The 60,948-nt window shown below is 41.3% G+C and overlaps 1 protein-coding gene across 1 annotated transcript; it reads right to left on the bottom strand.

Annotated features, from left to right (window-relative positions):
* Positions 1 to 1,068: 1,068 nt before the first annotated feature.
* Positions 1,069 to 57,327, bottom strand: pkd1b (polycystic kidney disease 1b). The gene is given in 43 exon segments (XM_055150488.1): positions 1,069 to 1,857; positions 3,033 to 3,144; positions 7,307 to 7,509; positions 8,878 to 9,012; positions 9,547 to 9,651; positions 10,438 to 10,509; positions 10,911 to 10,952; positions 10,955 to 11,081; positions 14,702 to 14,902; positions 15,532 to 15,686; positions 16,092 to 16,289; positions 16,688 to 16,890; positions 17,137 to 17,339; positions 18,523 to 18,685; positions 19,661 to 19,958; positions 20,525 to 20,668; positions 20,846 to 20,969; positions 23,934 to 24,144; positions 24,426 to 24,566; positions 25,721 to 25,888; positions 26,951 to 27,146; positions 28,576 to 28,741; positions 29,072 to 29,225; positions 30,206 to 30,811; positions 32,673 to 32,814; positions 35,546 to 35,680; positions 36,207 to 36,351; positions 36,545 to 36,673; positions 36,815 to 36,911; positions 37,202 to 37,478; positions 37,749 to 37,883; positions 38,345 to 38,494; positions 38,831 to 42,465; positions 42,641 to 42,780; positions 42,860 to 43,035; positions 45,524 to 45,655; positions 47,201 to 47,944; positions 49,030 to 49,301; positions 51,168 to 51,315; positions 51,836 to 51,954; positions 52,090 to 52,265; positions 55,013 to 55,190; positions 57,252 to 57,327. Coding segments are annotated over 43 exon segments (11,922 nt in total).
* Positions 57,328 to 60,948: the final 3,621 nt, after the last annotated feature.

Genomic DNA, 60,948 nt, shown 5'->3' with positions numbered 1-60,948 from the left:
TATGGCTGTAATAAAAGAGCTATAGGATCAGAAATTCAAAAAAAAGGCAAAATACAATTCACACTCTTTCATACAAAACACACAGCAAACATGTATAAACAACTTTTCTGACATAAAACATGTTTAAATTAGGACCTTGGCTACAAAAGTGCAAAATATCAAGTTTGTAAGTGAACTCAAAATATCCTTATTGCCTCAAAACAAACAAAACAAAACAAACAAAACAAAAAAAATCATTGTGTGTCCTTAGGCAAGACACTTCACCCACATTGCCTAGTATGAAAGTGGTGTGTGCGTGAGTGATGGTGGTGGTCGGAGGGACCGATGGCGCCGAGTGGCATGGCAGCCGCGCTTCTGTCAGTGTGCCCCAGGGCAGCTGTGGCTACAACAGTAGCTTACCATCACCAGGGTATAGAGTGAATGAATAATGCGGAATAATGCTCTGTAAAGCGTCTTTGGGGACAGAAAATGTCTGTGAAAAGAGCTATATAAATAAAGACTTACTTACTAAAAAAAGTGCAATGACTTTCCTGGTGTCAGTTATGGAAACATCACGTCCTGCATTTCCATGAGGTTTATTACATTTGGATTTGTACATTTGGACTGAAATAACACTTTCAAATAAAAATAGCAAGGGATGCACAATTACACAGACCAAGATGCGTAATTTTGCATTTATTTGAGAAATAACTGCACTTAAAGTGGCTTTTTCAATTGTTACAAACACAGACGCTCAGAGCATCGACCATTTTGACTCACTACACTCTTTGACAAAGTTTGGGGAAATCAAAAATGAAAAGTTTCTATTTTTAATGGTATGATGTGGTAAATTATGTGTCATTCTATAAAACATATTCCCAGGTACCGTCGGTCTGGAAGGGTTAAGTACAGAACTGTTGCTTTTGTACTTTGTTACCTTCCACCACTGCCTACAAATGTCCAAGTATGACCATTTTGGCAGTTCTAGCTTTCTTTTATTTTTATTATTTCATTATTATTATTTAAATATATATGTTTTTTTTTTTGTTTTTTTTGTATCATCCATAAGAGCAGTGTCATGTTTCTTCATCAACCCTGCTCACCTTCTCCTCCCTCCAAAATCCACGCCTTCCTCTTCATCGGAATCCCATCTAGAACCCCTCTCCTTGCTCCGTCTTCGCTCCTCGGCCTCTCCACGCCCCAGATGTCTCTCTCATTCCACTGCAGTATCCTCTGAGCCGCGTCGGCCGAATGCGAGCTCCCAGAATGCCACGCTCTTCTTCGGGGAATCGGTGGAACGAATCCTGCGGCTGGGGACATGCAACGGCTACTGCTAACGGACGAAGGTTTGGTCGCTCCGAAGGTATTCCTGCGTAAATGCGGTTTAGGAGGAAAGGATTCAGATTCAGAGAAAGAATTCCGAGTTCTTGGAGGTACACTAGTTGAATTTCTCGTAGACGTCGGTTGAGAATTTGGGTAGAGAAAGCCAGATCTCCTTTGACGAACTACATCTGATGTTTCTGGTTTAGCATCGCTCAGTTTCTCCACGCGTTTTTGAATCTGAGCAGCTTGCCGTTTTATTTGTGCATCTTCAAGTCTCATTTCCAGCTGGTAAACTTCTTCCGTTATTTGGTTTACGCGGTCAAATTGTGCCAGCATGGCGGTGACGCTAGGCAGTAGGCGGTCGAGAGAGGGCGCTGTGTCCGATTTGCTTGCTGACAAAGTTGAATCTTCAGACTTAACGGAGAGAGAAGAAGACAACGGGCGAGGAGATGGAGATCGGAATGATGGGACGGAGGAGATGGTAGATGGACGGGAATTCTGTGATGAACGTGAAGGAGGAACGTTCATGCCTTCGAATTTGACCCTGTGTCGGAACTGGAAAAGTAAATTAAATGAAATATTATTGAATTAAACTAAACACTAAATCCACTTTTTTCACTACCAAACTGTGTACCATATTTTTCGGACTATAACTTGCACTTTTTTCATGGTTTGGGTGGTCCTGCTACTTATATATTCAAATTTTGCTTACAAGCTGCAAGTAGTGAAATCTGCAGTCGAAAATGGTAATCGAGCAGCAGAAAGAAAGTTTGGAGTGAGAGAGAAGAAAGCGAGAGACACCAGGAGGGTGCACCATGCAACTTTCCTGAAGTCACTGGATGGATGGGCAAAGCCTGGACTTCAGTGACACTGAAACCATCCTGGCGGGATTCAGAAACGCTGGAATAATTCTAACTGGAACTGATGCTGAGTCTGACGACAGCGACACAGAAGAGGAAGCGTCACTCCATTTACCTTCGGAGGTCAAAGCCGAGTTGTTCAGAAGTGACACCGTGGATGAAGAATTGAATGGATTTAGTGATTTGGAGTGAGATGGAGAGTTTGGTAAACTTGTTCTGTTGTTTATGTTATAGTTTATCTGAAGAACTGTTCATATGTGACGTTAACAGTCTGTTGTTCTCTATTCTGTTGTTATTGCTAGAACTTGACTTTCAAGATGAAATGCCAGTTCCTGGTCTCTGATTTTATAAAATAAATTTACCCCAAAAAGTGCCACTTAATAGTCCGGTGCAACTTTTTTTCTTCTTCATTATGCATTTTTTGGCTGGTGCTTATACTCCGGAGCAACTTATAGTCCGAAAAATACAATGCATTTGCAGCTTTCTGGTCAAAACCCCTAAATCTAAGTTTATACTGCCTTCAGTGGCCTCTGCAATTGTCAGTACTATGTGACATCACACAGGACTGTAATGATCACAGATATGTGTTTCTGATACAGACAACTTGCTGCAGGGGCAGAGTTTGAAGAGTGGATACGTGTTCGACCAATCACACTGTTCTTTATACCTGCAGACCCCGCCCCCTCCTCGCCCCTCACTTCTCCCCTTTAGTCCTCCAGACCCCGCCTCTCTTCCCCCCTCACTCTCCCGTTTAGTCCCGTTTAGCAGCTCTATGTGCAGTGTGGTTGTGGGCGGGATTTAGGTGTTTAGTCCCACTTTAATGTCTGTGGAACCTTTGTAATGATATGGAGGTGGCTGGCGGGTACATGCCTCCTTGGTCTTCGTCAGCCCCATCCACAGTTTGAGTCTCTTGATGAAGAACTCCACCATCTCGTAATCTTGGGGTTCAATGGTTGGACGGAACATCTCAACCTTCTCTGACCTGAAGACAAAATGTTATTCTATCAGTGTATAATGTCAAGTCAGATATGTTCTATACCCTGAATATGGACATAAGAATGTGCTAAGTAATGCCAACAATAAGTATTTTAGTTCAGACTTATTTTAAAGACAGATATTTTACATGTATGGGGTATTAACTGCTAACACATAATACTTTTAGAGCACCATGTTACCTTTTATTATTTTTGCTATATTCGCAGAAAACAACATATTAATATTAGGAATGTAACTATAACAGAAATATTATGATATCATATTGTTAAGAGTCTCAAAATAACATTGTGGACCATCACAATATATCAAATTACAAGTCTCTTAAGTTATAATGCCAGCTCCTCCGGGGGGGACCCCGAGGCGTTCCCAGGCCAGCCGAGAGACATAGTCCCTCCAGCGTGTCCTGGGTCTTCCCCGGGGCCTCCTCCTGGTGGGACATGCCCAGAACACCTCCCGAAGGAGGCGCCCAGGAGGCATCCGAAACAGATGCCCGAGCCACCTCAACTGGCTCCTCTCGACGTGGAGGAGCAGCGGCTCTACTCCGAGCTCCTCCCGTGTGACTGAGCTCCTCACCCTATCTCTAAGGGAGCGCCCAGCCACCCTGCGGAGGAAACCCATTTCAAGCGCTTGTATCCGCGATCTCGTCCTTTCGGTCACTACCCAGAGCTCATGACCATAGGTGAGAGTAGGGACGAAGACTGACCGGTAAATCGAGAGCTTCGCCTTTTGGCTCAGCTCCCTCTTCACCACAACGGTCCGATACAGCGACCGCATCACTGCCAAAGCTGCACCGATCCGCCTGTCAATCTCACGTTCCGTCCTTCCCTCACTTGTGAACAAGACCCCGAGATACTTGAACTCCTCCACTTGAGGCAAAGACTCCCCACCCACCTGGAGAGGGCAAGCCACCTTTTTCCGGTCGAGAACCATGGCCTCGGACTTGGAAGAGCTGATCTTCATCCCAGCCGCTTCACATTCCAGTGCACATTGCAGGTCCTGGTTCGATGAAGCCAACAAGACAACATCATCCGCAAACAGCAGAGATGAGATCCTGTGGTCCCCAAACCGGACCCCCTCCAGCCCCTGACTGCGCCTAGAAATTCTGTCCATAAATACAATGAACAGAACCGGTGACAACGGGCAGCCCTGGCGGAGTCCAACATGCACCAGGAACAGGTCTGACTTACTGCCGGCAATGCAAACACAGCTCCTGCTCCGGTCATACAGGGACCGGACAGCCCTTAGCAAAGGGCCCCGGACCCCATACTCCCAGAGCGCCCCCCACAGGACACCACGAGGGACACGGTCGAATGCCTTCTCCAAGTCCACAAAGCACATGTGGACTGGTTGGGCAAACTCCCATGAACCCTCGAGCACCCGATGGAGAGTGTAGAGCTGGTCCAGTGTTCCACGGTCAGGACGAAAACCACACTGCTCCTTCTGGATCCGAGGTTCGACTATTGGCCGGATTCTCCTCTCCAGTACCCTGGCATAGACCTTACCGGGAAGGCTGAGGAGTGTGATCCCCCTATAGTTGGAACACACCCTCCGGTCCCCCTTCTTATACAGAGGGACCACCACCCCGGTTTGCCAGTCCAGAGGTACTGTTCCCGACCGCCACGCGATGTTGAAGAGGCGTGTCAGCCAAGACAGCCCCACAACATCCAGAGACTTAAGGTACTCAGGATGGATCTCATCCAACCCCGGAGCCTTGCCACCAAGGAGCTTTCCAACCACCTCAGTGACTTCAGCCAGGGTGATGGATGAGTCCGCCTCTGAGTCCCCAGCCTCGGCCTCCTCCTCGGAAGACGTGACGGTGGGATTGAGGAGATCCTCAAAGTATTCCTTCCACCGCCGAACAACGTCCCCAATCGAGGTCAGCAGCTCTCCCACCGCACTGTAAACAGTGTTGGCGAAGAACTGCTTCCCCCTCCTGAGGCGGCGGACGGTTTGCCAGAATCTCTTTGAGGCCGTCCGATAGTCCTCCTCCATGGCCTCCCCGAACTCCTCCCAGCTCCGAGTTTTTGCCTCCGCGACCACATGGGCTGCAGCACGCTTGGCCCGCCGGTACCCGTCAGCTGCTTCAGGAGTCCCCCGAGCCAGCAAGGCCCGATAGGACTCCTTCTTCAGCTTGACGGCATCCCTTACTTCCGGTGTCCACCACCGGGTTCGGGGATTGCTGCCGCGACAGGCACCACAGACCTTACGCCCACAGCTCCGAGCAGCCGCATTGACAATAGAGGCCGAGAATGAAGCCCACTCGGACTCCATATCTCCAGCCTCCCCCGGAATCCGGGAGAAGTCCTCCCGGAGGTGCGAGTTGAAAGTCCCTCTGACAGAGGGCTCCACCAGACGTTCCCAACAGACCCTCACTACACGCTTGGGCCTGCCAGGTCTTTCCGGCTTCCTCCTCCGCCAGCGAACCCAACTCACAACCAGGTGGTGATCAGTTGACAGCTCAGCCCCTCTCTTCACCCGAGTGTCCAAGACACGCGGCCGGAGATCAGATGACACGACTACAAAGTCGATCATCGACCTCCGGCCTAGGGTGTCCTGGTGCCACGTGCACTTATGGACACCCTTCTGCTCGAACATGGTGTTCATTATGGACAAACCGTGACTAGCACAGAAGTCCAATAACAAAACACCGCTCGGGTTCAGATCGGGGAGGCCGTTCCTCCCAATCACCCCTCTCCAAGTGTCACTGTCGTTGCCCACGTGGGCGTTGAAGTCCCCCAGGAGAACAACGGAGTCCCCGGTCGGTGCACTGTCTAGTACCCCTCCCAAGGACTCCAAGAAGGCCGGTTACTCAGCACTGCTGTTCGGCCCGTAGGCCGACACCACAGTGAGAGACCTGTCCCCGACCCGAAGGCGCAGGGACGCGACCCTCTCGTTCACCGGGGTGAACTCCAACACACAGCGGCTGAGCTGTGGGGCAATGAGCAGGCCCACACCAGCCCGCCGCCGCTCCCCGCGGCCAACGCCAGAGAAATGGAGAGTCCAGCCCCTCTCAAGGAGTTGGGTTCCAGAGCCCAAACTGTGCGTGGAGGTGAGGCCGACTATATCTAGTCGGTAACGCTCAACCTCCCGCACAAGCTCAGGCTCCTTTCCCCCCAGCGAGGTGACATTCCATGTCCCCAGAGCTAGTCTCCATGTCCGGAGATCCGGTCGCCGAGGCCCCCGCCGTCGACTGCCGCCCAGATCTCTCTGCACCGGCCCCATATGGCTCCTCCCGCGGGTGGTGGGCCCACGTGAGGACGGCCCCACGTCGCTCCTTCGGGCTAAGCCCGGCCGGGCCCCGTGGGGGAAGGCCCGGCCACCAGGCGCTCGCTGACGAGCACCCACCCCAGGCCTGGCTCCAGGGTGAGGCCCCGGTGACGCCAATCCGGGAGACGTAACTGGCCTCTGTGTGTTGCTCATCATGTGGGGCTTCTGAACCGTTCTTCGTCTGACCCGTCCCCCCGGACCTGTTTGCCTTGGGTGACCCTACCAGGGGCACGAAGCCCCCGACAACATAGCTCCTGGGATCATTCGGGCACTCAGACCCCTCCACCACGATAAGGTGACGGTTCCCTAATTAATATGTTTAATAAGTTTCAGCTTCATTTTTGACATTATGAGTCTCCTCTCAGTTTGTTCTCCATGCTAAGTCATTCCCCCTTCAGAGCTCCATTACATTTGAGATGCTATAGGCTTTTTACACCATATGTATCAGCAAATGTGGCAGAGTCTTCCAGAGGAAATATTTTGTGGGAATGGACCATTTTGTCACCAACCGAAACACCAGAGCACGGTAAGAATGAGGGTTTTCCTGTTGTGTTCACCTGGTGCCCTGTGGAGGTTGCTGTGATGCAGCAGGACACAGCTCTTTCTCTCCTCAAACTGCCCTGACACAGGATCTGCTGACCCTCCCTGACCAGTCCTCCTGTGAAACTGCACTGAGACATTTGACTGAGACACAAATGCCACTGAAAAGCGCAGTGTAAATGTTGCTGCAGCCAAACTTGAATTTCCCTCAGGATCAATAAATATTCTTTCTCTTATAATTTGCATTCTTACTCTTGCTTGCACTGTTTGGCCGTATTACCATAAAATGACATTCAATCAAAGTACCACCAGATTAGTATTCTCAGATAGCTAGCATTTACCTGTACGCCCGAATGAGAACCGCTCCACATATCCGAGCGAGCAGCCAGAGCGTCCCCCCGGTGAGCAGCAGACAGTAGAGAGAGCCCAGGTGTGGGTGGAGCCTGCACAGACTGTGGACAGCCCTGTGTCCCCTCAGGAGGGACAGCACAGATACAGACGTCTGCTGCAGGGACACGAAGCCTTCCACTGTATCAGCAAACACCTACAACACAGAACACATTAGGAGGGGACAAAATAACAAAAAATAGTATGGCTGTTTTCTCAAATTCTAACTATTCTACCATGATTAATGAATAGGAGTTCCATATGTGTTGCCTTTAAGCTAACTGCCTCTTTTGAGAGATCACACATTCATGTCACTGCTTAAATATCCATGCACTGTATTAAAAAGTTGTTAAAATCATAAATTTTTGCAATTCCAGCATAGTGTTGTCATGGTACTAAAATTTCAATCTCAATTTTGACACTAGAGAATAGACTCGGTACTCAATACTGATTCTGATATCACCATGATAATGAAAAACACTAATTCTTTAGACAGTAGAATGTGGTTTTCAACATTAAATAATAGTACTTTCTTTTCTATTCCCATGTGTTCTTATAGGCGTGTAATCCCTCATTGGTCCAGGTAGGTTCCATAGTGGGTAATGGGCGTACAGTATTTGATGACCAGTTGTTAAGAGGGAGCTTCTTGTCCCTTCTTAACAACTGGCAACAACATGATATAGAGACATGATATATTGAGAGAGTAATTAACAAGAAGTAAGTTTTTATTTGATTTATTTATACAGTGCTTCTCAGAGACATATGTCAGAAAGACGCTTTTACAGATCATGATTCATCCACACTCAGTGGTGTGGAGTGCTACTACTACTATTACTACTAGCCCCAGCTATCCTGGTGCAGACTGACAGAAGTGAGGCTGCCAATCTGCACAATCGATCACTGAGACCACCACCATCACTCACGCACGCACACACCACTTTCATACTAGGTAATGCCTTGCCTAAGGACACAACAACCCCTTGTCACCCGATTTTCCCAGTGGTCTCCATCCAAGTCCTGAAGCAGCCCAGCCCTGCTGAGCTTCTGAGATCTGACAGAATTTTTAAATTTTGCTCTTATACTTGTTCTGATACAGCTCAAGATCATTCTAAAGCTGACTTTTTCACTACTGACAATACTGAGACTGAGTATCTAGTTTTGATACTAGTTCTAGTATCAATTAGCATGTGATTTTTGATACTTTTGACAACCCTATTCCAGCACTAAAAATTCTAATCACTACTGTTGCTACGGCTGGAAATTTTCCACACCTTTATCTTACCTAAATTCATGGAGACAAGCTGGGAGCAAGCCTGTAATATTACAGTGTGGCTTTAATTTCCATTTTGAGTGATCATTTTGGTTTCGATATACATTTTATACACACTTAAAATTAATTAATCTGAACATCCCAAAATAAATAACTATAAAGTTCTGTTTTTACTTTCGGTTTATATTTGAAATTAAAGTTAGCCCTAAATGCCACATGGGACAGCCCACCCTCAGAGTGTTTAGTGATACTCACAGTGTTAGCAATGTGGCCGCAGAGCAGTAGCATTAGAATTAGCAGCAGCACAATGGCCATGAGCTCTTTCCAGGCCCTGTGTAGCACCCTGCCCATCACCACCCACCTCCGCACGAAGCGCAGGGTCCCCAGAAGCTGAAGGTCAAGATACATTTTACAGTCTGTTAGAATGAACCTTTAGGACACTTAAGCTTGTCTCTTGTGTTTTACAGCATTAAAATGGATGGAAAAACAGAACCACAGGACCACACAGAACCACATCAAAATTGGAAGTAAACTTGTAACCGGAGGTGGATTTTCAATTACATTTACTTTTGCTTTAATAAAAGTGTGTTTCTCATAGTGTGGATTTTAGACAGCCTAGTTCTAGCAACACTTGCATAACAGTGTAACAGTACTTGAGTAAAAGTTTTGGTTACTCTTCCAGTTTTGAGTATGTGCATCTTGTGCATTACTTAAAGAGCCTATAACAGGTTGAACTACACATTTGCCTAAAACACAGTTAAATCTTAAATCTTTAAACATGATGTTACCACACATTAGCTACAATTAACTTATTATTTAATATAAAAAGTACTTTTTTTTTTTTTACTTTGCACTGTTATTTTCTAGAGCTGAAAATGTGGGATGGTGTGAAAGAAAGTGAAAGGAAAAAATAATGGTCTTTACCCTGAGAACGAGCAGAGTGAGCAGAACAGCAGCACATTGTGAAGCCCTCTGAGAGAGAAGCGCCGCGCGGTGGAACCTAATGAAGCTGTTTGGCTGCTGCTGAAGCTAAAGGACAGATACAATTAGGATGATATTAGAACATTTACCACCAGATATTTAGATTATAGTGAAAGCTCCTCTTTGAGGCTGCAAGTAGCACTTACAACTTAGCATTAAACAGACCATTCAAGTCTTTGAAAAACTAAACAGCTGCCCTGTAAGGGCGACTACTGGATGTGAGACAAAACCTAATGCATTTGAAATGCAGGAAATAGGCACCAAACAATGCAAGACTATTCACTGTAAAGTGAGAACCATTTTGGTAAATGACCGCACCCTCACCATCATTCCTTTGGCTTTTCCCACATCCAACAAATGTGGTCACTTTAGAGAGAAAAATAGATTGTCTGTTCATATAATACAACCAAAACACTTGAAGAGAGTGGAATATGGGCCTATACAACTGCCAGCTTAGTCATCTTTAGCCTTGTGCTGGTTGCTACTGTGTGCAATTTGATATAATTTGTGGCATTATTTTGGGGAGAATGCAGTAAGTTGAGTGACGCTGCCCATTACTTTCCATTGAAGGTTCTCCTTCAAACAAGTTACCTGACCAAAAATATCATGCCAACCATGAGAATAACATGCAAATTATTGAATTCATAACCATATCCAAAATGTTTGTGACCTCAAAACAATAATGACTTTTGAATATTGCTTCATTCTAATCTGGGTTTATACCTCAGATAAATATTTGCGAGCGACAGAAAGAAAGTGGAGCTGCAGGACACCTGTTGCCATGGACAACGAGACCAAGAGGAAGTGGAACAAACAACTCCACCCACACACAACCCGCATATGCTCAGTCCGGACTGAGTACAGCTCCGCCCCCAGCATGAGCAGCCCGCACATCACCAGCAATACCTGAGGAATCAAAACAAAAAAGAGTTTGGTAACATGCTATTTCATAGTTCACTTCCCTCCAGTACAACTTAACACCATCTATATCAACTTGCAGCAATGTTTATCCTCTCTGAGGCATAATGTAATGTAATGTAATGTAATGTAATGTAGATCAATAGAATTAAGGGTGGTTGGTGCATACAAAAAAAATGCATGCAATTTATTAAATAAGTAAAGCACTTGTAATTGTAGTTTTAAATAACCAAAACATTTAGTTTCTAGACAGTGAATGTAAAATATTACCAACCAGCTAAATGGCTCTTTACTTTTTGCCACAAACATTTAGAATCTAACCCTTGTATTACAACATAAAGTTCTGTAGTAGGTGAGTATGTATGTGTCCCATATGCCATTTGGGTTACCGAGAGCGCCATCTGGAGGTCCGGTGGTGAGGAGGAGGAGGGGGCAGGAGTAGAGGAAGGATGGACAGGGCCCGGGTCACTCTTTGGAGCTGGGTCAAATGCAGGCGCACACGCACACACAGCCACAAGCCTGACTCTGTGTGGTAGTGTGTCCATCGCACTGACAAAGAGCTGAGCAAAACAGAACAATAAAGATTTTAAAGATTTGTTTTCTAGTAAGGGATTTATTCATCTTGGATTTAGGCCCAGTTAGACGGTTGGTCTGATCAACATTTTAGATCAGAGTGTTAGAAAAAAAAAAAATTAATAATAATAATATTATTTATTATATACATATATATATATATACACATACATAGATATACATATACATATATATATATATACATATATATATACATATATATATATATATATATATATATATATATATATATATATATATATATATATATATATATATATATATATATATATATATATATATATATATATATATATATATATATATATATATATGTCTCAGACAGTGGGGTCCAGAGGAAGAGGTGCTGGAGGGACCATCATGGCAGGACAAACCCTACATGGGGCGTACCACCGGAACATAACTGAAGTGGCTGATATCAAGAAATCCTACCAATGGCTTGAGAGGGCTGGTCTGAAGGACAGCACAGAGGCACTGATCCTGGCTGCTCAGGAGCAGGCCCTGGGCACTCGAGCAATAGAGGCCCAGATCTACCACACCAGACAAGACCCACGGTGTAGACTGTGCAAAGAGGCTCCTGAGACAGTCCAGCACATAACTGCGGGGTGTAAGATGCTGGCAGGGAAAGCATACATGGAGCGACATAACCAAGTGGCGGGCATAGTGTACAGAAACATCTGTGCAGAGTACGGGCTGGAAACCCCAGGATCAAGGTGGGAAACACCTCCAAGGGTTGTGGAGAATGACCGAGCCAAGATCCTGTGGGACTTCCAGATACAGACTGACAGAATGGTGATGGCGAACCAACCAGACATAGTGGTGGTGGATAAGAAACAGAGCAGAGCCGTGGTGGTTGACATCGCAATACCAAGCGATGGTAATATCAGGAAAAAAGGAACACGAGAAGCTAGAGAAATACCAGGGGCTCAAGGAAGAGCTGGAGAGAGCCTGGAAAGTAAAGGCATCAGTGGTGCCTGTGGTGATCGGAGCACTCGGGGCTGTAACCCCAAACTGGAAGAGTGGCTACAACAGATACCGGGAAAAACAACGGACATCTCAGTCCAGAAAAGTGCAGTACTGGGAACAGCAAAGATACTGCGCAGAACTCTCAAGCTCCCAGGCCTCTGGTAGAGGACCCGAGCTCAATGAGGGTGAGAGAGACCTACCACCGTGGAAGGTGAGAAACACATTTTTTTTTTATATATATATATATAGTAGTGGATAGTGGCTACATCTTAACAATAACTGAAGTGAGGCAGCCTAGACGTGATGATCATTAACAACTGCCTGTAAAATATTTGTAATCCAAAACAATAACTAAGAAGAAGAAACTGCAGATCTTATATCAGGGGTCTTCAACCTTTTTCTTCTGGGGATCTACCTTTACCTAAAGAAAATGCCAAAGAGCTACTAATTTTAGCAGTCACAAGGAACTGTGAAAGGAAAGGGAAGCCTTACATGGGACAGTTGGATACCTATAAACAGTGTTGGTGAGTAACGGATTACATGTACCGCCGTTACGTAATCAGAGTACAAATTATGAGTAACTGTATTCCGTTACAGTTACTGTTTCAAAGGGTGGTAATTGGATTACAGTTACTTTGCTGAAATAAGTGGATTACAAGGCGGCATTTTCCTGTTTTCACATTTTGTGCTACATCCCATTTATTTATTTTTTTATTTCGGTAATTCCACTCATTGTTGGAAACCCAAACAGAACGCGCGCAATAAGAGTGACGTAAACGTCATGTTAAAGTTGGCGGTGTCAGTCACACAGTGGAAGCAGCAGTGCATTGGTAAAAACGCATTTGTGTCTTGGAAATTCTTCTCCCGATGTGAGATATATATATAAAAAAAACAAATATAAAATCGCCTACAACTTAAATGTGAAACAGGAGCTACTGGCACTGGTGAAAACAACCTGCATAGACTCATAATATCTGCACTACTGTCCTATAGTGACCTGCGACATGAGTGGACACACACAAACACACACAAACACAAACACACACAACAAACACACACCTTCATCATCGTCATCAACCTGAGAACCCGCGGACCACGTCTCCTTCCGTAGTTACTGCGCGGACACCGCCGTCTCGTGCGCCGCGTGTGGACCGTGTTTTCTCGCGTAAACCGCACTTCCTCCTGTGCGCCTCTAAACCAGAACACCAGGACTAAACCAGAACTAATCCAGGACTAAACCAGGACTAAAGCAGGACTGAACCAGGTTTAAACTAGGACTAAACCACGACTAAACCAGAACTAAAGACCTGGTCTAGACCTGGTCTAAACCAGGTCTAAAATCAGGACTAAACCAAGACTAAACCAGGTCTAAACAACATGACACCTAACAGTAGGTTGACATAATTTAAGGTGATCTCATATAAAAAATAATTTCTCTATCAATAATATTTTTAATCTGGTGAAGGAAAGGCTTATCTTGTTACTGTCTTTTAACAGACAAAACCTCTTATATTAAGATATCGTGGTCTTTGTTTCTCTACAGCAAACAGTTGCTTATTCATGGAGACTTGGGCTCAGACAATTTGAAGACAACAAACAAGAATTTTCAGGATGTGGTTGCTACATTCATGTCGTTTAAAAAAAACATGACAATATCAAGTAATCCAAAGTAATCAGATTACGTTACTCACTTTAAGTAATTTAATGGATTACGTTACAAACTACATTTTGGGGTGTGTAATCTGTAATCTGTAGGGGATTACATTTTAAAAGTAACCTTCCCAACACTGCCTATAAAACATAAACCTGTATCTATTAATTAGGCATCAAAATTATATCTTTACAATGATAGTTCATCAAATTTGAGTCATTCAGTACAACATGTATAATTCAGAAATTCCTTGGCGAGCTACTTGGAAGGGGGTGGAGAGCTACTGGTAGGTCCCGAGCTACAGGCTGGAGACCCCTTCCTTATATAGGCACAAATGCAAATATATATTAAATAAACTGTGCAAGTGTGCATACTACTAGTTTTGTTTTATTACATACAGTACATGTGGTTGGCTGTTTGTAGAGCCTGTGCTGATACAGTTTTTTTTTTTTTATTTAAGAATCCAGAACTGCCAATGGCTGATTCTTTAGGCCAAGTGATATATCAGTCTGCCAGTCCTACTTATTAGTTGCAAAAGCTTTATTTTTCATAATTTGCAGCAAACCTTTATATTTTGCTCACAAAAAATGTTTTGGCAAACCCTACGTGTAATGATGCATTTTTGTTTCAAATAATCCAGAGCCTTTTTCCCTTGTCCAGAGCTCAAAATGCTTGCCATGATCTCTGTGTTTTTTAAAGTTCAGACACTTTTAACTGTTTGTTTTGATAACTTTAACACTCAAATAGTCTCCACTGCCATCAAATCCCCTTCAATGCAAGTAAACTATTGTTGCCTCATTTCAATTGCTTCACTCCACAGTGCACCAGCAGGAGTGGTGGTTTTCACTGTGTACACTGGGTTACTTTTACTTTTCTGTGAATATTCATTAAATGAAGTGATATTCCATGACAAGACTCACAAGTTAAGAAGACTGAATAAAAGAGAATCCAGATGGTTCAAATGCTCACTCTGTATGACTCCACTGGTCCATGTGGAGCTCAGAGATGTACTGGAGGGTCCTCTTACTGCTATTTCCCAATAGAAGGCCCTGTGCTGGCCCCAGGCTGTGTGTGTACTGTAACCATGGTAACCCAGCCAGGCGTAGAGAGGGACGCTCATGGAGATGTGGAACCAAAACCAACCTGACCCACTGCTCTGCATCAGCCCAGCTGCATAGAAAAAGCAGACATTTTGTTTGTGAATCATATGAAAATATAGTATAAAGGAGCATTCATTCCATCACCTAATTTTAATTGGTCATTGATCAGTAATATTAATGGTGAAATTATGGTGCAAATGAAAATTGTTTTGATACCTTGAAAAGTATACATTCTTACTGTGGGTGGGGTCACCTCTCCACAGCTCTGACCTGGTCTGGTGGCATCACCTGCTCATCTCCATGCAGAAAGATAAGTACTGCAGCATATTCTAGGCAAAGCAATAGCTTCTCTACAGAGAAAAACAGGTGGCGAGCTCTCCCCCAGAAAAAAAGTGATATAATGCAACTTTAGCCTATTTTACAATATGAAGCAGATTAATCACTACACTGTAATGTTGGAATCTACCTGTGCTATCAGCAATGTATTATTACTAACAACTGGCTGGTTTGGTATTGTAATCAGTGGTATTTCATCAGGTATTCAGGTATCAGGTAATCCTCTCTCAGACTATAGCAGAATATGCTAAATTTATTTTTTTTATAGGAAATATCCAAACATGAGTTGCACAAATGTTGAACCACATCAAAAATAATAACGCCACTCATGCCTCAATCTGTGCCGATGTGTCTGTTTCTTACTGCCTGATGCCTGTGAGGTTGGGGACACCCATAGGTGCTCTGTGGAGGTGCTGTTTGGTGGCAGAGTGCAGGAGTCTGCCCTTCTGCTGCTCCACATGGTCCTGGTAGTTCACCATCAACAGCAGCATCAGAAAGAGCAGCTGCCACACACAGTGCTGTAAGAGACACACATATATCTCTCTGTCACTGCCAAAACCGCAGCCCCTGCACCAGTCATGAGTCAGTGCTAGTGCAGCCCCTGCAGCTCAGGGAGGGAATTCTGGAGGTTCTGAGCTTTCACATGAGACATGTTCTGTCCATAAACTGAGACTGTGAAAAACATCTACGGGCCTTTGATATGACCCAAGAGGTCCATGGACCATATAACAATACCAGAATCTGTGTTCTTTTGTCAGAACACCTCCAAACAGTTCCTCAGTAATATTACTATCACCAAATATCTTTTGGTAACTTACTTGAGTAATTATTAGGGTCACTACATTTTACCATTACTAGAATGTAACTGTTTTTTAGCTCTTACTTTATCCCAGTCCTGCACTAATATAAGGGTTGAATCTTACCCTCATGAGAGAGGTGAGTGCTCGGACTTTGTATGCCTCCTGTTTGGCCTGGAGCAGGCCGTATCCACATGGAGGTCTGATGTGTTCACTGTGCTCTGTGAAGGACCTCACCACACTGCTCTCATGGGACAGGAGCTCCTCTGCCTCTGTGTCCACTGGCCTCCAGAGGACCGAGCACAGCACAGCCTGGGCACACACCTGACACCAGATGGACCAGTATTACAAATATGTCTTCTATAGAGTACAATCTAGAAAACACACTGCACATGTTTTGATGTCCAACACTCAATATGAGATATCTATTTTAAAGATACTATACAAATGTTTAATCTGCATTTGACCCATCCTTCAATGCCACTGGGACTATTGGTCAGAGACAGGATAGGGACTGATCTCCAGATCCTGAGCTAATCTTGCTCAGAACTAACTTAGCTGGGGGATTCTTATGTTATGCATGTTTAGGGGTGATGGGAGAAATTGTAGTGTAACATACACTGTGCCCACAGAGAGACAAGGCAGGTTGGCATTTTTAAATCTAAAATGGCTCTGCTATATGCCATGGACATCTTTAAGTAGACTTCTAGGTGATGTCTCACTTTCGCAGGCTCCAGCAGCAGAGCAGAGGTGAGGAAGGCTGAGAGGACAGAGCCCAGCCACATGAGGAGCACCGGCCTGGAGAAGAAGCTGCCGTACACTCCAACTAGCACCATGCAGGTAATGATCAACATGGCCACCACGGGGTACACCACATGCAGAGTCCAGGAGGGCAAGAGCCAGCCCGGAGAACCACGAGCTACACCTGAACAAGACAAGACAATTTAACAGAATAGTTGCGAAATCTTTGGCTGATTAGTCTTTTTATTTATTTATTTTTTTATATATATATCTTCATTTTAGATTTTAAAAAATATTTCTTAATTTTTGAAGGATGAGGATGAATTGGTTTTCAGTGGGTTCTGGCTGTGCGCTCCTTCATCACGTCTGTCTCTCTCTTCATTCCATCAATTCACTATTATGCAGGTAACATTGGAGAAGAGTGTAGTACCTATGCGTGTGGAGGAAGGGCAGCGAGTGCAGTCTGGAGGGGGGCTGGGCAGGACGGTGCTGGCCACAGAGTCGATGGAAGGTACTGAGGCACTTCTGTATAGAGCTCCATCCCAGAGAGGAGCACTGGAGCCTGGGTTGTCCTCCTCCCACAGGTACCTCACTTCACTGTCCTCAGACCAGCTGCTTGAACACGTGCTGTGACTGAAAAAGAGAAAATTTTTGTCACTCATTTGTTTGTTTTAATTATTTTTTTGTATTTATTTTAAGAGACCCATACTACGCTATTTTCTGATCTCTTTTAGAATGTAGTTTCCTCATCACAAACAGACCTGGAGTTGTGTTTTGTTTCATTCACACATGTTTAACACACAAACTTTGCATATTTAGGCTCAAAACTGAAAACACTTCCACACACTTCCACCTTGTGATGTCATGTGGTAAATGCAGAAAGTGCTCCACTGTGTTTTTAAACTCTATACACCTTAGCTAGAATCATTTGGTGAATTTCAGCCCTGGAAATTACTATTTCTACTGAAAAAAGCCAAAATGTAGCTGTTAACTTGTAAATTAAACTTCACGAGGTGGACCAGAGCATGTTGAGCTTTGTAGATGTAGACAGACTAATAATAAAGAGATACTCAAACATGTTTCATGTGAGTGAAACAAAACACAACTCCAAGTATGTTTTTGAGGAGGTAACTGCATTATAACATGGCGAAAAGCTCGCAAGAGTCAATTTAAAAAAAATATAGGATCTTTAAAGAACAATTTCAAGTTCACGGTTGTCCACTCCATTCATCTTTTTTATCCTAAACACAGGGCTGCACAATATAACGCAAAATTGTAACAGCACTTTATGTCAAGGGACCACTCACACACACACAAGGGCACAACTAAAATATTCACCATAGGGAATTCGGGAGTCAAAAGGCCAAAACCAGTCCTAGACCACAGGGTCCCAAGACCACGACAAGACCAAGACCTCTGGGGGTAGAGACCGAAACAAGACCAAGACTTTTAAAATCCAACACTGAGTCAAGCCCGAGACCAAATTGAGACCATCTTTGTCATTTTCTACATTTATTTGTATTTTTGAGTTATGTTGGCACATATATATCAGTGTTTTTATCACTTGTCAAGTGTCAGACCTCGAGACCGAGACAAAACCGAGACGAAACCGAATTCAAACGCTGTCGAGTCCGAGACTAGACCAAGACTGGAAAAAAAAAATTTTTTAAAATGGTCTCGAGACCGGTCTTGAGCACTACGACATTAGAATTCGGGATTTGAACCTCCATTCTTTGCAATAGGAATGAGGTTCTCTATATGACAGATTTACTTTTGTTTCATTTAGATGTAATGCACACAATGATTTTGTTCTTACAATGTTGATAAGGGGGAGATGGTGGTAGGAGAATCTCTTCCACTGTCTGAGTTCTTCTTCTTTGGATGAGGCACATCTTCTGCTGCAACTATGGACATCATCAGGTTCTCATCTATTAAACATAAAACCACACACATTGTACACAGGTGAGTATTTAAAGGTTCTATATTACACAAAACTGACACTTGTGAGCTTTAAGCCATGAAATGTTGTCCGCAAATCCCCAAAAACAGACCTGGAGTTGTGTTTTGTTTTATTCACACATGTTTGAGTAATCTTTTATCATGTCTGTCTACATCTTCAAAGCTCAAAATACCACCTTGTGATGTCACGTAGTGTTAGTTTTCAAGTTACCTACCTTTTACCTTTTTCCAGAAGTGACTTGCAATTTCAGGGCTGAAACTATCAAAATGATTCTAGAGAAGGTGTATGGAGTGGAGTGGACAGTGGAGCATTTCCTGTATTACTACGTGACATCACAAGGTGAAACAGACTGTTTTCTGTTTGAGAGAAGAACTCAGCCTAAATATATTGGTGTGGTAGTTATCCTGATTTAGTCCTGATGGAGACTTGATTTACAGTCTTGGTTTCATTCTGGATTCATTCCTGGTTTTAAAATCATTTCTGAATAATATACTTTATAAACTTCACCTCTGTTTCCAATGAAGGATTTAGGCGTTCTCTGCTGTCAGCAACGAAAATTAACATTTACAAAGGTAATAAATGAGGTTCTTTTCCTTCGTGAATGCAATGTTACTGGAGCCGTGCGTCTGTTGTGAACACAATTTAACTGCAGAATGAGTCTGGGGATGGTTTATGTAAGAGAACTCTGCAGTATTATCTATGATGCAACTAAATGGGCAAAATGTGATTAAGCATGAGTGCTTAAAGATGACTTTGGACCTAGTAGATTAAAGAAACAAGCGTAAATTAAACAAAATATAACTCTAGGTATGTTTTTGATAAGGGAACAACAGCATAACACAATTTAAAAAGGTACAGTTTGCATACTATGTGTTCTTTATTTTTTTTATTTCTAAAGTCTATATGGAAAAAATAAAAATAAAAAATAAAAATAAAATTAAATAAAGACTGTTGATCTCCATTACCATCAAGTACCCTTGCTACATAAACTCACCAGACAGTGTGAGCAGCGTGGTCAGACCTGTTTGAATGGGGCCGTTGGTCGGTGCTGTCCCGGTGGTGGGGGGACAACGGGGGACTCTAGAGGTGCACTGGTGTCGCTGCACCAGGGCCTTCTTCCTCCTGAGCAGGCGAGCAGGGCCCAGGGTGGGGACCTCCTCCTCACACTGGGCAGGCGCAGAGAGCAGGCTGGTGCAGGAAGGCCACAGCTCCTCTTCGTCATCACTGGGGGAGTGTGGGGCTAAACCAGAGGACGCACACAAGTCCAGCAGGCTCGAGTCCAGCTCTAGGAACTAGAGAGAGAAAGATGGACACTTGACTTAGTGCTTATTTTATAAAAGGCACCGCAAACTTTTCATTTTGCAAGTCTAGAAGTTGGCAATATCACGAGAACTTGATGGTTACCAGCTCCAAACTGCAACCCCCAAATAATCATGTAACAACTTTGATGTTAAAAATTTGTGTTAATAACGTCCTGATTTTAAATGTTTCATTTGTAGCCTGCATTCCTACAAAATAAATAAATAAATAAATAAATCTGAGAGAGTGCATATTTATACCCAAATGAGAGACTCATGTGAGCATCATTGTTCATTGTGATTGGATATTAGGAGAATCCAATTTTGACGCATTTATTATTTTACTTTGACTGATGTTGTACTAATAAAAGTAAACTGAGTTTGAGACAGTGTGCAGGAGTTTTCTTAAAATTTTTACTCTGAAGTAAAAACATTAAACTGTGTCATTAAGTTGATCCTTTTTACCTTTTTAAGTTTACCTTTTTAAATAAATCTTATTTCATGAAACACATGAAAAGTAATATTTATCCCAAAAAAATCTTTTCCTGATGCTAACTTACAGAGGAGGGGCTGTCTCTGATTGGTGCAGAGGAGTCGGGAAGAGACATGAAGGAGGGTCCACTGAGCCGTGATTGGTCCAAACAGACGTCCATCTCCACAGAGTGACACAAGGGGGAGGGGGGCACCGACAGCTCCATGGACACCTGACACAAGGCACCACAAAGCAGCAGGCTACTCACATACACTTACAGTTGAATTCTTGTGTGTATTTAACAGTTGGAAAAGGTCAAGTAATGACTGAATCAAATGAAATTGTGAAGGTCAAAGAAAGTCACGTACTTTTTTCCACATCTAGCTGTAATTTTAGAGCATCATTTTACCGGACTGTAGGTCTTCCCAAACAGGAAACAGAGCAGGCACTGCAGAGGAAACACCAGCAATGCCAAAACTGTCCCCATGGCAACCGTCTCCATATTCAACAGCACGCGAGCAGACACAGGACCACTGCAAAAAAAATGTGTGAGATATCTGAGGTCTCAAGAATGAAAATCCATACTCAGGGTTCACTTTGTAGAACTTGGTGAAGTTGAATTTCAGATGGTAGTGAATATTCTCAAAGGACAAAGCACTGTTTTTACTAATCCAAATTAAGAAATGTTATTGTAGTGTTAATAAAAATCCCTTACACTTGCTACATATTGAAACATATTTAAAGCAGAGGGAGACAGACTGGTTGTCAATACAGTGGATCATTCTGAAGGGCACATTTTACACAGCTTTAACAGAACCACTACACCTTTAATAATGCTTCAAATTTAAATTTTAGGCCTGCATCACAATGGAATGTGATGTTATTGAGGTTATAGTGGTAGAATTACTTAATTTTTCCATTAAAAAAAATATTTCCCATGATTAATTGGGCCAGTTCAGCAGAAAGTCTGGCCCCCGAGGCATAGTTTGAACACCCCTGTACTACACTACTTATTATTCATTCACTCCACACTCGGTGGAGGTTGCCTATTTCTTTAGCCACAGCTCCCCTGGGGAAAAGGGAGTCTTGCCTAAGGACACAGAGACAGAACCTGATCGGAGTGGGAAATCAACCTTTGGGAAATCAATCTTTGGGTTGAAATAATGGCTAGAAATAATGCTAATAGAAGTAGTTGGGGCAGTAGAGGTAGTTGGGGCAGCAGTAGCAGTTATGACCGTAGTAGTAATTGGGGCAATAGTAGTATTTAGGGTAGTAGTAGTAGTTGTGACAGTAGTAGTAATTGGGACAAAAGTCTTGTCGCTTATCCATTTTGTAGAAACAAAAGCTTATAAACCTGACTTTTAATTAATTGATTGGTTTAGAAATGTCTCATATGAAAGCTAAAACCCTCCCAAATTATGCTCAATATACTAAAATAAATTTGCTTCACTGAAGAAAGATTGATGAACACAGAAAGGTCAGATTTTGGCAAGACAAAAGTTTTGTCGCCTACAGAAAATTGAACAAACAATTTACTTCAAATACAAAAATATGTTGCATAACGTCAGTGAATTAAGTAGTGGTGCTGTGAGATCCATATTTAATATCTTGTGTGACTTCCATGAGCTTGAAGGACGCATCCATGCGGTTCAACAATGATTCATACAATTTGTTGATGAAGTCATCAGGAATAGCAAAGAAAGCAGTCTTACATGCCTCCCAGAGTTCATCAAGATTCTTGGTGGTTTTGCCTTCCATGCTTCCTCTTTCATTCTACCCCAGACATGCTCAATGATGTTCATGTCTGGTGACTGGGCTCCAGTCCTGGAGCACCTTGATCTTCTTCGCCTTGAGGAACTTTGATGTAGAGATAGAAGTATGCGATGGAGCACCATCCTGCTGCAAAATTTGACCCCTTTTATGGTTGGGAATGTAAGAGGAGCTAATACTTCTTGATATTTTAGGTTATTGATATTGCCTTCCACCCTGCAAATGTCTCACACACCCCCATACTGGATGGAACCCCAGACCATGATTTTTCCACCACCAAACTTAACTGTTTTCTGGGTGAATCTGGGATCCATGCGGGCTCCAGTAGGTCTCCTGCAATATTTGCGGCGGCTGTGATGTAATTCAACTGAGGATTCATCTGAGAAATCCACCTTCTGCCACTTTTCCAGTGTCCATCCTTTTAGCAGGCTGTGGGCCTTGGCAAATGCCACACATTTTTTTAATTGCCTTTTGTTTAGTGCTGGTTTCTGTGCACTGATTCGACCATGGAGGCCATTTTGAGACAGAATTCTACAAACTGTTGTGGTTGACACAGGGACTTGAGGTGACCAGGCCTGGTGGAGCTCTGCTGCAGTGGAAAAGGGGCTGGCCTTGGATTTTCGAATCAACAAACGAGCAGTTGTCTTGCGGGGTCTGCCGGACCTGGGCTTGTCAAAAACATCTCCAGTCATTTCAGATCTTTTTCTTATTCTTTGTACTTGACGCTGAGACACACTGAAGGTGTCACCACCTCAGCAGTGGATCTGGTCTTCAGCCTCTTGATAATTAACGCTTTGGTCTCAGGGTGGATCTTAGGCATGTTGTCAGAGGTCAAGTTGCAGTTGATGTGAAGGTCTGGTGTGCTGGGGGCCTTTTTATACATACCCACTAATTGATTGATCAGTAACTGATCATGGGTGAGGCTGTAATCTAGGATTGGGTGCATCATATGACAAGGCGACAAGACTTTTGTCTTGCCAAAATCTGACCTTTCTGTGTTCATTAAATGATCAATCTTTCTTCAGTGAAGCAAATTTATTTTAGTATATTGAACATAATTTGGGAGGGTTTTAGCTTCATATGAGACATTTCTAAAACCAATCGATTAATTTAAAGTCAGGTTATAAGCTTTTGTTTCTACAAAATGGGTAAGCGACAAGACTTTTGTCAGGGACTGTAGTTGTGACAGTAGTAGTAATTTGGGCAATAGTAGTATTTAGGGTAGTAGTAGTTGTGGCAGTAGTAGTAATTGGGGCAATAGTAGTAATTGAGGCAATGGCAGTAATTGGGCCAGTAGTAGTACTTCAGATAATAGTAGTAATTGAGGTAGTAGTAATAGTTGTGGCAGTGGTAGCAGTTATGACAGTAGTAGTACTTGGGGCAATAGTAGTAATTGAGGCAGTAGTAGTAATTGGTTCAGTAGTAGTAGTTGTGGCAGCAGTAGCAGTTATGACAGTAGTAGTATTTGGCACAGCAGTAGCAGTTGTGACAGTAGTCGTTGCCATGGTAGCTGTTGTATTTGATTCTAGTATTGTTGGTAGTATGTGGTTATAATTGTGGTAGATAGTAGTAGTTGTACAAGTTGATTAATTTCACATAACTATCCCCATGTAACTGCAAACAAATGAACCACAAACCAGCTAAAAACATCTAGATTTTGACCATAAAATCCTTGCTTTCCATCACCTCAGTCCAAACCCCTTTAGAACTGTATCCTCCTATCTCACCTGTGTTCCGTGGAGCCCAGTGCGCCGTACCACAGTGCCCCCAGAGCCAGGTACAGGTGCAGAGACAGGGCACAGCAGCTGACCCTCTGGCCCCTGGTGAAGAGGCTGTGTGCCGGACGCTCCCACACTGACCACCACAAGTGTCTGTCCACCAGCCCCAAGAGCAACTGAGAGGAGAGGACACGGCCAAAAGCACACAGCTCATCCGGGCCTGCACGACAAAATGTTTACTTTGCAAATGAGGTCATCAACATTTCTAGGGTGAAGCTAACTGGAGGCACAGCTCTATCTAAAGCTCTGTTACTCAATTTAGACTATAATCTGAGCTTTGTTTTAACACAATCTGACCGGAAAGTAACAGCACAAATCAGCTCTCCTGTTGTAATTCCAGCGAAATCATTTAACAAGTCTCTCAGCTATTTTTAGTTAGTTGTACAGTTGTACATATTTTCGCCTCCAAACAAATCTACAATCCTGAACAATCCTACTTACATGAGGCCAGGACCTCCTTCTCCACACTGCCATGTTTAGGATTCTCCACTGAGAGCCAGTCATCCACCAAGAAGAAGAACATGGAATCAGTCTGAGGGTCCCACACCACCACGCGCTGCACGAACCACGACGGGTCCAACCCTGAAGAATGTACAAGCAGACACATAAAGCAGTTTTCAGATATTTTTTTAAAACATTTTGAACATCTTAGCCTTGTTAATTTGTGTATACCATATTTTTCAGACTACAAGTCACACTTTTTTCCACGGTTTGGGTGGTCTTGCGACTTATATATAAACATTTTCAGACTGACAGTCATGAGAGGGCGCTCTAAGCTTGTGTATCAGTATCTACTACTACTAATACTCCTGCAACACTGTCACTTCGCACTCTACGGCACATGCCTCCTGTCTTGCTGCAAATAGTGAAATAGGCAGCTGAAAATGGTAATCAAGCAGCAGAAAGAAAGTTTGGAGTGAGTGAGAAACTTGTGAGGGATTGGTGGAAGGCGAATGACAACCGAAACCATCCTGTCGGGATTCAGAAAGGCCAGAATAATTCTAATTGAAATTGATGTTGAGTCTGATGACAGCTACACAGAAGAGGAAGCAGCGCTCCGTTTACCTCATGGATCTATGGTTTATCTATGGAGGTCGCACAGAAGTGACACCGAGGATGAAGAATTCAATGGATTTAGTGATTTGGAGTGAGATCGTGAGTTTGGTAAACTTATTCAGATAATTATAGCATAACATATTAACGCCTATTCAGCCTGTTGTTCTCTATTCTGTTGTTATTATAACTTGCCTTTCATGGTGAAATGTTGGTTCCTGGTCTCTGATTTTATAAAATACATTTCTCCAAAAAGTGCGACTTATATATGTTTTTTTCTTCTTCATTGCGCATTTTTTGGCTGGTGTGACTTATACTCCAGAGCGACTTGTAGTCCGGAAAATAGGGTAATTTTTAGGTACACTGTATAACATTTCTGCTGGAGAGTTCAACAAATGCTTGTCTCCATGGAGATGTTATTGCTTTGTCTGGAGTTTCACAGTATGGCATTAAAACTTTCTATCTTTATGGAGACAAACTCAGGCCAAGTTAGAGGCCAGATCTGTGGAGAGGTGACCCCACTCACAGTCAGAATGCCTGTTTGAGCTATAAAACCACCTGTAATTATATAAATGTGAGGTAGAGCTGTTTAATGTCATGCTGTGGAGCATTCCAGGCAGAGCAATGACATCTCCATAGAAACAAGTGTAGTGTATGTTTGGAGGTAGCCCAGTGTAGCAGACCTGTGTTGTCGTGCCAGATTCGGATCTTCCACACCTCCCCCAGGCTGACCGGGCTCTCCAGGTGAAAATGGTCCAGGCCCCCCCTCTGGAACGCCCCCTCCCTCTGCAGGTGCACAGAGCCGCTCCTGGTCACTCCGAACAGGCTGATACCAACATGAGCTGTGGTGCCTACAAAGACACAGCACATCAGAAATGCCAGGCTGGAGTAGTGGAGTATTTATTCATCATGATAAATGTGAGAGATGATGAATTGCCTTAAAGGTCTGTTTTAAGATTTACATTATAATGTTGTTTACTCATCACAAACAGACCTGGAGTTGTGTTTTGTTTCATTCACACGTTTAACATACAAACCCTGCACTGAACCCTTCTTTTTTCAAAGAGAAAAAATCTCTACTCCACCTTGTGATCTAATGTGGAAATACAGAAAGTGTTTCACTGTGTTTTTAAACTCCATACACCTTTACTAGAATCATTTGGATAATTTCATCCCTGGAATTGCCAATCTCTACTGAACTAAATGTAAAAGGGGCTGTTAGCTTGAAAACTACTGCTTCATGACATCACAAGGTGGAACAGAGCATTTTGACCTTTAGAGATGTAATGGCAGACATCATGTGTCTGATTATTACTGTGTAAGGGTGGTTTAGGATTACTTTATTGTTTATTGTTTAAAGGTGTTAATCAAATAATATGTGCATGAAGTCAGAAAGGAATAGGAACCAGACAGTCAGGTAAACAGCAGAGAGCTGCAAAGAATGGAGTCAGATAAAGATCAATGTGATGCTACTTCCTCTTTGTGCAACATACTTTCTGAAGTGTGTAACAAACAGTACGGACTGGGTGAAAGGTGAAAAGACGGTGTGAGGAGGAGATAAGACTGCGGGTCTGAGGAACTGCCTACACCAATAAAAAGAAGACAACACCTGGCTGCAAACAAAAAAGGACTAGAAAACCTCAATGTTAGACTATGAAGAGAAAGACTATATAAAGGGGTTCAGGGTTAGAAAGAGACGAGAGCGGCGCACCAGTCCAGATCTCAGGTTTTGTATTAGATCAGGACAGGTAGTTGAACAATACTGCTTTGTTATTCAATATTTTGAAGTGTATTCAATAAATAGAAGTGAATTGAACTCTTCTTGTCTGTGTATCCTTCTCCATCAACGAGCACTCGGAGAAAAGAGGTTAAGGTAATAGAGAAGATTTAAAGTACCCCACACTGTTCAGTACCTGCTCCAGGCCTCCTCCCGGTCTTGATGAGCACTCTGTAGTGGTAGAGTCCAGGTCTTCCACACAGAGGGACTTGGCTGAGTCGAACGCGGTCCCAGTGGTCCAGCCTGTGACACACCAGCCCCAACAGCAGGTGGAGCAATGCCAGGACTGCACACACCACACCGGCCAGCAGGGTGAGCACCGGCCCTCCAGACTGCATAAAAGAACATCTCTGTTAATACTGGACACTGGATTTATATAGTCTTGCAAGCTTTATAAACAACTTGGCTATACCATTTTTTCATAATTCCACACTTAATGTGTGTTAATTTAAATATGTTGTAATGTGTTATAATGTTGTAATGTGTACATGTCACCGCCTTTGTCTGTTTCATGCAAGGGGCCAGGTCTGCAAATCAGAAACCCAGCCCTTGGCTAGGCGGCCCATGGACATGGCCAGTGATGAGAAGAAAACTTTGAAAATGTATTTAGTCACAGAATACTGTATACCTACATGAAAATGTATTTTGAAACATGACATGCACAAACAGCTTGATTTTTTGCACTTTTTTTGTTATGCATTCATTTGTTTAATTAGAGAAGGAAAAATCACACACTCAACAAAACAGCTGTGTTTTCGTTTTTCTCACTAATAACTTGTAATAAAAAGCCAAAATTGTGTGATTAAATATCATGAAGTATTCCTTAGATTTTAGGATAGTAACTGTATCCTTAATACCGAAAAATGAGGTAGTCAAAATTAAAATTCAGAATACGTATTTTCGGTAACCGCACTAATCGAGACCAATAACAGTCCGAGACCACAGGGTCCCAAGACCAAGACTTTTAAAGGTCGAGACCGAGTCCAACACAAAGACCACTGGCCCATTGAGACATCAAGACCATCTTTGTCATTTCCTACATTTGTTTGTATTATACAGTTATTATGGCACATATATATTTGTTTTTATAAATCTATCTCCATTTGATCTGGTTAATGTTGATTTAGGCCTAAAATATGCCAAGCAAACTGCACTTTAACACTCTGCACCCCTTTTCTGGACTCTCACCCACAGTTTCCACTGGCTCTTTACAGAAAACAACTTCAAAGTTAATCAAGTAGTTTTTTTTCAAGTTCATAACATTTACAGTTACATTATCTTACAGGTTTTGCAGTAATATTACACAGACTATGCACATTCACCAGTCGTAATGAATTATGATCGCACTTGTTGAATGTCAGACCTCTGACATCACAGTCTGAGATAAGACAGAGACCATGTACCATCAAGACAAAGTCAAGACCAAGACCGTAAAAAATGTTCTTGTCCAAATGCGCTCGAGTCAGAGACAAGACCGAGTCCAAATGTGTTCAAGTCCAAGATGAGACCAAGACCGTAAAAAAGTGTTCTTGAGGCCGGTCTTGGGACAAAAACCGGTCTTGATTACTACGACACTAATTTTCAGTACGTGTTACAGTTACTTCCCACACTAGACATGACAACGTGTACTAGTGCTATTTTAAATGTTACAAAGCTCACTGTTGTATCCCTATTAAATAAACAAATAACACATACAAAAATCTGCCTTCCTTCCTTCTGATATTTCAACATCATGATTACATAACCTATTGTCTGTCATACCGGTGGCAGCAGCACTACAGCTCCAGGATGCACAAACATACTGGCCCCGAACATGGTGAGATGCTGGGTAAGGCAGTGGGCCTGGTGGAGCGTGGCGCCCTCCAGTGGCCTCAGACCATCGCTACTCCATCGGCCCTGTGTGTGGTTGTAGAAGAAGCAAAGGGCACTGAAGACACAGGCTGACACTTGGACAGGACCACCACTAAGAAAAGAAGAGGTGAGGGAGAAGGAGAGGGGCTGGTCTGTGCTGTTTAACCTGGAGATCAGAGAGGGGGGACGAGATTTATTACAAAAATATATTCCATTGTGTAATTTAATCTCAGTATTATCATTTATTATAATATTTCTCTGTAGCAATATATCAAACTTCTAAATTTGTTATCATGGCTTCTTACAACTAATTTATTTTTAGTCTTGTGACATAAAAAAATATGTTGATATAATATAAAACAAAATGATTGAAAAGTAAAGTGTAGCCTGCTTTTGAATAACCTACAGTGGGGAGAGGAAGATGGTTCTCTCAGTGAAGGAGACTGGTGTGGGCAGTGATAGGGCCCAGTCTGTCACCATGGAGCTGGCGGGTGCATTTTCTTCTGCTTCAGTAGAGCTCAGAGCTACCAGCACATGGAGCTGGCTCACCGCGCGCGCTCCTGGACAAATATTCAAAGTCACGACATACAAAGACATAAAATGTTTATCTAAATAGTTTCTGTTTGTGTGGTGACATGTTTAAATACAATTAGAATCAGATCTAAAATTTGGATGCAAGTAATTATAATGGTCATAGCATTCTATGTTATAATGTTGTTTGTTCATCACAAACAGACCTGAGGTTGTGTTTTGTTTCATTCACACATGTTTAACACACAAACCCTGCAGATTTAGGTTGAGTTCTTCTCTCAAACTGTAAACACTGTGATGTCCACCTTGTGATGTCATGTGGTCATTCAGATCTCAGAAGCTCAGCAGGGATGGGCGTGGTTAGTACTTGGACTGCAGTACAAGTTATAAAATGGATTATTTGTATTAGAGTATCAGTCCATGATTTTTCCATACTAAATGAAAATTCTCCTGCCTTGGACTTTTTAGTGTAAAACGGACACAAGCGTGTAAAACACTTTTTAAAATGAATTTAAAAAGCTGTGCTTATTCCATGAAGATGTTATGTTTTACCAAGAATATTACACAGTATACCATTAAACTACTACTATAACTGTAAATAACTGTAAATATAACTATAAATGGCAAATTACAGCTTAGGTCTATGGAGAGGCACCCATATAAAGTAATGTCAATTTTCAAGGTACTTCGGAGCAATAACACTTGTAATTGAATGGTGCAACTTTAATGACATACGGTGAAAAATTCCAGGAAAAGCAATGACATCTCCATGGAGACAAGCAGGTGGCCTATTCTTCACCAGAAAAGTTCAACAGTGCACCTTTAAACCCTTACACTTTTTCTGTTTTTAAAGGGACATATTATACTATTTTCTAATCTATGTTATAATGTTGTTTCAAGATCAAAAACTTACATGGAGTTGTGTTTTGTTTCATTCAACATGGCTTAAAGTTCACAAAAGTCAATTTGTGTAACATAGGAGCTTTAACAATAGAACTAAATACCATACCTGAGACTAAGCTGAAGTTGAAGGCCATATAGACCCCCGCATTTGCATCAAGCGCCTTCAAATCTTTCACAGTGAAATTCATCTGATTCTCCTCTTGGGACAGAGACATTACGAGGCATGTCTCATTTTTGTTTCTGATGTGATTCTTCCTGGGCAGCGTGACCCTTATCGCCCGCTCCGCCTCCAAATCCTGAACGCTAACCGGCTGCCCGTCTGGCGTACTAATCTCCATGGCAACAACATCTGTCGTTATGGGCGGGTCGGCTGCTGTTAGCAACGGATTGGACTCCAAAGCGTTGCCAATGCCGAACATGACCTGCACTAGTTGAGAATTGTTTTGCTCTTTAAGGTCTTGCAAAAGGGATTCTGGGATTTCAAACTGGCATGAATTGTAAAGGTTGGATTGTCCGGTGCAGAGGAGGTTCAAGGGGTCGCCGTGAAAACCAAGTGCACGGATATATGGCGTGGAGATTGACAGAGGGGTATCAGGCTGGTCATGTGACTGTGTTAAAGTGCGTACTACAAATCTAGTTTTGGCCAGAGCTGATAGGGAGAGCGCTGAACTGGATTCACTGGTGGACTTAGAAACCGCTGCCAATGTGTTACCTGCAAAGACAGAAGGATTTAAGTCACTACGTTTCCACAAGTGCTTGGAAAACCAAATGTTTGGCCTAGTCTGATTTGAACAGGATTTCAGAAATGATGAAGGTGGCTGTTATTCAAATCGCACTAACACATTTGGAGCACAGTAACAGTGCAGTACAATCACATTAGGAGAGGCATTCAACTGAACAAGGCAAAAAAAACTTTTTTTGTTTTGTTTTTGTGGATCAACCATGACACAAATTTTGGTCACTCTGTTGGAGGCTCGGGTGTGCTGTTTCACTGTTTTGGTCCGCTATGTTAAGAGTGAACTCAGCAATAAAAACACTGTAACTGGGTGAACGCAAGATTGTTAAAAGGGCCCATATTACCCTAATCTCTGATCTATGTAATAATCTTGTTTCTCATCACAAACTAGTGTTGTAGTCAAGAGCACACTAAACGAGACCAACATCAGTCCGAGACCACAGGGTCCCGAGACCAAGACAAGACCGAGACCTCTGAGGGTCGAAACCGAGACAAGACCAAAACTTTTAAAAATCAAGACCATGGCCCATCGAGACCAAATGAAGACCATCTTTGTCATTTCCTACATTTATTTCTATTTTATAGTTAGTCTTGCATAAATATATCAATGTTTTTTTTTTTTTTTATCAGTCTATCTCCATTTCATCTAATTAATGTTCATTTAAGCTTAAAATAAGACAAGCAAACTGTACTGCATTGAAACACGCTGTGCCCCTTTTTTGGACCCTCACCTACATTTTGAGAACCTCTTCTTCAATCCCACTTCCACGGGCACTTTACAGAAAATTACTTCAAAGTTTTTTTTAAAGTTCATAACATTTACAATTATGTTATCTTGCAGGTTTTGCAGTGATATTTAGCAGCCTCTGCACATTCACCGATCGTAATGAAATATGATCGCACTCATCAAGCATCAGACCTCGAGTCCGAGACAAGACCGAGACCAAGCACCATCAAGACCAAGGCAAGACCGAGTCCAAACGTACTTGAGTCCTAAGACAAGCTCAAGACCGTAAAAAAAGCGTTCTCGAGACCAAGACCGGTCTCAAGTACTGCGACACTATCACAAACAGACCTGGAGTTCTGTTTTGTTTCATTCATACCTGTTTAACACACAAACCATGCACATTTTGGATGAGTTCTTCTCTCAAACAGAAAACACTCTGTTCCTCCTTGTGAGGTCATGTAGTAACACAGGGAATTTGGGTAATTTCAGCCCTGGAATTATAAAATCTCTACTGAACTAAATGTAAAAGGGGGTTGTTAACTGAAAAAGTACCACTTGACATCACAAAGTGGAACAGAGCATTTTAAGCTTTGGAGATGTAGACAGACTAATAAAGTGTTACTCAAACATGTGAATGAAACAAAAGACAACAGCAGGTTTCGGTCATGTTATTGATGAGGTATCAGCATTTTGCATAATATAAGTTCAATGCCATACAGAGGAACATTCCAGGCCATCTCCACTGAGCCAAGCAGGAGGTGGACCATCTGCAAGAAATGTTACATAGTGCACCTTTAAAGGGGAAAGTAAAACTACTAGAGCTTCAGTGTATTGTACTGCACAGTGCAGAAAAAAAGTTTCCTCACAGTGTTTAAAACCGCATGCTCCAAGCTGTCTCCATTATTTCTATTACAGTTTTATGAATGTAAGCTACAACATTTTAGCACTGATGCTAAATTACAGATAATCTCTTAGACCTTCTCTTAGCTATTTGACTCGTTGACCTGCATGTAGTGGGCTGGGTTTGACTGGTTCTCTGGAGAAACAGGATGAAATGTATGTTAACTTATTGCGTGTGTCAGAGAATTGAGGAGTAAATGATGAAGATACCAATTATATTGACGATGTTGCTTCCTGTTTGGACGGCAGTGAAATCGTCTTCATGTTCAGCTTCCATCGCCTGGATCATTCTTTCCACGGCTTCCAGAACCCTCTCCTGGCAAAGTGCACTGTCCAACTCACTGGGGACAGCCTGAAAAGAAAGGGAGTACTTTAAGTGAGATATACGACGCTCAGTTTTAAAGTGCATATGTAGTTAGACTAATCATTTCAGTAAGACATGGTTAACAACATTATTATATACCATATTTTTCGGACTATAAGGGGCACTTTTTCATGGTTTGGGTGTTTCCTGTGTCTTATACTCTGGTGCGACTTATAAATTAAAATGTTCACACTGACAGCCTCGAGAGGGCTCTGTAGGCTTATGTGCCAGTACAGTCCCTGACAAAAGTCTTGTCGCTTATCCATTTTGTAGAAACAAAAGCTTATAACCTGACTTTAAATTAATCGACTGGTTTTAGAAATGTCTAATATGAAAGCTAAAACCCTCCCAAATGATGCTCAATATACTACAATAAATATGCTTCACTGAAGAAAGATTGATCATTTAATGAACACAGAAAGGTCAGATTTTGGCAAGACAAAAGTCTTGTCGCCTTGTCATATGATGCACCCAATCCTAGATTACAGCCTCACCTGTGATCAGTTACTGATCAATCAATTAGTGGATGTGTATAAAAAGAACCCCAACACATCAGACCTTCACATCAACTGCAACTTGACCTCTGACAACATGCCTAAGATCCACCCTGAGACCAAATTGTTAATTATCAAGAGGCTGAAGACCAGATCCACTGCTGAGGTGGTGACACCTTCAATGTGTCTCAGCGTCAAGTACAAAGAATAAGAAAAAGATCTGAAATGACTGGAGATGTTTTTGACAAGCCCAGGTCCGGCAGACACCGGTAGACAACTGCTCGGGAGGACCGTTTGTTGATTCGAAAATCCAAGGCCAGCCCCTTTTCCACTGCAGCAGAGCTCCACCAGGCCTGGTCACCTCAAGTCCCTGTGTCAACCACAACAGTTTGTACAATTCTGTCTCGAAATGGCCTCCATGGTCGAATCAGTGCACAGAAACCAGCACTAAACAAAAGGCAATTAAAAAACTGTGTGGCATTTGCCAAGGCCCACAGCCTGCTAAAAGGATAGACACTGGAAAAGTGGCAGAAGGTGGATTTCTCAGATGAATCCTCAGTTGAATTACATCACAGCCGCCGCAAATATTGCAGGAGACCTACTGGAGCCTACATGGATCCAAGATTCACCCAAAAAACAGTTAAGTTTGGAGGCGGAAAAATCATGGTCTGTGTTCCATCCAGTATGGGGGTGTGCGAGACATTTGCAGGGTGGAAGGCAATATTAACAGCCTAAAATATCAAGAAATATTAGCTACCTCTTACATTCCCAACCATAAAAGGGGTCAAATTTTGCAGCAGGATGGTGCTCCATCGCATACTTCTATCTCTACATCAAAGTTCCTCAAAACGAAGAAGATCAAGGTGCTCGAGGACTGGCCAGCCCAGTCACCAGACATGAACATCATTGAGCATGTCTGGGGTAGAATGAAAGAGGAAGCATGGAAGGCAAAACCAAAGAATCTTGATGAACTCTGGGAGGCATGTAAGACTGCTTTCTTTGCTATTCCTGATGACTTCATCAACAAATTGTATGAATCATTGTCAAACCGCATGGATGCAGTCCTTCAAGCTCATGGAAGTCATACAAGATATTAAATATGGATCTCACAGCACCACTACTTAATTCACTGACGTTATGCAACATATTTTTGTATTTGAAGTAAATTATTTGTTCAATTTTATGTAGGCGACAAAATTTTTGTCTTGCCAAAATCTGACCTTTCTGTGTTCATTAAATGATCAATCTTTCTTCAGTGAAGCAAATTTATTTTAGTATATTGAGCATAATTTGGGAGGGTTTTAGCTTTCATATGAGACATTTCTAAAACCAATCGATTAATTGAAAGTCAGGTTATAAGTTTTTGTATCTACAAAATGGATAAGCGACAAGACTTTTGTCAGGGACTGTATGTGCTACTCCTGTTCCTCCTGTACCACTGTCACTTGGCTCTACTGCGCATGTCTCCTGCAGAAAGAGCCTCTGTCCTGTCTGTATCATGTCAGTCGATCGCACCATTACTTCTGCACCACTGAACATTTAACATTTAAACAAACTTATAAAGATGACTGAAAAGTCTGAACACAAATGCCCCCAAAAAGAAAATCATATGTTGCAGATTACAAGTCGTGAAATCTGCAGCCAAAAATGGTAATCGAGCAGCAGAAAGAAGGTTTGGAGTGAACGAGAAACTTGTGACACCGGGCGGGTGCGCCATGCAACTTTCCTGAAGTCACTGGCTGGATGGACAAAGTCTGGACTTCAGTGACACCGAAACCATCTTGTCGGGATTCAGAAAGGCCCGAATAATTCTAACTGGAACTGATGCTGAGTCTGACGACAGCTACACAGAAGAGGAAGCAACACTCCTTTTACCTCTGGAGGACTTAGAAGTGACACCGAGGATGAAGAATTCAATGGATTTAGTGATTTGGAATAAGATCGAGGTAAACTTGTTCTGTTCTGTGGTTTATGCTATAGTTATCTGAAGAATTGTTCATATGTGACATTAACTGCCTGTTGTTCTCTCTTCTATTATTATTACTAGAACTTGACATATGAGGAACAGTGTGATCGGCAGTAATCCGAGCAGTCTTGTGTGATGTCACATAGTACATAGACAGCACACACTCAGTTTTTGAAAATTTTTGAACACAAAGCTGGAGGTGTACATTGTTTAAATATAGATTGACTTGAAATGATGGTTAGGTGTAGAATGTACGTACTGTGGACTGCATCAAAGCTGAACTGATTTGGGCGGCATCGTTCAGAGACGAAACAGAGAGAGAGGACAGGACTTGGGTCACATTTTGGCGCATTTCTCTCCTCTCCTGGATCTCCTGGAAATTTCGTGGCTCAACCTAGTAAGACATAGTATTTAAAAAAGATGAATGGGTTGTACTAAAGACATGTCCTGCCGATCGATTAGTTGAGTGTGTCAAAAGCTCTGGGTGTGGCAAAAGCTTTACAAACTATTACGTATCTTTGGGTATCTGACTCAAATTGCACTCACAAGACTACACCTTCAAAAACTACTATTTATGCAGAAAAAGGTACTAAGAAACAATGTATTTATATAAAAACAGATCAAAGTTGTAAATCATGAGTTTAATCTACCAAGTCTTCAGCTAACTCACTCTCTTCTCCTTTCTGTTGTCATCTTCTTATCATCTTATTAAAATGATTAGTCGACTAATACACATTTTGGTCAACTAATCACCATCACCATCAACTGATTAATCTAACATTACCTACAATGGGGCAGACTGTCCAGTGCCATTAGTGTGCCTATGCCACTGGTCTCTCCAGCCACACTTAAAATAATGTTCTTACAATAACAAATTCCTATCATAAAAAATATTCCCAAAATGTATTCCTATGGCATACCTGGTTGAGATGACTTAACAGTGCCATGGAGTATGGGATGATCTCTTGGGGGTTTCCATGTTGGACTAGGGAGCGTAGTTCAGTCTGAGCTTTGCTTCTCAGCCACTTACTAGAATTGTCAATGGGATTTCTGACTTCCAATGTCCTACAAAATAAAACAATATTTAAAGGAGCCAGTCCCAAACAAATAATGACAAGGTTCAACATTTTTAGATTTCTACTGTGGATATTTCTTTCAAAAAAAAGTTAATCTCCCATAGAGTTACATAAGCCTTTGCCCACTATCAGAAATGATCCCATCATCCAATTCTAAAACGTGAATACAACCTAAGTGTTACCTGTTAAGAGCTGTGATCTTTGCACCCAGGCTGTTTTCTATTAAAAGTAAGACAGTAAGGAGTGATGTTTCATTCTCTTGGCTTTGATTTCCAATTGGAACCACACTGCCAAATGTGGAGCGCATTCCCCTGAAGACAGAAGACCAAAACACATTTAAAAAATTATATCTATCCATCTATCTATCTATCTATATCTATCTATATATACATATTCATTAGCTTAGCTTGAAAAATATACAGGTTTGTAGAGTAGAAGACAGCACTGTTTACCTGTACAGAGTTATCACAGGACACGAGGAGCACAGGACCACTTGGAAGGAATAGATTAACTGAGCAGATTCACCATCATTGTCACCATGCTGCCACTCTGTAACAAGACATTTCAAACAATTTAACACAACAATAGGACATACAAGTATGGCAGCACAGCACAAGTCCTGAGCTGTTTTGTTGAAGCCATGTCGTTATGTTTCATTAAAATCTTATAAACAGGCAGAAAAGATGGCTTATGAATGCCATTTTGAGGACTTTTCAGAAGACCATTCCGAATGGCATTGGCAAAGTTACAATTTTCATCACTAAATAATCAAGCATATTTTCTCTGGACTACAATATGTCAACCAAACATCTCACACATTTTTATAAGCAAAAGAGTACCTGAGCAGTTATAAGTGACCACTGTGTCCAGTAACAGTATGCCCTGCTCTGGACTGAGCTCACAATGCCCTCCCTGGGGTGTGGGGGTGGGGAGGAGGGTCAGACTGGAGCGGCCCCACTGACCCCTCTGTGGCTCAGATATACTCAGGGTGAAGATGTAAGTGTCTGCTGGATCCAGTGCACCTGAACGCACCACCAGCTTTGCAGAAGAGCTTTCAGTAGAGATCTCATTTAAGTCAATGTTTCTTCCACTCACGTCTGTAAAGGTCCATTTGTACTGTGTATGAAATAAAACACAGAAATACTACAGTTGTTAGAATGACAATTTTTCTTGATGGAAAACAGATTTCAAACAAGCTGTCAGCTTACTCCCATTTATTTCACACATGCTCCAGTCTTGTAATTTATTTTATTTTTTTAAATTAGTGACAACATGTTTTAACAATTAGTAGTTAAAAACATTGAGCATAGTGAGGTTTGAGTTGAGTACCACTGAGAGAATTTTGGAGAATCACTAACAACTATGACATTATGGTAAAGTCTTTACCTGAGCTTGGTCACTGCACACGGGACACAGTCCAAGGAGCTTTAGGGGTCGTGTGGAGCTCACGTGAGGGGAGGGCTGTGCAAGGCAAGATGTGCACTCTACTGTCAGCAGAACTGAGGTCTCAGTCACCATTACCTTCATACAAAAGATTATGGTACATTCAGAACATTAGCACAGACAGATTACAAAAGGGGCTGCATAAACCACATGATGTACTACATGATCAAAGCAGAAGAAAAAGGCTTTACTTATTCAACTGACTGATCTTAAAGACCTGGATGCTGAGCTTTTGCCAGTTATTATTATTATTATTATTATGTATGTATTTATTTGGTTTAAATAAAGTCACATATATGTTTAAATGTCTTTGAATTTAGATATCAACGAAAATAAGAAATTCCTTTATTTATTAATATCCCTAAACTATGTTGGGAACAGTGCCATCGCTCTGCACATGCACATTAAGCACAGCGTGTAGGGCACAAAGTGTTTGCAGGGTCACCACCCAAAATATCGAGAATGCACCAGTCAAACTACATACTACCTACTAGACAAAAACATGTCACTTGACTTGATGATGCTTTCACAGTACTCACAGTCTGGCTGGCAGAGGCAGGTTTCCTCCCTGGCTTATGCACTGTGAGGGTGATCAGATAAATACACCCAGGGTGAAGGTGGGTGCTGGGTACAGTCATTTTATTGGTGTTTCGGCCAAAGGCTTGTTCTAAATGTTGGTTTGTGGAGTTCTGTAAAAACAAAAACACAAAATATGATGTTATGATAGAATTTTTTTGTTATTTTAATTATGCTGATGTTGATTTATTGGCATTATTAGTCTCAGCTTTAAAAAATATAAATGTTTAGGTTGAGTGCAGAAATATCAGTTTTTACTCTTTTTCAGAGGTTTCACAGCACACGAGGTTCTTTTATTTTCAATTAGCTCTTTTTACAGCTTTTTAAAAGTTACTATAGATGAGATCCTCGGTATTTTGAATGTCAAAAAAAAAAAAAAAAAAAAAAAAAAAAACTAAACACAATACTATATTCAGATTTGTCTTGTTTAACACATTTAATAAAAGTACCTGTGTATGGACTGTCCAGTCATACTCTAGCTCATTCTCCATGCCTGGTTCCACATCAGGGTCTCGGGACTGCCCTCCATCCAGTACAAGGTCTCTGTTGCTGGGCCACGTTCGGTCTGAGCCCCCCTTAATGACAGCCACTAACGGCGAATGGACCACTGTAACACTGGTATTATGTTGGACATAAACTGGTGTCCCTTTATAGAAAGCAGTAAAAACCAAGCAATATTGCCCCACATCCAGAGAGTGCTTTGGAAGCTGGAGGAAAGGTGAAGTTGCATCCACTTTGGTTTGGAAGTTGGCTCTTTTTCCGGTAATTATCAGGTTGGTGCAGGCAAAAATCTCCCATAAGTAAGTGGTTTTATAAGCGGAGCAACTGTTACGCACAATTGCTTCAAAGTAACTTGGTCTTGACATGGAAATAACACTATGACTAGGGACAATCGATATTTGCGGATTTGAACATTCTATTTTCCGTACATCCACCAAAAGCTGTTGTGAAACCTTGCCAACACTGTTAAAAACCGTAACCGTAACAACATATTTCCCTGCCTTGTAATAAGTATGACTGACTTTGCTTGCGTTTGTTAGCACTATCTTACAAGTGTCTCCAAAATCCCATTGGTAATTCAAATTGCTTCCATTTGCTTTTGCAGTAAAAGTGGTGACGTAATTCAGAAAAACATCTTCAAAATCACTGCTAAGGTCAATCATCTTCACTGGCATTTCAACAGTAGCATTCTCAGTTAGCTTCTCGCTGCACGCATCATTGCTAGCAACCACAGTTATTCTCAAAACGCCAGCATTTGGAGGAGTAAAAACCACATCTTGTCCCAATAACTTTGTCTGTTCATATCCATTCATTTCAAATATCCATGTGTAGTTGACAGAGTATGTATTTTCAACGGTCGCTGTAAAAACAAGTTCTTTCAAAGCTTCTAAAATCACCAAACAACAATTTACAAATCTCAAACCTTGAATGCGCTCATGTACGGCAACAGTCGTCGATACCTCAGCAATGCCAACCTGGTTCCAAGCTTTCATTATAACTAAATGTGTACCGATTGCAAGGCTAGATGTTGTATACTCTTCAACAAAATCATAACTCTTATTAACGTCATTGTTTCTGAGTGTAATAACATAGCTTACATTAGTTCCATGCAAAATAGTTGGCGTAAAAGTGGCTCCATCATTAACGCACAGAGAGAACTTGCTGACATTTAGAGCAAGCCCTACAATTCCATCTTGTACTGTCAAACTGTCTGCGATCATCTTATAGCTAAGTCCATTGGAAACATTTAACGATACAGAATAGATTCCATATTTCTGGAAAGTATGTGTAAAAAATTGGTCAAAAGTATTAAAATAGTATGGACTACCTTCTTGAATATTCCAATGCCAATACAGGTTACTACCCTTCTTTACATGCCCACTAAACACAACGCTAGAGTTCGTTTTGACATAAAATGGTGCCACCTTCCCACCAACTGTATAACTGACATCTTGAATTTCCTCTTGAACGTCAAACACTTTAGAGACATTACACTGACTGAGGACATTTTGAACAGAAACGACAATGCTAACAGTGCCTAGCTTTGTAAAACTGTGAAAAAGGAATGGAACTTGCGTTTGGATTGGAGATTGATCTGAGCAGATATACCATGAATAACGCAAGTCAGAACCTGTTAATACTACAGAAATATTAATCTGCTGTCCTAATGGTACAATGTATTTTTGTTCATCCGTCTCGTACACTTTTACACGTTCTATTGCTACAACAGTAATATTGCTCGTGGCACCTCCTAGATTGTTTTCAGCTCTCAATTTAATCACTACTTCTCCTGGATTTTGAACCGCCAACCGCAAAATTTCTGCTTCCACTGTAGTTTTAATACTTTCTCCATGCTGCGTAACAAGCCAGTTGTAAGTAACACTAGATCCTTTGCTAATAAAAGCATAAAACTGTACTTCTTCATTAGTTGGTATGTACTTTAAATCAGTCAAACTAGCACAACCAATCTCCAGACCGGCAATTCTTTCAAAAACGTCAATAGTAATGGTCGCCTCCCTTGTGCTCACTAAATTCTGTGCTACTACTTTAACTTGATACGATCCTGGTTTAGCAAACGTGAACTTAAACTCATATGTTCCTTGCGTGGATGACATCGCACCAAGCACAGTCCAATAATAGTTTGTGCTACTTATGGAACCGCTAACTGCTGTAAAGATTGTTTCTTCACCTGTTGCTACATACATTTGTTTTGTATGAATGGATAAATCAGAAACAGGAGGTAAAACGCTAACTTGAATCCTCACCAACTCTTGACTGACTAAATTACTAGCTTTTGCAATGACAATGAATTGACCAGTAGACGCAAAAACATGTGACACATTCTTGCCAGTTTCCATTGGCAAACTATCTCCGAAGTCCCACTGAACAGTAACATTACTCCCACTGCAATTTGCAACCCAAAATTCTGTCTCTGAATTAACGATAATCACTGATTTTGGGCCATATTCCACCAAAAACTTTCCTACAGGTTTCTGAACTGTGATAAAAGCTTTGCCCATCTTTTTGCTCACACTATTGCTAACCAAGACAGCTACTTCTTCAGTACTTTCCTTATTAAAGACAAAACACTTTTCATTGGATTCTGACATGGAAGTAATTGCACTGTCCGTCCATTCATACTGCAAACCATTTGGAATATCGGGATTAACTATGGCTTCAAAGCAAGCTTCTACCCCAACTGCAACTACAGATTTACTTTGCTTTAAATCTACATTGGCAATGACGTTTTCAACACATAAATCTGCCCTAAATGATGTGCTCGAGACACGACTAATTACTGTAAGATTCAAATTAAATAATCCGTGTTTTTTTAATAAATACGTCGTTGAAGAATTCCCAGTCACTACACTTACAGGCTTGCCATCTCCAAATGACCAATGAAAAGTTAACGTAGAGATATTCCCACCACCCACCAGTGCTTCAAGATGGATAGTTTGTCCAGCCATGACACACCCAGTTGGTAAAATACCATGGATTTCAAGCTTGAAGACTTCCACAATTACAGAATGATAGATTTCACTGACAAAATTGGAAACTGTAACTCCAACAGTATAGTTCCCCGGAGCTTTGTAGATATGAGAAACTGAACCATGTCTAAGGTTGTCTTGGTACGATCCATCCCCGAAGTCGAACTTCCAACTGAGGCTTGTCCCGGTTTGAACATCTGCTTTAAAATCCATTGGCGTGTTCATTTCAGCTGGTCCATTGTAATTGATAACTAATCCAGTAATTTTTTCCATAATTTCCACCAATATCCAGGAATTCACAACAGAAACCCAATTATTGGCAGATATGGTTACATTATAGTGTCCAGGAGATCCAAACGTATGAGTAATTTTGTTGTCGAGAACCGCACTGGAACTATCACCAAAGTCCCAAGTGTAGAGAATATTGTTTGATTTAGGTTCAGTGGAAGCTTCCAGAAGCAAAATCTGGTTGACAACAGGCACCACAGGGGAGGCAGTAACAATTATCTTTTGTAACTTATCTCGAACGCTAATCTTCTTTGAAAGTTCCAATTTTGAATATTGGTTGACAACTTCAACAGTCACGGTAAAGATATCTAGAAAGACAGAAAATTCATGTAATGTAAAAAAGAATATCTCAGTAATTTTCTTAATAGTCCTGATGATCATCTTCATCTTTCACTTACAGAACATTGTGGTTTTCTAATTTTAAGCAACTGTTTGAAGTGCAATGTGGCCAAAATGTAAGTGGAAGAATGCAAATATGCTTACTTGGTTCACTGAAGGTATAGTTCACAGAGTCCAAAATGTCTGTTGCTTTAACTCCACTGTCCACCAGACCTTCTATCTTCTCACAAAGGGCAGAATGACTGTGGATTATACTGCTGCCTCTGCTGTCATTGAAATCCCATCTAAACAATTAAACATTTGAAATTAGTTTAAATTGTGTTGTTTTTTGTTGTTATTTTTTACATCTTGAAGAATATGAACCTGAATTTCAGAGGCAGGGAGATATCCACATTGACCTTCAGAGTGAACAGTTGTGTGGAGTTGACAGCCATGATCTCACTGAGAGACATAAACTCAAGGCTGGAAAATGGGATCACCTCTTCAGCAGTGAGGAGGAAGGACCGGATTTGTGAACTGACTGGGTTAGATGCTGTGACCTAATAAAATATAATAGTAATACATATTGTAGCATTGGAACATACTGCTAATTTTCTACAATCTACAGTCCCTGACAAAAGTCTTGTCGCTTATCCATTTTGTAGAAACAAAAGCTTATAACTTGACTTTAAATTAATCGATTGGTTTTAGAAATGTCTCATATGAAAGCTAAAACCCTCCCAAATTATGCTCAATAAACTAAAATAAATTTGCTTCACTGAAAAAAGATTGATCATTTAATGAACACAGAAAGGTCAGATTTTGGCAAGACAAAAGTTTTGTCGCCTACAGAAAATTGAACAAATAATTTACTTCAAATACAAAAATATGTTGCATAACGTCAGTGAATTAAGTAGTGGTGCTGTGAGATCCATATTTAATATCTTGTATGACTTCCATGAGCTTCAAGGACTACATCCATGCGGTTCCACAATGATTCATACAATTTGTTGATGAAGTCATCAGGAACAGCAAAGAAAGCAGTCTTACATGCCTCCCAGAGTTCATCAAGATTCTTTGGTTTTGCCTTCCATGCTTCCTTTTTCATTCTACCCCAGACATGCTCAATGATGTTCATGTCTGGTGACTGGGCTCCAGTCCTGGAGCACCCTGACCTTCTTCACCTTGAGAAACTTTGATGTCGAGATAGAATTATGCGATGGAGCACCATCCTGCAGCAAAATTTGACCCCTTTTATGGTTGGGAATGTAAGAGATAGCTAATATGTCTTGATATTTTAGGTTATTGATATTGCCTTCCACCCTGCAAATGTCTCGCACACCCCCATACTGGATGGAACACAGACCAGGATTTTTCCGCCACCAAACTTAACTGTTTTCTGGGTGAATCTTGGATCCATGTAGGCTCCAGTAGGTCTCCTGCAATATTTGTGGCAGCTGTGATGTAATTCAACTGAGGATTCATCTGAGAAATCCACCTTCTGCCACTTTTCCAGTGTCCATCCTTTTAGCAGGCTGTGGGCCTTGGCAAATGCCACACAGTTTTTTAATTGCCTTTTGTTTAGTGCTGGTTTCTGTGCACTGATTCGACCATGGAGGCCATTTCGAGACAGAATTGTACAAACTGTTGTGGTTGACACAGGGACTTGAGGTGACCAGGCCTGGTGGAGCTCTGCTGCAGTGGAAAAGGGGCTGGCCTTGGATTTTCGAATCAACAAACTGTCCTCCCGAGCAGTTGTCTTGTGGTGTCTGCCGGACCTGGGCTTGTCAAAAACATCTCCAGTCATTTCAGATCTTTTTCTTATTCTTTGTACTTGACGCTGAGACACATTGAAGGTGTCAGCCACCTCAGCAGTGGATCTGGTCTTCAGCCTCTTGATAATTAATGCTTTGGTCTCAGGGTGGATCTTAGGCATGTTGTCAGAGGTCAAGTTGCAGTTGATGTGAAGGTCTGGTCTGCTGGGGTTCTTTTTATACACACCCACTAACTGACTGATCAGTAACTGATCACAGGTGAGGCTGTAATCTAGGATTGGGTGCATCATATGACAAGGCGACAAGACTTTTGTCTTGCCAAAATCTGACCTTTCTGTGTTCATTAAATGATCAATCTTTTTTCAAGTGAAGCTAATTTTTTTTAGTATATTGAGCATAATTTGGGAGGGTTTTAGCTTTCATATGAGACATTTCTAAAACCAATCGTTTAATTTAAAGTCAAGTTATAAGCTTTTGTTTCTACAAAATGGATAAGCGACAAGACTTTTGTCAGGGACTGTATGTTGGAGATTTTATCATCTCTAGATCCTCCGGCAGAAATTTATGAGATTGAACCATCCTTCTATGACAAATGCTAATTTACTGGCTTATGTAACAAATGTACTTCCACAGAAAAAAAATATTTATCCTGATATTAAATTCACTTTGTATATTCCATTCAATAATCGGTATCTTGAATGCTACCACATTTGTCATAAGGGATGAGACAAGATCTTGTGCCACAATTTCGTTTTCTTCCATCTTTACATTTGGCAGGGCATGAAAGGGTTACGTGCCTCGCTCTGGAAAGTTGTGCATCTTTGAGCAGTTGCAGCTAAAAGACTCCTCCACACAGAGATGTAGCTTAAACAGAGAACACTTTAAACTCTATTCCAATTTGTATTTTGTAGTGATAGAACCAATATTGACACAAATATGCAGTGCTAAAGTCAAAAAAGATCACAAAATAATATAGTAAAATTACTAATTTACCAAGGAGGCGAGGAGCAGGTCTAGTTTTGGTCTTATCATGTAAATAATAAAAATTAAGTGTAATAGACATATTGTATATTGAGTATATTGTAATCAGTAGTGATGCAAGTGGGGATTTATACAGGTGTTTTAAGCATATACATTAGGTTATCAAGATGAAAATTACTTAATTGGGTCATTTTTATAACTAGATCACATTATCAGAAATTATTTCAAAATCAAAAATTCTGTCTCATCCCAGCCCTATCTGCCATATGTACAACCACACCTATAAGCTTACTTTGAGTTGGTATTGAGCCACTTTCTTCAGAATGACATTATATGTTGCTCCTTCATGTGCTGAGTCACGGAGGTCGTCCAACAACCATGTGAAATTTACAGAGGTCCCACTCTCCACTTTGGCTGCATACATCTGCAAGTGAAAAGGCTATAGTTAGTACAGCAAAGAACAACCTCAGTCAAATTTTAAGACTACGGACAAATCCAGTATTTAAACTGTGCTGAAGTGGATCAAGATTAGATGTTATAATATACTAATTGCTGCCTTCTAGTTTGAATTTTAAAGGTATACAGTTTGAGAGAATAAGGGGTATTAAAGCTATAAACTATTGATTTTCACTCTAATTTATACAAATGGAAAATAGAAAAACTAAAATAACATACAACACACACACACACACACACACATACACAAAAACACACATAAAAAGTAAGTACCATATTTTTTGCACTACAATTGCACTTGGACTATAATCACACATTTTTATGGTTTGGGTGTTTCCTGCGACATACTGCAGTGATACTAAAATGTTCACACTCACACCCGTGAGAGGCTCTAGTCTTGTGTGTGAGTATCTGCTGCTCCTGTTCCTCCTGTACCACTATCACTTGGCTCTACTGCACATGTCTCCTGCAGAAAGAGCCTCTGTCCTGTCTGTATCATGTCAGTCGATCGCACCATTACTTCTGCACCACTGAATATTTAAAATTTAAACAAACTTATGAAGACAACTGAGAAGAATGAACACATATTTTGCAGATTGCAAGCTGCAAGTAGCAAAATATGGAGCCAAAAATGGTAATTGAGCGGCGGAAAGAAAGTCTGGGGGGAGTGAGAAACTTGTGACACCGGAAGGATGCACCATGGAACTTTCCTGGAAATCACTGGATGGATGGACAAAGCCTGAACTTCAGTGACACCAAAACCATCCTGTCGGGATTCAGAAAGGCCGGAATAATTCTAACTGGAACTGACGCTGAGTCTGACGACAGCTACCTCCGTTTACCTCCGGAGGTTACACCAAGGATGAAGAATTGAATGGATTTAGTGATTTGGAGTGAGATGGAGAGTTTGGTAAACTTGTTCTGTTCTGTTGTTTATGCTATAGTTATCTGAAGAACTGTTCATATGTGACGTTAACAGCCTGGTGTTCTCTGATCTATTGTTATTACTAGAACTTGCCTTTTAACATGAAATATTAGTTCCTGGCCTCTGATTTTATAAAATACATTTCCCCCCAAAAGTGCAACTTATAGTCCGGTGTGACTTATATATGTTTTTTTCTTTTTCATTACACATTTTTGGCTGGCGCGATTTATAAGCTGGAGCGATTTATGGTAATAAAAGTAATGATAATAAAGCAGCAGTTACAAAAACTGCAAAGTCAATGCATAAGTTAGTTGGCATAAGGCCACATGGTAACATAAAATAAAGAACTATTATTTAATGTTGAAAATGACATTCTATTGTCTAAAGAAAGAGTGTTTTTCATTGTCCTTGAGGTATCAGAATCGTTATTGAGTATCTAGTCCATTCTTTAGTTTCGAAATAGTTTGAAAAATACATACATATAATTAATTTCACATAATTATTATTTCTTCTACCTGGACACAACATGTTTAAGTCAATAATAACAACAGTCAAACATAGTAAATGTATTTTCAAAATGTAGATTACCTGTCCTGTATTTACAATGATCCTGGTGCATCCACGCGGTTCAACACTCAGTCCAGCCACAGCTTCATACCCCAACACTTTCACTTCCAAACTTTCCGATGTCTTTGAACGCACCACTGTAATACCCATGGTCTGTTCCCCCACTGAATGCACCATCAAGGTCGCAGAGGAAAACCAAGCATCTTTAGATCCAACACAATACGGCAACATTTGCGCTACTTCTTTGGGACAAACTTGTACAAAAGCAACATCTGACTGGAGCACTGGACCAGACCATAAACTTCTAGCATCATCTCCAAACTTGATCTTTACTACAACAAGAATCGGGACATTAATTTGAACATGAATTTTGTTGTTTGCATCTGGCGCTGGATGGATAACCGTTAAACCAAATGTGGGATGAAAACCTGGAACAGAAGTAGCCATATCAGACAGCGTTGTCGTCTCAGTATAGCTGAAGAAATCCCCAAATTCTGTTCCGTGGTGAAGCGTGTTCATGTATGTTATCTTCAGATCGCAAATGACTTCATCGACCCATTGAGCGCCGTGGGAGAGTGACGTGAGACCACCTTCGAGCCAGCCTCCCCAGTCTGGCCCGCTTAGGGACAGGTAGCTTTGACGCCAGGGGGAGTCCGGAGAGGATAAGGGGGAGGTGCAGTGGAGGAAGGATCCGGAAGAGCGGGTGTGTTGGATGGCCACGATGTCGTCCGGATAAACCATGATTGGTTTGGAGGGGAGAAGCAACTGAAGAAGAAGAATTTTAGAGGTAAATTATTAAATAGATACAAATATGTGAAAGTAACAGTACAGACAAGTAAAAAAAAAAACATAGCATGACTTGTAAAGGTTGAAAGGATTGGGAGCAATACAAAATGACAATACAAAATGAAAAGTGAGATATTTTGGGAATAAAACAATTTTGATCTGAAATATCAGAATGAAATGTATGGTTTTAAATACAGTACAAAGATTCTGTTCATAGTGCACATAAAGCATAACTAGAGCAATTCACAGCAAAAAACAAAATCTAGTCAAGTTAAGATGACTTTAATTAAGAAAGTTTTTCCATGATTTCAGTAAATTTCACTTGACAAGTAAAATTATCAGCCAGTGGAATAAGACTTTTTGCACTTAAAATAAGAAAGAAAATCAAATGTTGCTTTAATTTGGAAAAAACACAAGTTCAATCTACTCAAATAAAATAAAAAAATAATAAAAATAATAATAAAGTAAAAGTCATTTTAAATTACCTAAATTTTTTTTCCAATGAAGGTGCACTGCGTACCTGTTCTGGTAGAGGGTCTGCCACCTGCTTGTCGCCATGGAGACAAGCATTGTTTGGAATTTGCCAAGTAAGTCAATAAACGCAACTATCTACAGAGAAGCAGGTGGTGCTACCAGGCAAAGCACAGGTCAGATCTGTGGTGAGGCGACTCCTCTCACAGTACACAATACGCTTTTTTTTTTTTTTAAGATAGCATAAAGAGGAATAAAAACACCCCTTTTTTTCATGCTTTACTGGGGAATATTCCAGGCGAACCAATAACATGTTCATGGAGAAACGCCGACTGCCTACTCTCCCCTGGAAAAGTTACACAGTGCAATATATAAATATAGATTGCATGCATTTCAATTGTTTTTTGGTCTAAACTGAGCTATATGATTAGGTTTCAGAAAAAAAGGCACCTCATTTCTGTTTAATTAAAAAATAAATCCATTCATTCATTGAAAAAAATAGGTAGAACAAGAACCAGATGTTATGTTATTTTCCCAAACATCCTTCTGATAAACGGTATTTGCTCAACAGAAAAGTGTCTCTTTATACTTACACTGAGCGTAGTTGGTTGGGGGCTGGCGCTTACAGTCAGGGGTAGATCTGCTGCCAGGTGATACAGGGGTGCGCCCGCAGAGGAGGGGTGCCTGGGTGGCAGAGTGAACCCACGCCTTTGGGCTGCGGGGTCATAAGGACTACAGGGCCGGGTGCTGGGTATGCAGGTCTCCAACAGGGGGCACCAGTGCAGGGCCAGGCCACAGCCACCAGTGGTGTTACACAGAGGCACAGCAGAACAGGCACTGAAGGGGTTCAGCAGAGATATGCAACCTGACAACACATAATTATGCTCTTTACTATGGCCTGACCGATATGGATTTTTTTTTTTGCAGCATATGATACCGATAAAACAGAAGTTGGAAGCGCGGATAGCCAATATAAAATCCGATATATTTAGTGATGTAAAAATTCACTATAAATCTGCAGTTGGTTATAAAACTTAGGTTTGTTTCTGTTAAATTTAAAATTGGGTTTATTTAGGCTATATTTATTGTTATTCTGACTCTTTACAGTCAGATTTAAAGACAATAGGTAGGACTAATGCCATTTGAGCATGACATTCTGGCCAGTAAAAAAAGGTAAGTAAGCTACCGCTGTTAGCCTTTAGCGGCAAATGCTGCTCTATTCGCAACTCATTTACATATCAATGCAGGTCCAAAAACATATACACAGCCACTATAGTCACTTTGCAGTAAGCCAATGTCAGAGAAAACAGGCTGTTTATGTGTTAACAATGAGAAAGAACCAAAAGTAGCATCAAAACCGACACATTTGCACTTACCACTCATCATAGACCGTATATATGAGTGGACATAGCTAACGCACTAGCTGCCGTGAGCCAAATAGAAAGTTCGCAAAGAGGCTTTTCCGGCTCCTTCTGACTCTGGCTCCAATTGACTTACATTAGGATCTTGTCTCCCCTCTCTCTGTAACTGCAGCAGTGAGCCTCGTCATTTTGGTCTTAAAATGTTCGTATTAACCCGCTCTACATGATTCTGAGTTTTGTTTTTGCTAGTTTGTCCGTCAAAAAAATCCTCTTCCTAACACAGAGTCTGGCTCCGTGAACATCACGAGCTTCATTTGAGTGGCGCTAAACGCTATGGGTGACGTCACACTCACTTAGTCCACTTCTTTTATACAATATATGGCGAAAAAAAAAAAAAATACAATATATGCCGCTCACACAGACATCTCAAGTCTTCACTATGTAAGTGTCCTTTTAATCCTGACCCAGAAAGATTGTCCATAAAAAGAATATAATCTAGTATGTTGACAGCAGCTGCGGGTGTAAACAAGTGCACGTGAGTGACGTGCCTCTGGGGGTGCGTTCAGGGGCAGTACAGCGTTTCGGCTTTAAATTATGTATGTACTTGTGTAAGTATGTGCGTATGTGGTTATGTGTAAGGAAATTATTATTATTATTATTATTAGTATTATTATTAGTAGTAGTATTATTATTATTAATAATAATAATAATAATAATAATAATAATAATAATAATAATAATAATGATAATACGGCGTCACAGACAAATTACTCTGCAGATAAATACTGATATCTGTCTGTAAATTGGACTAAATTGACATAATTGCCTTATCTGCAAGATTTAGGCTGATAGCCGATATGTCTCCAAGTGCCTCCAAGTGTGATAATATCTGCCAACCGATATATTGGTTGAGGCCTTACATAACTAATGCTGGAGGTGACAGCAAAAAATGTTGCCTGAAATACATATACACTCACAGCTCTGAGATTTGGCAAATGTATTAAGACTTGGACGCTTTGCAGTGGCCCAAAGTTATTCCTCACTTACCTATTCTAAGCAGCCTAATTAATCCCAGCAGTGAGTTTAGAAGAGCTTTTCACATCTCAACAACTTCAGAGCAGAGTTTTGCCATTATGTTAAAGCTAACACATAATTTCTGATTATCTGACCATAAAACCATTATGCCATTGGATGTAGACCATACACATCCTTAGGGGATTAATAAAGTTCTACCATGTTTAAAAGCTCAAAATCTTTGTGTATATATGTATGTGTATAACATATATAGATCAGAGTCAATGAAACCTAAACAGACAATTTAACAGACACACAGAGACACATAGAGAAAAGTGACTCGTGTGGGGACATACCTGGTGGTACGAGGTGGAGGTCAGGGCTGCAGTATGGCCGGAGGATCTGGACTCGAGCCTGGGTCACCTCTGCACTGGGCTGGACCACCAACTCCACAGAGAAGAGCTGGCCAGCATGACTGAACCATAGGCCTGGGAACAACTGCATCTGGAACGCAATAGCAATATGACGATCAATATCAGATTATACTAAAATTATTCAGAAATCCCTAAGATCACTTTTGTTGAAAGCTCCATGTGCAAAACTCACTGCATTTTTTTTTATTAAAGAAAAGGCCTGTGGAGGGCTACAGTGTCTGGTTAAATTAGACTACAGCACCAATTTGAAAATTTTGGATGTTTTTGGTTGTGTTTATTGACATGAAAACACGTCCTTACTCTGAGTGGGCTTGGATCTCCACAAACCTGACTCTAATTTGGCAGGGGAGAAAGGTCTCCTCCTACTTGTTTTCAAGGAAATGTAGCTTTGGCTAAAACTTGGGTATGTCAAAAAAGTCTATCTCCAAGTCTATCTGTATGGAAAATGTTTTTATGGTCTTAGCGTTTTTAATATTGCCACCATAATTGTGAGCTCTATAATTTTGACAAATAAATATCTAAATATACAATGGAATTCTTAACTGCCCTCCTTGTTATTTTTTAGATGAGGAAGAGAAATCGTGACTCACCTCCACAGTATTCTGTGCCACATCAGCTGGCCTCGAGAGCACCTGGACTTGTGTTTGTGCATAGACTCCACTCATGAGGACCAGGCCCGTCAGGAAGCTGTCTGGAGACGGCAACACATCTGCACAGCACAAATCAACCGCACAGGACAGAGACAGGCTAGATGGAAACATTCAGTAGTTGATACTTCCTTGCCTAAAATAGTAGGGCTGTATTTCTTCATTTACAGGTAGTTGAATCATTGGTTTAGTCTCACCTGTCAGGAGTTTCTCACAGAGGAAGCGGTATTGTCCAGCACACACAGATTTCCTGTTTCTTCCCAGTATTCCTAAAGTGATCTGTGGGCACATTCCCTCTGTTTGTCCTCTGTCCTGCCACGATGGAGTCAGTCCACTCTGTGTGCTCTGGACCCAGATCCACTCACTGCCTTTTCTGTGCAAAAAAAAAAAAAAAAAAAGAGAGAGAGAGAGAGAGAGAGAGAGAGAGAAAGATGTGTGTCAAGAGAGAGAGAGATGTGTCAAGAGAATTGTGTCGAGAGAGATATGTTTAGAGGGATGTATCAAGGGAGAGATGTGTAGAGAGAGAGAAAGATGTGTGTCGAGAGAGATGTGTTTAGAGAGATGTGTCGAGGGAGAGATGTGTTTAGAGCAGTGCTTCTCAATTATTTTCTGTCATGCCCCCCCTAGGACGAATAAAACATCTCGCGCCCCCCCGCGTGACTATAGATAGTATCATTTGTCTATAAAATTGTTATAAGTACAACTCTGTGTAACACTGCCACCTTATATGACGCCAACAACGCTCACTGGTTTACTGAAGTAGCAGTCACAAAGCGGGACGATTGTCGGCAATATTCGGCACGTTTTCGCTGAAAAATCTCAAGTGGCTTATCAGAGTGATTGGGGTGTAATGTATTTAAGTGACGCCTTAATTTATTGGGCTTCATGCTGTCCGCTGCCAACATTTTTAGACACAGTAACACACGGGTCTTTCCTCGTCTCCCACCGTAGTCACAGTGAAGCCAAGCGCTACATACGCTTCGTCATATTTCCTCGTCTTAGCTTTCGGGAGATTTTCGTTTGTCTCTTTATCTCCGTCTCTCTCCGCCTGTCTTCTCATCCCTGTTAAATATTTTGAGGGTCTGCTACACTTCGTGTCTACACTTCATACTCAAACTCTGTGCTGTGTGCAAAGCGCGCATGCTCAGTGCAAACAAAACTCCTACACCACCGAATGCAATCCATGCTCCCTGCGCACACTCTGCCAATGAGAGCGCCACTGCCCCCTAATGTAGTGGAAGTGCAATTGCACTTTATTCTAAAGGCCCGTTCAGACCAAAGCGTCAAAGCGTCCACTTTCTATGTAAAGTCTATGTGGACGCGCGACTAGAGCGTCCTGCGTTTTTGCGGCGCGTTTTCGGCGTCAGCGCGGCGCGAATCTGGCGTCAGCGCGGCGCGTCTTCAGCGTTTTGGCGTCAGCGGCCAAGACGCGCGTCCAAGGCGTCAGCGTCAAGAAGTTGAAAATGCTGAACTTTTCGCGTCAGACGCGCCGCGTCAACCAATCAGGGACGAGTATCCAGTGACGCAGTGACGTTATTATCAGGAAGAAAAACCCGAGAACCAGAACGAGAACCACAAACATGAACGGAGAATAAATATATACGCCACAATCACCGAGCCGATCGCGAGGACTACACCAGGACCAGACCAGGACTAAACCAGGACTAGACCGAGACTAGACCGAGACTAAACAAGGACTAGACCGGGACTAGACCGAGACTAGACCGAGACTAAACAAGACTAGACCGGGACTAGACCGTGATTAGACCAGGACTAGACCGGGACTAGACCGTGATTAGACCAGGACCAGACCGGTATTAGACCAGGACTAGACCGGGACTGATCCAGCGTCATTAGTGGAGTATAAATATATATACGCCCCAGTCGTCGACCCGATCTCCTCCGTTGATGTTTTATGTCATAAAAACACTCTCTCAGTCTGGTCTGACATTGTTTCGGGAAAAGAGCGGGACCGGGCTCTTGTTTCCAGGGCAACGGACGCGCGTCAAGTATTTTTGTCCCGTTCGTCCACGGCGTCAAAGACGCGCGTCGGGGGCGTCTAAACTCAAATGCAAAGGCTCCAAATAGAGGCGACAAGGCGTTTTTTGACGCTTTGGTGTGAACGGCCCTTAAGACAGTAAAAAAAAATCAAAATAAAAAAGTAAAAAAGCATGTTCCCCGAGGTCAAACGCGCCCCCCTTGACGGATCCTCGCGCCCCCCCAGGGGGCGCCCCACTATTTGAGAAGCACTGGTTTAGAGAGATGTGTCGAGAGAGAGAAAGATGTGTTGAGAAAGAGAGGTGTCAAGAGAGATGTGTCTAGAGAGAGAGATGTGTCGAGAGAGAGATGTGCCGAAAGAGAGAGGTGTTGAGAAAGGTGTGTTGAGAGAGAGAGATGTGTGTTTAGAGAGAAAGAGAGAGAGAGAAATGTGTAGAGAGAGATCTGTCGAGACAGAGAGAGATATGTCAAGAGATGTGTTACGAGAGATCGAGATGTGTCGAGAGAGAGAGAGCGAAAGATGTGTCAAGAGAGATGTGTCAAGAGAGAAAGAGAGTTGTGTCAAGAGAGATATGTCAAGAGAGAGAGAGATTCGTGTCGAGAGAGAGAGAGAGAGAGAGAGAGAAATGTGTAGAAAGAGATGTGTTGAGAGAGATATGTCAAGGAATGTGTCACGAGAGAGAGATGTGTCAAGAGAGATGTGTTGGGAGAGAGATGTGTCGAGAGCTAGAGAGAGAGATGTTGAGAGAGAGAGATGTGTCGAGAGAGAGAAAGAGATCTCAAATAAACTCATAAATGTGCAGATACTAAAGTCACTCTCAGGCTAAGAAAACAGTCAGCTCAGTAAAATAACAAAGGCCTCTTCATTTTAGGGGTGATTTTAGGGGTTCTAGATTCGCCCCTGCATTTGGCTCTTGCCCCCCACTTGAGAGTATAACATCATCACATTCTAGAGTCTGAAAACCACCAAAGTGTCACCTGCTCCATTTATACAAACATTTCATTCAAGCAGGTGGTGGACCCTCCAGCAGAAAAGTGACACAGTGCACCATTTGGGCCAAACACTGAACCTCCCTACAGTATTACAGTATTACAGGCTGTGGCACCGTCATGCAAACGTACACTAGGAAAGAGTGGTGGATGAAGCTCTGCAGTTGGATGGTGTTAGCGTTGGCCACATCTCCTCCCTGACGTCTGCATGAGTCCAGGGCCTGGGACCAGGATGCAGCCTGTGTGGAGAGCCAGAGGCAGCGCTCAGACGACAGCTCCATCTGGGCTCCCATTGGACAGGAAGAGCTCGCTGGAGGAAACAAAACTTTTTAGCAGAAACAACAATTCCCTTTATCAGACACATTTTTGAAGTCAATACAACTCAAGGAGCAGTAAATATTTGCTGCTAGTAGTACTCTGAAAAGTACAATTTCACCATGGCAGTTGAGCAGTGTTGGGGAGTAACGGATTACATGTACTGGCATTATGTAATCAGAGTACAAATTATGAGTAGCTGTATTCAGTTACAGTTACTGTTTCAGTGAGTGGTAATTGGATTACAGTTACTTTGTTGAAATAAATGGATTACATGGCGGTATTTTCCTGTTTTCACATTCTGGGCTATATCCATTTTTTAAATTTAATATTTTTTTATTTCTGTAATTCATTGCTGGAAACCCAAACAGAACACAGCAATAGGAGCGACGTAAACATCTTGTTAACATTGGTGGTGTCGGTCACACAATGGACAAGGTTGTTAATAATTGGCATTGATAATAATCTGATTCTGCATCATTTTGAGTAAAAAACATCCAATATTACAGATTTTTACTGGGCTGGTGCCTTTATGTTTGTACTGAAAGTGATTTTTATTTATTTTTTTAATAAACAATATGACACCAAACAGTAGGTGGACATAATTTAAGGTGATCTCATACACAAATCATTTCTCTATCAATAATATTTTTAATCTGGTTAAGTAAAGACTGGGCTTTTTATTGTCTTTAAGCAGACAAAACATTATATTTTAACATATCCTAGTCTTTGCTTCTCTACAGTAAACAAAAGCCTGTTCATGGAGACTTGGGCTCAACAGAGAATTTGAAGAGAACAAACAAGAATATTCAGGATGTGGTTGCTATGTTCATGTCGTTTAAAAAGCATGACAATATCAAGTAATCCAAAGTATTCAGATTACTTTACTCACTTTAAGTAATTTAATGGATTATGTTACAAACTACATTTTGGGGTATGTAATCTGTAATCTGTAGGGAAATACATTTTAAAAGTCACCTTCCCAACACTGCAGTTGAGTAGATAGAAAGAATTCAGCCATTTGATATTTTGTTTGAAAAATTAGTCTCTCATTTGGATTGCCAGTTTCAGTGCTGAAGTCCAGTTGGTTTAAACTTAAAAGGGCTCCCTCTAATCTGAATCATTATCTAAAGCCACATTAAACAAGTCTACATTACACTATTTTCTGATCTGTTATAATGTCGTTTCCTCATAAAAAACAGACCTGCAGTTGTGTTTTGTTTCTTTGTTTTTTGGGTTTTTTTTTTTGGTTTTTAAAAAAAAACATATTTCATTAAGTTTCCAACATTTTAACACAACACACAAAACAAAGAGCAGTCTGAGCATATGTCTGAGTTTTCCTCATTACATAAATATTTCCCAGTTGAGCAAGACACACTGACCTGGTCAAACAGGCAAACCAACAGCCCGCCACAACACTGAGCATGTACCTCTGTAAAATGATACTGAGATCACTGGGCAAGTAATCAATCAGAGGCTGATTCAACTCCTAAAGAAATTATCATTATCTTTCAATTTTGCACTGACTCTTTCCATGGGTAAGACTCTAAAAATGTCTTTATACCGCTGGGTGACAGTAGGTGGTTTCTCATGAATCCAGTTAAACAGCACACACCTCCATGCCAGAAATCGTAATTTAGCCACTAATTTTAATTTACTTTTGTCTGATACTTTGTTTAAAGGTGGCAGCCCCAGCAGAAACCAACCAGGACCCTTTGCTACTTTTAATTTCACAATGTTGCTTATTTTTTTAGTTATACATTGCCAGAATTTGGAGATTTTTGGGCAAGTCCACAGACAGAGTAACTAAGTCCCATCTGTTGCTAGATTTAAGACATAAAGTGATCTACTAGGGTCTATCCTGCTCAGAAAAACTTGTGTTCTGTGCTGCCTGTGTAAAATTTTAAATTGGGTGTCTTTATATTTGTTGTTGAGAAATAGTGAATGAGTTAACGGATACTGTCCTTCCAACTATGTTCTTCATGTTGGCATTGGAGATCTTCTTCCCAACCATTAGTCAACTTTTTAATATTACGTTGATTATGTCCCTGCAAACCTGAGTAGAACTGTTTAATGACGCTGTTCTTCAAATTTGCATTAACGATGGCTTTTTCAGTAGGATCCATCTGCATATTCGTATGGGTAGCACTATAATTTGAACTGATAAAGTGACGAAACGGCAAATAAGCAAAGAAGTCCCTCTGAGCGACTCCAAATTTGTTCTGGACTTGCACAAATGACATAACATTACTATCAAAAAGATCACCAATAACTTTTATTCCTAAACTATACCACCTTTGAAAAATTGCACTTTTAAGACCAGGGCTGAAGTCTCGATTATTTATAAGTGGTGTTAAATAGCCGAAGTTAGGATTATTATTACCAGCATATTTATTAATGACCCGCCAATGTTTTATTTTTTATTTTATTTTTTTGGATTGTCAACCAATAAGTTAGACTGCAACTTAATGTTTTTACCCACAAGTTCACTCACCAAAGTAAATGGGGCACATGCCAAGGTGTTTTGTTTCATTCACACATGCATAACACACAACTTTAGCTGTTAACTTAATAACTACCAATTGATATCGCAAGATTGGGCTTTGCAGATGTAGACTGACAGATAAAAATAAAAAAAACAAAAACATGTGTGAATGAAACAAAATATGTTTTACAACATTATAACATGGCCTAAAGCACACAAGAGTCAGTTTTGTGTAATGTAAGAGCTTTAAAACTATACTAGTGCATAATTTCAATATTCACAGCTGAGGTATGTGCAAATTACCAACATCTCAGTCAAAATTGAAAGACAAATTAAGATGGCATCTACACTTACCCTGCACCACTGTACTCCAAATGGCACACAGCATCCACAGTATCTTCAGTAGCATCCTAACTTTTACCTCAACCTAAAACATCGTCCAACTTCTCACATCTTCCACCATGTCTCTCTCAAAGTAGATGGAAGTCTGAGCTGGGTGTGGGCTGGCTCTGGTCTTTCACTTTGACTTATTGTGCTATTTAAAAGACCAGTCCTTTGTGTTCTTCAGGAGCTGTGAGGGAGAATCCTTCAGGGTATCCGAGCAACAGTCGCCATAGGCAGAGTGGACAAAAGGGGGCAGCGGCTAGCATTTGCATGTCGCAAATAAGTCAAGAGAGAAAGAGAGAGAAAGAGCAATTTAGAAGGTGGTGGCGCTGCTCTTTCAGAAGTAGTGAGTATGGGTGAAGTAGTAGCCATAGCAGTAGCAGTAATAGTAGTAGCTGTAGTAGTATGAGCAGTAGTAGCAGCAGCAGCAGTAGTAATAGAAGTATTATTGCTCAAGGTTATTGCATTGCCCAAAATGTTTCACAGTATGACATTAAATCTCCATAGAAACAAGAAACAAGCAGGTTGTGCCACCAGGAGAAAACTAACGGTGTGTCGAGAGAGCGAGAAAGCGAGAGAGAGAGAGAGCAGTGTCGAGAGAGAGAGATGTTTTGAGAAAGAGATGTGTTGAAAGAGAGAGATGCATCGAGAGACAGATGAGTCGAGAGAGAGTGATGTCTTGAGAGCGAGTGATAAGTTGAGAGAGAGAGATGAGTTGAGAGATGTGAGAGATGTGTCGAGAGAGAGAAGAGTCGAAAGAGAGGGATGTGTCAAGAGAGAGAGAGATGTGTCGAGAGAGAGAGAGAGAGATGTGTCAAGAGAGACAGATGAGTTGAGAGATGTGAGAGATGTGTCGAGAGAGAGAAGAGTTGAAAGAGTGATGAGTCAAGAGAGAGATGTGTCAAGAGAGAGATGTGTTGAGAGAGACATGTGTCAAGAGAGAGAGATGAGACAGAGAGAGAAAGATGTGTGGAGAGAGATGAATCGAGAGAGAGGTGTCAAGAAAGAGAGAGAAGTGTTGAGACAGAGAGAGAAAGATGTCGAGAGAGAGAGAGAGAGAAAGAGAGAAGTGTCGATAGAGAGAGATGAATCGAGAGAGAAAGAAGACAAATACGATAAATATATTTAAGACCCTCTCTGAGAAAAGTTTCTGAATTTTCCTTTAAATAATGACTCAAAATATTAAAACCATGCTATAATGTTATTGTCTAAACAAAAGTAGGGTTTTTAGCACTTTATGTATTGTTTTTTTTTTCTTTTACAATGTATGAAAGGGTGCATTGTGCTATTTGATCACATGATGTATGTAAATTGGCAGCCATGTCTCTGTAGTTTATCTTTAGAGAAACTATGCTCTGCTCCTCCAGAAGTTGCTCGCCACTACTAAGTGAGTGGACGTCCTAATCTGAACAATTTCATGAGGTCATAATAATGTTGTTTCACTGCACTGCATTCAGGATTTGTTTCTCCTAACAAATGTATTGCTAATCAAGTGGGATTCAGGAGCTACTGGTGAACCTGGTTTGGAACTCAAAAGTTCAAACACTAGTTTAATACAATTTTATCAATTCTGCTGATATCTTGAATATTGTATTAGCACAAAAAAGAGTACTTTAAAAGTGCTGTGCATTCCAAACTACATGAACTCTGAATAGACACCTTCATTATTAACAACACTGCTTGCTTCAGAACTCTTGAGGTTTATGTAACCATTTTTGTTTTTCGTCTGTTTTTGTCCTGATTCAGCCACACATTCTGTACATTATGAATGTTTTTTGTTTCACTTTGCCACTCAAATGAATAGATATGTTTTGGATATGCAATAGGCTAGAGTATCAAGTATATCTATTGAGACAAACACTCCCCTTCACTTGAGTAGTAAAATAAATCTGTTTACTCTATTGTCATTTAGGCTTATTCATATTTTTGTAGCTGTGATACTGATGTCCAGAATCCTTCAAAACATTCTTACAAGTAGTAAAACTTACAACAAAAATATAATTTTTTAGAAGCTATTAAATTTCACTTTGTAAAATCTTTATTGAGTGCCACAGGTCTGTAGTGGTTTAGACACGGGGACTATGGCGACTCTAGACCCAGTCCTGAACACATGCCTCCTCGTGTGTTCCTCAGATAAGGTGGGACAGTCAGCTGAGGGAGGTCGTGATTTCCTCTTATAGTCTGATGGCCCTGATGCCCTCCCAGAGCTGCCTAAGCTTTGTGGTGGTGTTAAACCTGCTCTCAATATGCCTCTTGTGTTGTTGTTTGACTGTACTGATGCCTCTCCTCAGCACAGCCCCCCATGACATTCATCCATGAGCCTTTTTATTCTAGTTGAAGAAAGAAAAAAAAAAAAAAAAAGACATGATTTTAGATTTGAAAATATTGAAAATAAAATATATCTTATCTATATTGTTTGATAAAATCAACAACCAAATTATACAGCAGCAAAACACTATGAATATGAATCATGAAACAGTATCAATTCGATTACTGCACAAATGTCAATAAAAATGCAGCTTTGATTATTTTTGAAATGCTACAACACCAAAGAGCATTTTGGAGAACTGCCACTAAACCTACCAGACACCTGAGAGATTGTTCTGATAGACACATTTGTATCATGATGACAACAGTAAGGTTCTTCATCTTCATTTGCTTTTAGCTTCAGGACATTTCCAGCAGGTGGCAGTATGGTCTATTTTTCAAATGAAAGCACTGGGTGAGCTGGGGGGGAACAACATGATTTTAGTAGTTAAAGTATTCTCGACTTTTATGAGCAATTCTGAGCTTTTATGAGCTTTTCTCTAGGGGACATACTCTGCAGTACACTTGGAACACAGCAGAGGGGACACAGTTTTCTTCTTATTGCTTCATTCATGAT

Source organism: Boleophthalmus pectinirostris, unplaced genomic scaffold (genome assembly GCF_026225935.1).
Source record: "Boleophthalmus pectinirostris isolate CB_2022bp ecotype Guang Dong unplaced genomic scaffold, ASM2622593v1 HiC_scaffold_14, whole genome shotgun sequence".
Taxonomy (NCBI): domain Eukaryota; kingdom Metazoa; phylum Chordata; class Actinopteri; order Gobiiformes; family Gobiidae; genus Boleophthalmus; species Boleophthalmus pectinirostris.
This window is presented reverse-complemented; position numbering and strand designations above follow the sequence as displayed.